The following is a 71,662-nucleotide window of genomic DNA, read 5'->3' as shown; positions in this document are numbered from 1 at the left end:
GAGCAGTCCTGCCCAAGAAACAGGTCTTCTGTGGCTGGTGTGGGCTGGGTTATTGCTGCAGCATGCTGGGGAGCACAAACCCTCATTCTGTTAAGGAGGGAGGAACACGGGAGGGTTTAGCTTTGCTGTTGCAAATCAAAAGAATGACATGGATTTGTAGCCTATCATCTTTGACAGCCTCCTTTAAACTGCTTATTTTAAAACAGGATAAACAGAGGATTAATAACCTTGCAGAAAACAGAGTCTGGTTCCTCCCAGGGCAAAGGAAACAGGGAAGCCTCTGCAGCATCTCTCCCTGGCAGCTGGGTGAGGATCTCACCCACCCCCCTGCACCCTAGAAACTGTGTTCCCAGAAGCAAGCTGTGTCCACCTCAGTCTGCAAAAGTATTCTGCAGTCTCAGGATATGCCCAATTCAGTTATAGGAATAAGGTAATACTGAAACCTGACTTTCCTCTGCACTGCTTGAATTAAGGGGGAGAAGTTTGTGTGGTAAATCTGAATATTTTCTTAATCATCAAAATAAAATAATTTCAAGGTCAAGTCATGTTTCAACACTGAGGAATAGAGTCTTTGCTCCTCCCACCCCCCATTCAAGTTGGATAGAAATGTTCATTAAGAACATACTTGCAAGTTAAAGCTGTTGAAAAATACAGTTTCCCCCACTAAACACATGTATTTACTAGGGAGTAGCTACACTGAACAGCATAGAGGCGTTATTTAATCCAAGTCCCCACGTCACTCAGTCATTTCAGGGCAGATTTTTCCATCCAGCACTGCTGGACAGCCCCAGAGCCTGCGGGGTGGAAGGGTAAGTGAGTAGGGAAGAGCAAGAAGGTCCCTTTCACACTTCTGCAAGACCTTGCTGACTTGAAAATGCCACATTTTCAGCAAAGCAGCAACACATCTAATAAATCACATCTGTACACTGCTTTATTCAAAGGCACTGACAGTTTAGGATTGACGACACCCAGGGCAGCCTAGTGTCAAGCACTCCTAATGAAAACTATCCCATTTTGCTCCAGTAGTAGCAGCTGCCAACAGACATAATCTACTGGCATATGGAGAAGGCCATGCTAATCCCTGCAAGGTCATTAACAAGAGGGTGAAAATTACATGCAAAGCACCAGCTGTGGCATTCCCTGCTCCCTCACACTTGATGTAGCAGGGGCAACAGAGGTGAAAAATGCAAGTACATCTCAGCAGGCCAAGCATTTCTATTAAGAGCACAGCTATTTTTTTCCCCTTCCCCAAACCAAGGTTCAGCACCATTGAAATTCTTCCTGTGCAGAAGAGCAGAAAGCCTTTCACAAGTGTCACCTGTTTTCACAGTCAGAAATTACTCAGGAGGAGTTCAGATTCAAGTCAGCATTGCTGCAGGACAGCTGGAGCAGACAAGCTAACAAGAAGGTCTTGGCCCACCTTATTATGTGGGCTGTGCTCTGCCACTGGCAAGAGGCAGGTAGCCACATCCAATCTTCCCTGACAGCCTGTCATCACTGGCACTATTGCCCTTTGTGGAACAGATGTGGGGCTTTCCCTCATCAGATGCAAAGAGCAGCTTTACACCCTCCCTTCTTTCCAAGCATTTTTTTCTTTAAACCACACTGACAAGCCTGAACCTTAATTTTTTTAACACCCAACCCTTATTTCCAAGGTCCCTGCTGGCCCACCCTCCTCAGATCAGGGACCTCGTCTTCTGTGTCCATGCGGCATTTTGCAATTGTATTGATGCTTGGCAGGTAATAGGTACCAAAAAAGCCACAACAGATCATTTGTGTCCTAGCTGACTGGGACGCCAGACAGACATCTGAACTCAGCTTTGCGCCGCTACTTTGGACTGGGTCTTTGCCGAGTGCATTAGCAGGTACAGACTTTCTGCTACACTGCCAGGTTCGCAGAGCGGAGAGGTCTGAATGCCCTCACAGCAGTCAGGAGCAGCACTATACAGGGCTAAGGGGAAACTAAGTCTCCGACCTATCTTCCCTCCAACCCTTAATCTGCAAATGAGGACCCTGTCCCTTCAGGCTCACCTCAGATTTATACACTTTAACATTTACATGCACATACGAGCTCTGCTTCCATAATCCCAAACTCACTCCCAAAGAGTATTCTACCCTCATATTTGCATGGGAACTCAGGATCTGGTTTTGTCTTTTCATTAAATCATGCAAACATTTTTATAATCAATAAATCAAGAAGTCTGTTAAAACCCCCCAGCAACAACTACCTAAAACAAATCTTTTTCAATTTAAATCCCAGCCTGCATAACGATCAATCCCATAAACCCCATGATTGTTAACATTACTTTGGGTAATGTTTAAAAACATTAATTTCAAAAAATGTAATAGGAAAAAAGCTCTTTAAATCGGCAAAAAGATAAATGGTCGCCAGCAGCATGACCTTTTTCCATACCACAGTGACATTGAATCATTTTAAAGTTATTTACATTTTCATTCTTCCTTGGAAAAGTGTTGACAAGGCTTTCACAGGCCATAATGGATACTCCGCAACATCTATGGAAAGTGTAACTGCATCAAGAGCCCTTCCTCAATTCCTCTTCACTGCTTCACACCAAACAGCTTTAATTAATGGAGGAGAGGCGAGTTCAGAGCAAGCCTTCTCATTAGCACGACTGGCTGATCTGTGGGAAGTGACGCAGCTCCCTAAAACACAGCTAATGCAACCTGCGGGTTTGGTTTGGGTTTGGTTTTTTTTTGACCACCAGCGTCTTTCTGCCTCAAGCATTTGTGCCTTCAACTCCACTTTTCAAAGACGAATTTGACCTCCAGGCTCATAGTTGCCATCAGGCTGCAGGTTAGTCTGTGACAGCTGAAAAATACCCAAGATAAGTCTTGGCTTTGCTCTCCCATCTGTAGCTGGAGCATCCACCCGCTGCCAGCTCACTGGTGAGAGGCAGCGTCATAGTGTACACACAACACGTGGTGCCCAACGCACATAGTGTACGTGTTACATATAATGCACTTGTGGGCCCATATGGAGCTATAGTGAAGTAGCTGATGGAGCTATCATTAGAGAATTCTTTCAAAGACACCTGCACACAAGTGTGACGGGGCACATGTAACACCCAACAGACACACGGAGTCTGGAGCAGCACATGGTAACTGTGGCTCTGCCCTAAGGAGTGCTGGTGCAGAGAGACCTGTTACTTTACAAAGCCATTCCCTGGGGTGGGTTAAGTTTGACACCTTCCCTGCCCTAACTCACAGCAGGAGCAGGGATGGCCTTAAAAAAAAAATAAAGAGGAGTCTGGTTTTCCCTTCCTCCATCCTCTGCTGAGGATTTGGGTCTTTCTGCCGAGACTAGCAGAAAGTAAAACATCTGCCATGCTGGAAGCAGGAGGTGACTCCGAAGTGACTCCTGTCCCCGCAGACGCAGCAAGCCAGGGGTGATGGGACCAGACTCAGTCCTGGCTCATGAGCCTTCAACAGACTTCATTATATTCCTGCTCCCAGGTACCACCCTAGGTACCCCAGTTCCACCCCAGGTACCCCAGTTCCACCCCAGGTACCCCAGCCCTCTCCCCCCAGCCTGTTGGGCACAGCAGGGAAAGCACAACTGTATCAAGGCTCCACGCACTGCAACTCGATCTCTGCTTGGCTTGATATAATATTAATGACAAGTAATATGTCAACCCACAGCACCACAAAAGCGATCATATCCCAGCTGTGCTACGCCTGAAGGAGAAACACAGGCTCACCTTGACTCCAGGGCCATGCTAGGGCCCAAAAACCCTGCAAACACACCTTGCACCCGCAGCCCCGGCTCTCCTGCCATCCTGCCCCTGCTTCCCTGCAGCACCATACGTGCTGGTGCTGTAAGGAGAGGCACAGACAGCTGGGGTAGCGCAGGGGGACCTCACCCAGCCACCCCCAAGCACAGAGGGGCTTCCTACCCCCAGGGCAGGCTTTGAGGCACAAGGACACATCTGACAGCCGCACACCACAGCCAGGCCTGATACCAGGCACCAGCCTGCAAAAACCTGAGCTGAGTGCTCGGTTATTTCAGTGACCAAGCTGAAAACGCAGCTCATTGTGGGGTTGCTCAGGAGCCCACTGCATCATGCCGAGTTTGGTCTGAACAGTTAACTCACACATAGGACATAACCCACTGCCCTTAATATTGAAGTGGGAGAGAAATATCCCATCTGATCAAAGCATGTCCAATTAGTGTTCTTCTAAGTTAATGAGATGCTTCAACTAACACAAGGGAATTTATTTCTGAAAATGATGATTTTCCTATTGGCAAATCTAGTGATGAAAAACTGCACAAATTTGTAATTCAATGGATCTGGGTTACAGCTATGTCTCCAGACTGACTCAGTGTGGTTCTGCTGCCCCTGTTGCTGCGGCATGGCTAATATCGGCATCCCACAATTAGCATGCAGCATATTAATCCGTGCAAATAAGTGACCCTGGTCCTCTAGTCCAGAAAAACACTTGGGGGACCAATTCTTTATTTCTGAGTGTATGATTAGTACAAATTAAAACCAGAATAAGTTTTAATTTTGCCACATCAGGCAGGTTCATCAAAACACCCTTATCCCCCAGAGCCAAGTCCCAATAAGAGCATAACAAGGGGATGTTTCAACTAGAACGATTAGGATAGTCCAGGAAAATTAATTTCAAAGTTCATGGCAGCCTCCTGTCAGAAACAGGCCACAGTGAGGAGGGTATGTTCAGAAAATGAAAATGAAAAGGCATTGCTAAGTACTGCTGGTGGCAAGGAACAGAAGCAGGACCTGGCTCTGCTCCTTCTCAATCACTCTCATAAAAGCCCCATTTAATATGAAGCCAATTCAACATGATAAACTCAACAACTGGAGCCCAGTTCCCAAACAGGGAGGTCTGCTGTCCAAATCCTCCCTCATTTAGCTAAAGGCTCCCCACGGCTCTCAATTAGGACCAGTCAGAGCCATCAGAGCAGTTGCTGTCAGAGGTGGGCCTGAGGGGCTGCGTGCTGACCAACACGAGCAGGGTGCCAAGGACCATGCTGGATATTTAACTTTCCAAAGACCACAGTTACAACAAATTTCTTTTTAACACCACTACCACCACACACCCACCACCTTCTGCCAACCTGGGTCTGCTCAGCACACACAGCCTTGCTTCACTCCATCATCCTCAGACAAGCCCGTCAGGCACCGCCTGGGCTGTGGGACCTCCATCCCACTGCACCTGAGAAAGCAATGGTTCTGGTGCAGCAATACACAGTGTTTAGCCCTTCCTTATCCAGGAGGTAATCACCATCCCTCCTCTTCTGCACCCACAGACACAGCTTGATTTATGTCCCTCTCATTTGCCAGGACCCTCCCATCCCCAGTACACAGAGACAAGGTAGCAGCAGACCCAGGGCAGGACTGCCTCCAGGAATATGCAAGCAGGAATTTCAGCATCCAGTCTCCAGAAATTTTTCTGCCTTTTGAATTATAATTCACATTTGAGGAAACAAAACAAATCCCAATAAATCCTAGTCCAACTCGCAGCATGCAGAAGGAAAAGCAGCCACAGCTCAGCATTGTGCAGCTTCACAAAAAGGCACTAGCCAACAACTCCAACCCCTCAAACCCAGGCTGTCTTAAAGTAAAGGCTTGTTGTACACCAAGCTGAGATCATCTGAGGTTTGTTTTCAGTTTTTTTAGTTGAGAAAAGAATCACCCTTTGGGAATGAACTTCCCTGGGGTTATAAGGAAACACACACTGCTTAGTCTATAGCCCACACAAATGCCAGGGCAGATGATAGGGAAACACCAAGCACCGTGTTCTGGAGATGGGACCAGCCCCACAGCCCATGAATTTGCAACACACCCCCCCGCAAACCAGCCCCACAGCCCACGCAACTGACCTTCAGCACAGAGGGGAAGCTCAATCCCAGGTCCCAAATGATCAATGCAGAGTGACCCCATGGTGCACGAGGGAGGCCAGGAATCAGCAAGGACACAGCCCTGGAAAAGGGGCAGCCAGGAGCCATTAAATAACTCCCCTCTGGCCTCACCTGCAGAGCCCAGGTGGGACTTGTTGAGGCTGATCCCTCTTTACAGGCAGGTTTGAGTAAATCAGCTGTTTCAAGTGGAAATAAACCTTCCCCCCCAAACCCTGCCCAGCGCTGTGTGAGGTGTCTGTGTGGGAGTGAACCCCTGTCTGTGCGGGGACACAGCCCTGGGGCCCCTGTTTCACTCTGCCGCTTTGCACTTATGTTAAATGCCCCCTGATTTACACCACTGTAAGAGAGGGGAGCCTGGCGTTGCACCCCCCGTGCCTGCCGTTAATAAGTATTCTGATGTGCTATTTTCATAGATTGAGAGCAACATCCTCCCTCAGAAAAACAGAAGTGATTCCTGAATTAATTTAGATTTCCCGCTGCCTTGTTAGACCAGCTGGATATGGCACGCTTCATCTTCTCTGCAAACAGTGCCGCGGTCCCTCTGGGACACTCAGCACTTTATAAACCTGTCAAGCCCTTAAAGCCGGTGACCATGAGGCTTCACAACAAAACGCGTTGAGGTTTATGGCCACACACACACCAGCCAGCCCCGGAGAGGAGAACCGGCATGGATGGTTTTGGAAGTGAGGGGATGTTGTTTTGTGCTACGGTTTCATTTAAAAGCAAGGAAAAAAAAATGCACTGCATGATTTATTTTAAAGCATCCAAGCTGCTGCAAACTGCAATGCTTTGAGATCATATGTATATACATGGGAAACAGGAGTTTGTCTCCAACATCATTTGCATTTGTCCCTTCCCTCCCTCCCTCATGCAGTGAGTGTTTTTAAAAGGACTCATCCTGGAAACGGCTGGAATACCTGCAACTTCTGCGGAAATCAGAGACTTCTGGGTGCAGAGCACCTGATCAAGCTGGTTTTCATTTACAAAACATACTGTTCTGCCAGTTCCCCCCTGCCCAGCACCTCCAACGCTGATTTATTTTCTCTACTCTTCCGACAAGCTTCAGAAGATTTTTTTTTTTTTTACACAAACAACGTTGATTCAGCATCTCTGTGACCTGCCTCAGGACGAGGGCTCCCCATGACCCTCGGCGCACAGCTCCTGGCACAGCAGCACGGGCAATGCGCGACCAACGTGCCCTCGCATCCCCTGGGCTGCTCCTTCTGTTTAGACCGATGCCCATCCCCGGAGCACAAGGCCACATGGTTTTGGGCTTGGAGCTGCAGGTTGGTCCCTGCGAGCCGCGCTCAGCTGGCCGACGCTGGCTGTCTCCCAGCTGGAGGGGGCTGCCGGCTCCTGGCCGCTCCACTTTCCTCCCACATGGCAGTTTGCTCAGCCTAACAAGCCAGCATCTGATGAAGTCTCTGCCGTTTGGGTCCCTCAGGGATTATAATATGACTGCAGCAGGTCCTAGCTATTCTCTGCAGCCCAGCATGTTGTTGCTTCATTAAACGCCAAATTGTTACATTAATTCTAACTGCCCTGTAGAGATGTAGCTGTCAGGAATGATTTACTCGCCTCCAGCTGACTCGGAGACTTTTTACAGGCTCCTGCATAGGAGCTGGAAGAGGCCAGTGCCCAGGTGGGAGCGGGACGCAGGCCGTGTGTCCAGCCAGATACTGGCAGCAAGTGGCTCTGCCCTCCCCGGAGAGACAGAGACGCTCTTCAGAACCACAGTGGAAAAATAACCGGCGAGCTAAAAAAAGGTGTGGAGTTTGTTTTTATCTGAACTGGGGGCTGCTGGCGACCACAATTGCCTGTTAAAATGCAGCATCTTTGCTGGAATATTTACTGAGTGCAAATCTCTGGGATCTCTCCTTCACCCTAGCAGGCAGCTCTGCCTCCGCTGCGGGAGGAGGGTCCGGGTCATATGTAAGTGTCAAAAAACATCTCTGGTGAGTCAGGACTGAGCCATTTGTTAGCTTTTGTCTGTGTTTTCCCTGGGTTCAGAGCAAGAATCTCAGAGCTTCACACACAGCAAATCAGTCAGGTCATCAGCTGTGTGGGAAGAAGGGACCCAGGTCCCCTCCATTCGGACCCTCCTCCCTCGGGAGCATCGCTCTTCCCAGGGCCCTGAAACAGCAGCGAGGGTGCGTTGGCCGGCGCCGGTCCCGGCAGCACCGCTGCCGGCTGCCTGGCCCCAGAGCCCCCGGGCTACAGCAGGTCTCCTTTATTCGTTTGTTAGAAATTACCCGAGTCTTCATTCAAAAGGGAAAGAAGACAAAACGTCTTGATAGCCAATATGCAGTTTCTGCTTATAAACCAGAAAAGATGATTTAAATAGCATCTTCTGTCAGGGGATCATGGTCTGTGTTTTCCGCAGGCAGTACACATACCTTCCTGACACTCCGCTCACACACACACACACATACATGTGTGTGTGCCCTGCAAGAGAAATAATGTGCAGAAACTGACTGTGTTCTAACATGGAAAAGTTCATTTAAATCCAGAAGCCTTGCATATTTGGCTAACAAATTATTTTTCATCCCCAGATTGCAAAATGCTGAGCACAAAAGCAGTGCTTTCTGCATCCTAAATCAATGTTTTCCCCAGGCTCTGTTCCTTATCCACTACACCCGTGTGCCAACAAACACGCCTGCATGTGTGGTTTAGTGCAAAATGCACTCCCACCTAGACACCTAATAAAGATGTCAGAAAGGGAAAAAAAAAAATTTAAACACCTTTGCTTTTTTTCTCGGCATATTTTTGCGAGCTTGGTTTTCTTGTCAGGTTTTAACAAAGTCATTTGCTGCTTTTAAATGTTATTTCAGTGTATAAATCACACAGGTCTCCGCTTTCCTGCCTTCTTCCCCCAGACCTTGGTGTGGGCAGGGAGAGGCAAGGCGGGATGCGCAGGGCAGCGAGCGCACCTTTGTTCAGACGCTCTGACACGTCCGGGAGAAGCCACCGGAGGGGACCCCGAGGATGACCCGGCCCCAGCCACCTTCCCTGCTCCCCGTGGGCGAGGGGTTTCACCTGGCCCATGTCCCCAAAGGGGCACTAATGTCCCCAAAAGGGCACTAAGGTCCCCAAGCCCTGTGCCCTGGGGAAGAGGGCTGTCCCCAGGCCAGCCCTAGGACCCCAGCTGGGGACAACCCCCCCTTTCGCCACCTCGTTCCCCTGGATCAGGCTGGACAAAACCCCCGTGCCCCGGCCCTGTTGGGCTCGGCTCGCACCAGCTCCTCAAGTTGTAGCTCCCATAGAAGCTGTGCGAGCGGAGCCGGGCGGATTAGCCACCCTCCCGGCACACGGCTCCCGCTGGCCTCGCTGCTCCCAGACAGGTTCAAAGGCGTTGGGTTACTGCCCGCTGCAAGCGCCGGCAGCCTCGGCCACTGCAGTAAACAGGTTCCCTTGCAGAGCTGACACCCCCGCAGAAATTGCAGAAAATATTTAACAGTAAGGTGGTGTCTATCCCTCCTAGCCTGAGGGGTTTGCTTTCTGTGGCCTCATACAGGAAATCAGAATAAGAAAAAAAATAAGTTACTTTTACTGTTTGACACAACATCTAATCATTCCCCGCATCTGTAGGGAATGCAAGTTTAGGCACAACTGCTTCTAAAAGACGAATATGCTGTTTGGAAAAAAGGATTCATACGTTAGGTTTTCCTCACTGAGAGCACAAAAAATTTCCTGCCTCCCATGTCACGCACTCACGCGAATCAGCGGAGGCTGTAAAGCTCACCTGCAAATTGAGCAATGCGAAACCCCTCTTCCTAATTCTGTTCGGGTTTTACAAGCTGTCAGTCAATTGGATAGTGTTAGTTTTATTTGCCTCTTTCAAATTGGTTTTCTTTTTAACGGGAAGAAAACATTTATATTAATGGAATCCCTGAGCCTCAGCCCTGAAAGGAGAGGCTGAAATGCAATCCCTGAATTTTATATCAGGACGTTCGGGGAGCTCTTCTGCGTGTTCAGACGAGCACAAGCGCCGGCAACTTTCAGCCCGTTCTGCCTTTCAGAGCAAAGCACAAAGGCAGAGGGGGAAATTTGCATTTCTTCCTTTCTTAAATTCAGCCATCCGCTGGGAATTCCCAGAGTGAGAGGAACAACAGCGCCCGTTATTTGCTGGGAGGGAAACGATGAAAAAAAGATCTATAAAATACGTGTTCAATTACTACAGTTCCTAGTCAGTGGTTTTATAACAGCAGCATTATCCTAAAATCAACTACATTTCTGTCTTTCTGTTCTTATTTCTTTCTTTCTTTTTTAGGAAATAAGAGTCTTTCAGAGTTGTTTTTAGTCTTTTATAGGAAAATATTATTTATGCTTGAACTGCCAAAATGTTTTGATGCAAAACACTTAGCCAGATTTGGTGAGGGTGTTTCTAGATCACAGGGCAAGAGAGCAGAAATCACAGAATTCTTGAAAACGAACTCTTGTTTTCTCTTTGGGTGAAGTTCTGTAATCTGCTTTTTTAAAATCCCACAATTTTCCAATTACTCCGTAAATTTCAGTAAGAAATGTCCTTGCGATCTACCTACGGGCTAGCAGCAACAGTTGTCTCTATCACTCGGTCCTGGAGAAGGAAGAAAAAGCAGCTGCAGACTCTTGCTGCCGAGCCCAGCCCTGGGCTCAGACTCGAGGGCTCAGACCCGAGATCTCAGACCCGAATGAGGCAAATTTCTGCCTTGGCTGCAGGAGGCACAGCTTCACCCATCTGAAAAATTCCCCAGGAGCAGAGACACGAGCAAATTTGCACATATCGCCCCCAGGTCCAAGCTGGTGTGGTGTTTTTACACCAAAAGCCCCATGGTGTCACGCAGTGGGGCTTCCCCCTTCCCTGCCGTAGCTCTTGGACCGGGTCTCCTGAAAAAAAGAGTGGGTTTCTCTGTTGAGCGAATGTTGCAGCACTAAGGCGGTGTGCACGTACCCGTTTGGCTTTGGGCAGGCTTCTGTTAGCTCACTGAGAGCAGAACCCGGACATGTTTCTTCTCCTCAGGTGCAATGCATGTGTAACAGGAGGGGGAAAAGCTGTAAAGAGGCTTACGCAGCGCTGGTGGCTAACAAGTATTTTGCAAACCTAAATGTTTCTGCAAATATTGTCAATACCTGCTCGCTTCCGGAGACGTCGGTGTCCCACCCTCGCCAAGCAAAGGCCAGAGCGGCCGGAAAGCAGGGAGCGACAGCCGTGTGTTATGGCAAGCACACGTCCCCCCGCAGCTGCGAAACAGCGAGGGCGATTATAGCAAGGGGCCGGAGACAACGACACGTCACCCTGTTCCAGCAGTGGCGGTGTGTCCTTTAGAAAAGGTAAGGATCGAAAGCCTGGACTTCCCAGGTGTCGCCGCCGCCTGACATCTGGCGAGTCCCCGGGGCAACGCGCGCCGTGCCGGGGCGCTGGCAGCCGCCCGGGGACAGCACAGCTCTTCCCGTGGGGTCCCCTGCAGAGCGCGGGACGGCGTGTGCCAGTGTCGCCCGCAGAGCCGGGTCCAGAGGCAGCCGCACCCCCGACCCCGGCGCTGCCTCCCTGCCGAAGCGTGCTGCAAATTCACACGCTCTCAAAGATGCTTGATACACTGCAGACCCCGGTACAAATATTCCCCGACTTCCCAGGGGAGTGAGAGGCTCGAAGCCCATGTGCCTGAAATAGTGTTTCCCATCTGATTCTTAAATCAGAGACTTCAGCAAAGTGCTTCACTCTGCTTTGAGGAGCGTGACCACAGACATTTGTATATGACGATACGTGTGTGCACGCGCCTCTCGGGTGTGTGTACACAAACACAGGCTGCGTATGTTTGGTCAAGCTTAATTCCTTAGAGCTTTTTTTCTTTTCTTCCTGATTTCTCTTCCGAAATATTCCAGTATCTGACTTTTAGTGTTGCATGTGCACAACTTTCTGTCCACCGACAGACAATATCAGACTCTGCTATTTTCTACCGCTTTATCAGCACAGATTTCTGCTTTACATATTTCTGCCTTTGCAATGAGTGCTGAAAAATAACCATGACCCGTCATAAATAGCTTGACTGCGATCAAAGCCTGTGCGTGCATAGAGCAGTATCGCTTGGATCTCCCGAGGATTGCCAGCCTCCAAAACTGTCATTTTTTTGTTTCAGTTTATCAAAGCATTCTTACGTCGGTGGGGTTGCTCCTGTAGCTAAAGGGAAGAGTGCATTTCAACACTTTGTTGAATCATGGCATTGAGTTTTGGGGGCTTTGCCTTTTAGTTTCAGGTATTGTATTTACCTGTATGGATGCTTTTGATGTGAATTTAGCAAAAGACTATTTAAAGTTTAGCTGACAAATTTATTTGTAATCTTGAAGTATTTGATCATCAGAGAGAAAGCGAGAATATAAATAAAAGACACTGGACATTCACATAATCTACAGTTAATTCAATAATTTTTACAGATAACAATATACATATTGTCTTGCCTTTCCTCACAATCAGCTCGCACTATATCTGCCTAAATACACAAATGCCTGAAACAGAGAAGGGTCACCAGGAAAGCGTGTGCTCGCTCCGACACGCTCCCAGCGGTGCCAGGAGAACGGCTTGAACTAAACCAGCCGAGACCTCCTGCTGAGAGACCCCCCCGAGAAGGTATTTGGCAACAAGACATCAGGGTGACGTTTGAGACACTTTGCAGTAAAACTGTTGCAAAGGAATTTGAAAGAAAAGCATAAGATTCACAACCCAGAGCCGCTAGTGTTCCTGGGTCAAGAAAGATCACCTCTTGACCTCGTGATAAAAGTGTAGTTATTTGGTAATAAATACATCTATTCACGGTTTAATGCTTATATGGAAGAATAAAACTAGCAATCTACAAATTAAAAAGATGAGAAGCGGAATTAACATATGATTTTCATTTTACAAAGGAAAAGGGTTGTTGATAAATGATTGGCATATTAAAGAGCATTTCATTTTAGAAAAGTTAATGTAAATTCAAAATAAAACAAAACATACCGCATCGGTGCGCTTTTTAAAAAATCTGCTGGAAGAACAGAGAAGTTTTCTACCATGGATTTCTGAAGTGATTCACTATTAACATTTCTCCTATAGAAATATAGACATTGCCACACCTTTTACAGTGGATGAGGACTTTATTTTCTCTTAAAAAGCTTTCGGTGTGGATGGGTGATGAAGCAAGTCCTTGCTTTGGAGAATGCACTGACAACAGAAAGCAAAATACCTTATATCAAATCTGTAAAGCACAAGTCTTGGTGTTTAGTAAAGACACAACAACCAGTTTCGTTTGGACGCTCCGTACGCTAATCACTGCGCTGCGGCTGCCTTTGCCCACCGTCCTCTGCCAACCCGCCGCTGGGTCGCCCTCCGAAACCCCGTCCGCTCTCTCCGTGTCGTCACGCTTTCCTGCCCCGCTCAGCAGTCACAGTTTGTCCCTCCTTCATTTCCAAGAGTAGATGACGTTTAACAGCACCGAGTCCTTTCCCTTCCCACTGCACGGTGGTGGACCCTGTATCAAAATTGAGCGTGGTCGACTTCATCCAGCCAAGAGGCCGGGCTGGCGGGGAAATCCGGGTATCCCCCGCTGCTGCCGGTGGAGAGGTCGGAGCTGGGTCCGTTCCCGGCCAGGACCCTCATGGACTGGGGCACCCCTTGTCCGCTTTGTCCCATGATGCCCAAGCCGTTGTCTGGGTAAACCAAGCTGGAGATTAAAGGCTGGTGGCCTGGCAGTGCTTGCAAGGAAGCCGGTGACTGGGGTATCCCGTAGGGGCTGTTGGATCGCAGGTCGTGGTACTGGTCCTGAGCTGGGATGCCGCTGTGATCCAGCGCAAAGCTCCCGTTGGTCCCAGCCTGTCTCCCCAGAGCAGGGGACGCTTCGTTGAGGTTGCTGTAAATCCCATTGGAATGGCTCATTTCAGACATAGAGGGCTCATCTGAAAGGGAAATGGACTGGTTTTACTGGGAGAGCAACGGTCACGGCTGGCAGCGGTCGCACGGGAACTCCTGCAAGCTCTGGGTATAAACAGATTAGATGGATGGGAGCTGAGCAGCCATGCACTTGACACTTGTAATTCCTTATTATTCCCGTCCTTGTTGGCTGATCTTCATAGAAGGCCATGGGATTATTATTTTTTCTAAGTACAAACATCTAAAATGTTTTGGATTCTAAAAATATGCATGAAAAGTACATAGTAAAATATAAGACTGTGATTTTAAAATAATCCTTTAAAGGGGAATGCGATTTCAATGTCTTTCCACCTTTTGTTCTGCATTTCTATTTGGCTTTGAGGTTTATCTTGAATTTTGATATCATTTTTAGGAGCTACCTGAAGACTCACGGAATGCAAGAAAAGCTCTCCATTGCTCAGAAAAAAAAAATAAATCTCAGCAGTATTTGTCTGCTCAGGAACAGGCTAATGAAATGTACCTGTACGACTTAAAAACACTTCTGAAGAATGGGCAGTATTTTTTAAGTTACCAGTAAAAATTGTTTGCATTCGTTAGGGGCTTTATGGACAGCAAGAGCTGCTCTGTTGCCTAGGATACAAACCTGTTTGTGGCATCAAGCTATCAACAATTGTTCAACATTTTTTAGTTATTATTTATAGTATATTCATATTTAATGACGCTGTGTGTACAAACAGGCTTGAAAATCAAACAGTTTTTAGGAACACAGGAGAGAAGCTGAGATGCAAAGCCCTGTGCGTATAAACATACACGCGTTATAGACATGCGTCTGTGTAAATATGTACACAGAGTTTTGCATTTCAGCTTCTCTCCTGGATTCCTAAAAACCACACACAGAGGCACATTTGGGCACTGCGGTAGCACAGACCAGGTCATGTCGGCAGAGACCATTTGGCCCTGGGGCAGCTCGGGGCTGGAGTTGGGGCCGTGCAGAATGTGCCCCCGAGCAGCGCTGCAGGCACCCACACCCCCCCCCCAACCCGGCACAGGGCCGTATCCTGCTCCTACGGCAGATGCCCTGGGTCTGGAGAGTGCGGGATGAGGCTACGCAGGACAAGAGCTAGTGTAGGCATGTCCCTGGGTTTGTCAACAGAAATCTCTGCTCCAAAAACGGGACCCCCCGGTGCGGAAACCTCCTAACAGGCAGCAGCCTCCCTTCTGCGGCACAGTGGGGAGGTAACAGCTCCCACAGAACCGGGAAGGGAGTCCTAACTAGTAACTACGCAAATAAAACCACCCCTAAATCGGATGAAAAAAAAATTCTACATACTTTTCCCCACAGAAACGTTCAGCGATTCCGGACCCTCCGGTTTCTGCGTTTCCAAGAGTCCCTTGAAAAGGCTGTATATGAGCAGCGGCTCTAACAGCCGCAGCGCCCGCCCGGGGAGCTCTCCCTGCTCTCCCTGCACCTTTTCGGACCTGACACAGCCCCCCCGGAGGAGGAGCGGAGTTTCCCCTGCAGCCACGGCTGCCCCTCGCTGCCGCGGCTCCGGCCGCCCCCCCCCGCCCCCGCAGCCCCGCCGGGACCGGGCAGCCGGGGCCGCACCGCGGTAAATCCCGCAGCTCTGCACCTCTCCCGCCTCGGGCACTTGCTTTCGCTCGTTATGTTATGGCTGAAAATTATTAACGTAGCGCCGGGGGTGGGGGGTGAAAGCAGCCTAGACACGGACAGCAGCCTTGCGGGGAGGGCACAGGCCGCACTCGGCAAAGCCCCGGCTGGGAACGGGGCTCCGGGGACCGACCTGTGAAGGAGACCTCGGCGTCGCTGTCGGGCCCCTCCTCCTGGATGCTGTCCTTGTCGGACTTGGAGGTCCCCCGGGACCGCTTCATGTTCCTGAAGTACTGACCCCACCGCTGCCTCCCCGCGTCCTTCTTCAGCCTCTTCTCCTTGGCCCTGCGGTTCTGGAACCAGACCTGCAAGCAGGGCACGCCGGGGAGCTCCCTCTCTGCGGGGCCGGCTCCTTCCTCGCCGCCTCCCGCCCCGCGGCCCGGGCAGACCCGGCGGGGGGCGAGGGCCGCCCCGTCTCACCTGCACCACCCGCATGTCCAGCCCCGTCTCCGAGGAAAGCTGCTCCCGGACGTGCCGCGCCGGTTTGGGCGAGTTGTTGTAAGCGTTTTTGAGGGTCTCCAGCTGCTTGGCCGTGATGGTGGTGCGGGGCCTCTTGGCCGTGGACTCAGCCTCTGCCGACACGGCGCGAGTTAGAGGCGAAGTTACCACGGGGTGGCCCCGGGGACGTGGGACCCCCGTCCTCCCTCCAGCCACCCCCTGACGGCAGACGCTCCCGGCACCCCTCCCGCCCGGTGCACGAGAGTGTCCCGGAGGGCAGGAAGGCCCCGGGCCGTCTCCCTCTTGCCCTCGGGGGGTGGGAGGGACGGCGCAAGGGGTACCTCTCTGCTTGGCCGTCTCGTAGTCTGCCTTGCAGACCAGCCTGCTGTCCTCCATGAGGTAGAACTCGTCGCCGGTGGCCAGCTGCCGTTTGCAGACGATGCAGGCGAAGCAGTGCAGGTGGTAAACGAAGTCCTGGGCCCGGCGCACCACCTGGGTCGGGGGGATGCCCTGCTGGCAGGCGGCACACTTCGTCCCGAAGCGCCTGAGCGGGGGGGGACAAGCGGCGGCCGCTGAGCGCGGCGGCGGCGGCGGCGGCGGCGGTGGGGAGGGGGGGAGGGGGGGGGGCCGCTGCCCGGCCCGGCGCTGTCCGCGGTGCTGAACCCCGCCCGCCGCGCCGCTGTCCGCGGTGCTGAACCCCGCCCGCCGCGCCGCTGTCCGCGGTGCTGAACCCCACGCGTGCCCGTGCCCGCCGCTGCCCGCGGCGCTGACACCCCCCCCAGGCTGTCGCCCCCACCGGCTTCCCCCCGTCCCCGGCCGCCCCCCGTCCCGTCCCCACGCACTTGAAGAAGTCCTCCTTGCAGTACACGCCGTCCCCGCGGCTGAAGCACTTCTCGGCCAGCTGCGTCTGGCAGTCGGAGCATTTCAGGCACTTGCTGTGCCAGTGCCGGTCCAGGACCTTGAGGATGAACCTGTCCACGATGTGCTGGTTGCAGCCGGCGCACAGCGGGATCTCTGCGGGGAGGCAGCCCCCGTCAACCGTCGCCCCGACGGCCCCGATGCCTCCCGCCGCCGCCCGAGACCGGCCCGGCCCGCCGCCCCCGGGGTTGCCGCCGCCCGACGGCGGACCCGGGGGTGGCCCGGGGAACGGCCCGAAAAAAAACCCGTATTCGTTCAAATTCGTTGGCGCGGCGCCGTGTGAGCGGAGCGCAGGGACCCCCCGGGCCGCGCACACCGGGGAAAGCGCCCGGGGGCGCCGGGGAAAACGAGGAGGGAAGTGATGGGAACGGAATTCACCCCCGGGCCGAGCCGCCGGCAAAGTTGCAACGCAGTTATTCCCGGCTCTTTTTCCTTTTGCTACGCTTCCAAAATTCACCTGCAAATAACGGCGGGGTAGCCCGGCCGGGGTGGGGAAGAAAACTACCAAAAATTACGAGAATTGCACTGAAAATAAAAACGCGGTAGGCTTGTCCTGTCGCCCTGCACATACCGACAGAGATGATACGGAAAGAGATGATATAAGGATACAGATATAGAGAGATATAAAAATAAACAGATACAGTAGACAGAGAACGAAAATGTACAGATATATAGACATAAATATATAGATCTCGGTATATAGGCGTAGATATAGATAGGTAGGTAAAAATGTGGATATAGAGGTAGATAAATATAGAGATATCGGTATAGATACAGACGGAGAGATATATAGAGACGGCTGTATAGATATAGATAGATGCAGACATAAGAGTATCTATATGTAACGATAACTATCTATGGATATATAGAGATGTATGGCTGTGCGTAGGGGTAGAGGTGGAGATGATATCGTTAGAGGTATCAATCGCGTCCTCAACAATTCACGCGTCCAAACAGATAAACCCAATAACGGCAGCGCTAGAGGCAGCGGCCCCGGCCCCGGGCTGCCCGGGGAGGACTGGGCTCCGGTACCGGCACCGGCACCGGCACCGGCACCGGCACCGGCACGGTAACACGGCACAGCCCCGGGCACGGTAACACGGCACAGCCCCGCGAGGTCCCGGTACAGCCCGGCACAGCCCGGCCCGCTCCCGGCCCGCGGCTCTTACGCTGCATGGCGACTCCGCGGGCCGCGGGCACTGGCGCATCTTCCGCGGGGCGCAGCCCCCGCCGCCCCCAGCCCCGCGCCCGCCGCCGCCGCCGCCGCCGCCGCCCCCCGTCCCGTCGCTGCCGAGGCCGGGCCGGGGTGCGGAACCGCCGCGCTCCCCCCCGCCGGCCCTCCCCGGCCCCCCCAAATCACGGCGGCAGTTGCCCCCCTCCCCGGCCGCTGCCACCCGCGCCGCGCCGGGGATTTAAACCGCTAAAGCGGGTTATTTTTAGACGCCGGCCCTCCCCGCCGGTGTCGGTCTGGAGCGCCGGGCAGGGCATCGCGGCGCGCTGTATTTAATCCCCCCCCCCCCCGGGGCCGGCGGCACATCCCCTCCCGCCGCCCCTTCCCAGCCGGGCACGGCGGGAGGGCGACGGCTCCGGGGCGCCCAGAAACGAAACCCGGGCGGGGCCGCCCCCCGACGGGGCCGGCGGCGGGCGGGGGGCCGGGCCGGCGGCGGGGGCCGCCGGGGGAGGCGGGGGGAGGCGGCGCCGGCCGCTGCCCCGAGCTCCCTGTGAGCCGCAAACCCCGGGATCTGCCCCCGGGATCTGCCCCCTGGCCCGGGCAAAGCACCGCGGGGGCCGACCCCGCCGGGCCCGGTCCTGCCGCCGCCCTGCCCCGGCCCTCCGCCACGGTAAGCCCCGGTGAGCCCCGCCGCTCCTTCCCGCTGCCTCCCCGGGCCCCGACGGAGCCCGGCCGGGGACCGCGGTGCCGTGAACGGGCGTCGCGTCCTGCGGGCAAACGGCGTTTTCGCGTGGTTCCTTCTACCGGGGGTTCGGTTTCGGGCGGATCGCCTCCTCCCCCCGATAGCAAAAGCATCTCCTGACTGCCGGGTCAAACGCGCAACTACCGCGGCCGCGGTGACCGCACCGCGGAGAGCCGCTGGGCAGAACCACAGAAAGACAAACCGGGCGCCAAGCGCGGGGCAGGACCGGGGGCACCAGCCCGACGGCGGCGTCTGCCCGGCCCGCGGGGTCGGTCCCGCTCCCGGTGGCGCCTCGGCCGCCGCACACCGGCGGGACCCCCGCCCCGGGTCCTCCCCGTTTTGGTTTTAAGCCCCCGTCGGCCGCGGTCGATGCTGGCGAGAACCGAGACGGCCCCGCACCGGGACGGGACCCGCTGCCCCGAACCCGGCTCTACCACCCCCGGTGAGACCCCCGGCGCCCCGGACACGCCAGGGGAGCGCGGCCCGGTTCTCCCCGCCCCGACAGCGCTCTCGCCGTTCCTTAAGCGGGAGGAAAAAACATTTAGGAGCGGAATTAACGGGAGTTTTTCCAAAGCGGGGAAAAAGCCGAGCCGGAGCCGGGCGGGGCGGCGCAGGGGGTGCCCGCCGTCGGGTGGGAACCGGCGGGCAGAAACTCCCCGTTTCGTCCCTGCCCTCGTTGCGCGGGGAGCGGCGGGGCCCCGGGACAGGAGCCGCCGCTACACGGTGCGGAGCAGAGCTCCCGCCGGGGCTGGGGCAGGGGGTGAGCCCGGGGCAGCCGCCGCGTTTCCCCCCGGAGCGGGCGGGGAGCCCCGGTCCAGACCCGACGGGACCCAAACGGGCGCCTGGAGCGGGCGCGGGGCCGGACCCGCTGGCGTGCGGGGGGCAGCGGGGTGGTCTCTGATGTCGGGGACGAGGCAGGAGAGAACGAGAGGGAGCGTGGGGCGGGCGGGATGGACCGGGAACGGACCCCCCGGTACCGTCGGGCCGCCCGCCCTCCCCTACAGCCAGCCCCGACCGCGGCCCCGACGGTGTCCGGGGGAGCGCGGAACGGGCGCAGGCGGGGGCACGGCCGGGCCGGCTCCCGAGGGCCGCCCCGCTCTCGCCGGGGCTCCCAGAGCCGCCACCGGTGCCTCCGCGGGGGGACGCGGAGGTTTGCGCGCCCCCCCCCCCCTCACCTGGGCTCCGCGGGAAGGGGCAGAGCTCGGCTGCCTTCTCCGAGCCGGCGCGGACCCGCTCCAGCAACATCGCGGCCTCCGCGGGCGCGCCGGGCGCCGTCCGAGGTGCGCGGGTGGCTGCGGAGGAGTGGCGGAGCGGCGCGGAGGGGAGCGCAGGGAGCGGCGCGGGGGCTGGCCGCCGCCCGGGGCGGAGCGGGGCCGGCGCGGGGGGGCGGGCCGGGGGCGGCACCGCGCCGTCGGGCCGGGCCGCAGCTGGGCCGCGGTTCACCGCGGGGCCCTTTAGCATCACAAAAGCGGGGGGGGGCACTGTCCCCCCACGTCCCACGCGTGGCCGGGGCCGCCGCGCCCGACGCGTGGGCTCAGGCCGCAGCCGCCGCCCTCGGGCGCAAAGCGGCCCCGGGGCCCCCGCGAAGCCCCCGACGGCGGCACCGCGCTGCGGCCGGGGGTCGAGGGAGCCGCCGTCGGGGGGAGCCTCCTCCCGGGACCGGCCGCCCCCCGCCCGCCCCCGCGCCCGGATTTCGTTTGCCCCCGTGGCGCGGGTCTCCCCCGACACCGCCCGTGGGGAGCGGGGCGGGCTCTTCCCCCTCCACTAATTAGTTAATGAGCACGGAGAGGTAACGGGTGAGGACTCGCGTCTGACCCATGGCAGAGGCTGGCGGAGGTTAATTGCACTAATTGAAGACGGGGCGGGACATGGACGTGTGTGTGTCCATGTGGGTATTTGCATGTGCACGCGGGTGCGTGTGGGTTCACATAGGGGTGCAGGGGCGTGCACGCGCGGGGCTGCGTGTGCTGGGCATGCGTGCATGGGTGTGCGCTTGTTCGTACACGGTTTGTGTGTGTGCACTTGTGCGTGCAAGGGAGGTGTGTGCCAGCCTGCGTATCCGCGTGGGTGTGCATGTAGGGGCGTGCAGGTTTCTGTGAGTGCACGCGTGCACACAGGTGTGTGAGCCTGTGTCCATACCTGTGTGCTTGTGCTCTATTCCGTGGGTGCTTGTGTGTCTGCGTGTGCAGAGGCGTTGGTGCGTGTGCAGGGGGGTGTGGGCACGTGTCTGTGTGCTTGTGTGTGTCTGCGCCAGGGTGGACAGCCCCGTGCGTGTGTGCACCGCTTGCCCCAGGCAGCCGGAGCTGATAATTGTGGTTGTTACTGTGAGCCCGTTAATCCCCCGAATCCCTTTACCTCCTGCTCGCAGGGGATTACAAATTAATAAAAGCAGCTTAGGGGCGGGAGCCTCCAAACACACATATGTTCCTGCCGGACGGCAGCATGGGGACTTTCGCCCGCCCATGGGGGCAGCCGGGGAGTGGGCCCAGCGCCGAGCCCCCGAGGGCCCCAACCTCGCGGCACCCGCATCGGCCCCGCACTGCTAGCGAGCACCCCTGGGCGCCAGGCTGCCCTCCTGCCTGCTCCAGGTCCTGCACGGTGCAGGGCTGCAGGGGCTGACGGTTGGGTCAGGACTGTCCCCTCAGATGGTTCACCCGGCCGGGGGACAGGTCCCAGCCTGGGGGACGGCTCAGACCCGTAGGGTTGGAAAATAATGCAGGGAGACATTTTGGGGACCAGAATCCGGGATTCCCCAACTAAAGTACCTAGAAGTGCCAGGCTGGAGTACAGCTGGGGTACGGGTAGAGCACTGGCGGAGCATCACTAGTACCGTGCTGGAGTAATCCTGGGTACCACGGCAAGTCCTGCTGGGTACCGCCAGCACTGGCTGCGCTGGGGCCCCTCGACCCTCCCCAGGGCCATGAACAGCTTCTGGGGGGGGGGGGGGGCAGATGATGACTCACACGGACTCTTTTAAGCTCGGTTTTATAAGTGGATTTTTAGTCTGATCCTCTAAGGAAGCAGTTTAAGAAAGTGCGTGTGTGGTGGTGGCTGTTCCCCAGCGCACGAGGCACGGGGCAGGGCCCTGGCAGCTGTGGCTGTGCAGGGCGGAGGGCAGTGGCCAATGTCCCGCTCAGGACCACCAACGGCACGTGCCACCCCTGCGCAGCCTCATGTTTTCAGCCCCACGAGTCGCTCACGCTGTGGCACCATCTCGGCAGGTTTCCGCAAAAGCCCCTTCGGATGATCTCTGCACTACGCTCGCTCTTGTGCCCTCCTGCTCGGGTTGTAGCAGGCATCAGACCCTGCCTGTAGTCTTCCTCATTGTGATTCTGTCACCATTAAACCGCCCCCCCCCCCAACCATGTCTTTATTCCTGTTTTTCTCCCTCTTCCCCGGGTTCAGAAGATCACTTAGCAGCCCCTGAGAAGTCTGGGCTTAAACATATTCCTCTCCCCATTCCCTCCTGTGGACAGACCCAAAGGCTGCACTGTCCTTCCTTTCTTCCAGGGAACTTGTGCCAGTTTGTGTACGACAGCCCTTGTCCCCCCCACCCTGACAACAGAGCATCAGATCACGCAGCGAGTTCCCAGGACAACCCTTAGCGCCTCTTTAAAACGAGGCAGCAGCCGTGTTAACTTTGGGTGGTAAGGACGGGGCGCTCCCAACCCGGCCCCAGCAGGGACAACGTCTGCGTTTGCCCTCGGGACGTTCGGTTCCCCAGGGGAACATCGCTGTTTTCCAGGCAAGGTCACAGGCCAGTAAGGAAACGCACATTTCCCTGGAGACGTGGGTTGCAGTGCCAAACTTCCAAGAACCTCATCTACAGGTTTAGAAATCTTACCGATTTCTAAAAATATCTTGGAGTACTTCTGCAGGTAGATAAATCAGTATTTTTAACGAGTCACCCACCCCACCTCCTCAGTGGCACTGCCGATGGCAGCAGAAGCTGCAGAAAGATTCAGAAGCACCCAGTGGAGGTTAGCACCATCCCGGCCGAAGAGGAGATGTTCAGGTTTAAGGGAAAGGAAGATCTGTGTGTGCGTGTGTAATGTGCAAATAATTGGTCAGAAACTGACACTTTTTCCACCACTCCTGCAAACATTCACTGATATTTTGTAAAGTTACAGGGTAACAGTGAAAGAAACGGAGTAGAAGTTTACCTGTTCCTGGTACTTTTCAAAGTGACCAATATGGTTTGAAATGGACACGTATACAAGCTATCCTTGCAATACAGTTTAGCTAAAAAGAACTTGAAAATACAAGTAAAAAGCCAAAACGCACCACTCTGCCCAAATGTTTGCAATTTATTTTAAACAAGCACATTACTTTACAATTTAGTACAAAACGGTCACTTTTCCTTCCTAGAGGTATGAGACTGAGTAAAAAACCAAACAAACCAAAACAGAATAGACTTGAAAATGCCAAGTTACTCAATTAAAATAAATAAAACATTTAAATTACTGAAATGGTACATTCACTATTTTCAACACCTCGTATGCAATGCACAGACCTAGACAATACACCCTGGACCTTTAGTTAAGATGGCAGTTCCCATCCAGTTCTGAGCAGGAACAGCAGGATGGATACACTGCCGGCAATTAAAAATTAAGAGTTCTCAGGAATAACTTCATTAGGTTTCTTCAACGCTTGCAGCTTTTCTCTCTCTCCTGGCACATTCCACAGTACTTTTATTTTCTATGCAGGTTTAATATTTCCTCGTTAAAAAGATCTGAAGAGCAAAGGCGGCTCCAGGAGTTACAGAGGGCCAAGAAATCCTTCTCGGAAATGACTGCCACCAGTCCACAAATGAAAGTGGCATTGCAGAAACTTCCATGGTACAACACGAAACACAAATAAAACCCAGGACTGAGGGGATGGTGGTTTGAGGCAATTTCTAAAAAGGAAACACTTTCTTGTAACTCACCCACCGACAATGCACCACGGCAAAGCAGCATCACACACTCCCCAGCAGACATAATATATCTTTACAGAGTACATAAAAGGACATAATTTGGCATTATAAAGACAGAAAATAAGTAAACTAAGATTTACACAACCGAATTCAAAGTCAAGAAAACTTTTCCGGGTGAGTTCACTACTAGCAATTAAAGTGAAAGCCTTAGCCAGTGAGCTGGCAACAGAGTTAGAGCACCAACGCGGATAACCAACACCCTAATTTCATGCTTTTATACTCTTAAGAAACAAAAAAACCCACCCAGTGGAAGTTTGAGTGGCGGTTCATTTTGTCATGTTTCCAGCAGGGTCACAGCGACATGGCAGCTAACGGTGTGTAGCAAAACCAAACCCAAACCTTATTCCAAACCCACATTTGCTGCTGTTTTAATGGCAAAATCATCCCTACAAACCTTCACAGCCTTTTGTTTTCATATGCAGATGAAAATAAGCAGAATGAGTCAAAGATAACAAACGCAGGTCTATATATTCGGCAGAGTTCTAAACAGCAGCAGTAATGACCCATTTTCAACTTCAAAATGTGCGACAAAACCGACGGCAGGAAATTCAATAGTCCCACAGAAACCGGTCACGTCTTTCGGATCCAGTACTCGCTATGCTGCCGTTTTGGTTTTTTGGTGTCTGGGTGGGGTTTTTTGAGAAGCTAAGTGTCCTTGCTTCGTGGCCGATACCCGCATCTCCCCAGATTAGGTCACTTAAAAGTTGCCCGATTTTCAAAACTAAATTTGGAAACCCTGGGCTTTCCTCTTAACTAACCTCCTCCTGGGACCTCTCGCTGGATTCCGGCACAAAGCAAGCGGCACCGACGAGCCAGCCTGGGCCCCCTTCCGCTGCTGGTTCACTCTCTTTCTAGTTACTTAGGAGTTGTTTTAATGTTCAAGCCCAGGTACTATAATTATAGGGACTCTTACAAGTTGCTAAAGAAAAGAGAGACCCACGATGGCTCCTTGTGCCAGCACTCCTGAACAGCGAGGGTCCTTAAAAAGCACAGACTGACTCAATGTCGCAGACTTAGCGATTAAATTAAAGAGAGAAGTTTCCACGTTAGACCACAGGCAGAAGCAGCTGTCCGCAGGTGCTCCCAGCGGCTCTCGGCTCCGGGGAGGCGGCGTGTGGCAGGAGGCAGGAGCTGGCCTCCAGCTTCACGGAGAGAGCACGGCGTCGAGTTTCTCACGTTGGAGCAAGAGCCATCGGGTGCAGACAACAAACGGTGAAGATGGCCTGAGAAAACCCCGGGTAACGCGCCTCTTCATGTGCTTCAGACTAGCAGCGCCATGTGAATGGAGATTTTTTCCTCTGACAGATGTTTACAATAGCCACAGAAGGTTTACTTTATGTGTATGTTATTTTGATAAACTTAAGGAACAAGGGACAGTAAATCTTTGAAGCTTAATTTTGTTATTCCAATTGGAAGCTGCAGAAACTCGCGTCAGAAATGTTTGATTTTGTGAACAAACAAGATTTGATTGAGGAAAAAAATACCCCTGTTGAGTGTTTGTGCTTTTAGACCATTCTTGTTGCTAGGCTTTAAACTTTTTATGCTAGGGCTTATGATGGAAATAAGAGGAGGACACACTAACAGCGTAAGTACAATGAATTGGCCAGGGACTATTCATTCCTTCTCGCGTAACAGAAGAGCTAGCGAACATTCAATTAAATTAAAAGTTGCAAATGTAGAATTGAAAGGAAAAGCCTTTTTATATAACATAATTAATCTGTAGAACTCACCGCCACAAGAAAACATTGAGGCCAAAACCTATTAGGATTAACTAAAGATTAGGTAATGGATAACTAGAACATGCTCAATTACATTGGATAGGATTATAAACTTCACTATCCAGGACGTGAATTATCCCCCACAGCTAGGATCAGCAAGGAACTCCTATTCCGAATGGTAATTTTATAACTGTTTTCATGGTTTCTTCTAATTGCTGCCAGCCAGGACCCCAGACAGACCTGCAAAGGCAACTGCCATATTCCCAATCGCTGCCACATCCCAGAAGGGAGCAGCTCTCGGACTTAACTGTTAGTTAAACCCTTGTTGACCCAAACGGAGGAGCACTCCAGCAGAAGGGCAAGGGAGATGGGCTGTTCTTTTAAGTCCTGTACAGACGACTTTACAGCTAGCAGGTGATACTCTCTGCGAGCTCAGAACTGGAAATACCAAGCAAAGTGTTTACCCCACCTTACAAGAAGAAAAATTATTATATTGCAACAGAGTTACCCAACATCGTAAGAAACTTAGTATTTCCAGGTCTGTAAATTTGTTCTGGCATGATGCAAATCCCACGGTCCTTCACTAAAAACACTGTTTCCCTTTACTGGAGTTCATCAGAATTGGCTTCCATCTGGATAAGACAGTAATTACTCAGCTACTTTTCTGTTCCATAAATGAGTGAGGCGAGTTATCTAATGCTCCATCAACACATCCAATAGAGGAGCGAGTAAAGCACCGGGTCCGAGTCTGTCCTTGCTTACATCTAAACTCCATTAAAATAGACGACAGCATTAGCAATCAGGATCAGGCTGCTTATTGAGATACAAACTGCCCCAAAACTCTCATCCTAGCAGAGACATACACATTCTTGGCTGGAACGCACGGGAGAATGGAAGACTTATTTGAACACTTAATGCTTTCTACTTCAAATATGCAATGTAAATAACATTTAAGAAAGTCACATAGGTTTAGAATCAATTTAATCAGAATAGAACTCTTGTTTCCTGAAAAAAAATCAGAATTCTTGGTTCTCCAAATGAAGCGGCCAAGGTAACAGCATAACTGTTCAGGACTCTGGTAGGTAAAATCAGCTCTGGATAAATTAAAAAAAAACTGCCTTGAAGTACACAAAACAATATCCAATTTCCTTCTAAACCCAGGCACAGTTGATTGCATAATGTAATGTTTACTCTGAAAATGAGTAAAGGATGTAGGTGGTAAGTCATGGAAAAATCTTAACTGAAAAAATGCAATGCTTACTTCAGTGGACATTTTATGATAGCACTATGTGCCTCAGTTAAAGATTAGAGTTCTTACAGCGAGCTCCGTATATTAAGCAAGAACACTTGTGAAATGACTTGGGAAGAAAGGGGTGTTAGACAAGGAATACTGTATATAAAATCCCTGATCATAAATATTAAAGCTGTATCTGGTACTGAACAGCCACATACAATGAAAACTTTGTTTCTGATTTAAACTTCTATACAGATGACCGATAATACTTCACCTTCCACCGTTTAGATCTCATTCGGAAAAAAAAGTACATTATCATTAAAAATAAGGATGAGGCGACATACAGTATGACACACAGACTCATGTCTATGTTTGAAAATCCAATCCCCAAGAAAGACACGGCCTGCTTCGTCTCTTTAAGGTTAGCTGATCCAACTGCGCTTTTACCGCTACCTTTGACAGGTCCATGATTCACTATGAGCTTATCTAATGCCTTAGATTCTGAATCTAGTATGTTTTCTTTATCCTGGCTCTTATTTTCTCTGTTTCCACTTGGTTTCTTCAGTAGGCTTTTGTCTTTCACCTCCCTTGTATCTCCCTGCTCAGTTTCACTGGAGTCAGTCTGGCTTTCAGCGTATTTATATAGAATATTTTCACTGTTATAGTGATCCTTCATGAACTGTAGAACTTGGGCTTCATTCCAGCTGTGTAATCCTTTAATTTCTTCATGACATGCAGGACAAATGTCTGGAGGTGGCCACTGAACTTTGGGAAATTTTGGATCTTCAGTCAAATCGCCTAATTGGGAGGAGAAAAAAAAATATCAGAAGTGAATGAACTAGGAAAGCTGAACCATCCGACACTTCACTGGAAACCACAGAGAGTATTTTCCACTTATGAATAGCAAGGTTGGCAAAAAAAAGCCCACAGCACAATAACGTTTGTATTAAACTGAAGACGATCATGAATAAATTTGGAAATTCCTAAGTTTCCTTATGGATGCATCAATTATGTTCCGAAGTATTGCATCTTCCTTCAAAATACAAACACTCAATCATAATTATTTTCCTTTTGTCTCGGTAAAAGCTGTAGTGTTCAAATTCTAATAGATTGAGATACTACAACTGCTATGTTTTTAGAAGGCGTGAAAACACCACCATCTGGGGCTTTCAGGGGTTAAAACTTGAATTATGGTTCAAAACAAACTGCTCTTTTGCACTCAATACTCTTTAATCCTGAAGCCTGGTTTGCAGCAAGCAGTTTCAAGGCCAAAGACTTGCAGGTATTTTCATGTTTCTATATCGTGAACCATTCCATCCCAAGCTTGCTTTTTCATAGCTTGCATTATTACTGTAGCGAACTATTTTCAGCACTTTAAAAACCATTATCATATTGAAGATGTATTTCTCAGCTTGCTTTTTAGCATTTAAACATATAACGCTGTCTTGAACTAGATCCAATTTTAACATTTCAGTTGCTCATAGCTCTGGCCACCTTTCTGCCTTGATGGCAAAGAGCTGAACGCTGTAGTTAGTGTTACACTTTGCTCTAAAAAAAATAACATTTTAAAATGTGGATGGAGATCATTTTTAGAACAAAAATCTCTACCTGGTAAAAAAGGTAATTTATTTATCTGATTGTTATTAGTACACTAATGCTTAAAATATTTCAGAAATAAATAGATTCTTATTTTGTTATTATTTTAATCCTTTTTAAAGGCAGGAAACTTCCCCATGATTTTGAGCAAAATCTTGTTTAGGGATTCAAAGAATGCTTAAAAATATTTGTCTCCTTGATATTTAGAAGTAAGAGAGCAAGTTTGCATTTCAGGTATCTTTAAATAAAGATCACTCAGTAATCAATTTGTTTCAGTAGCGAAAGTAGAAACAAAACATCTTATGGTAAGATTACAAACAGAAAACCTGCCGTACTTCATGTTTTCCTGCCAAAAAGAAGAACGCTATAAATTCTGTACATTCTAAAGCAACAGGAAAGAATTAAATAGGGCAAAGCCATATACAACGATCTCATGACCACACTTGAAGGCTGCGCCAAGGTGTTTTCATTGACCAGTCAAACATTATTTCTCACTGAAAGCTATATATATTACCAGAAATACAGATGCAGCTTTTAGGAATTAAAATAAGTCACTGTCCCAAAGAGAAATTTTAGTAAACTTAAAAAGCATAATTTAATATTATTATTTATTCCAGTATGTTTATACTTCTTACTCAAAGGGTATTTTAGCCGGCTGTTGCATCATCTAAATCAATATCCATGCGAGTTTTTCCAATAACTTAATGTTCTAAATAAGTATATTGCTCCACTACTTAGCAACTTCAAGTTAACAAGACGACTTTTTTTCCTGTGTGCAACCTGGCAACAGTAACAAACACTAGGGGATGTTTTTATTTAATAACTCATCATTTACTTTTTTCTCCTTGGAGAAAGGAGACAAACTGTTTATGCTCACAACAGTATTTAATACTTCATAAATCTTGGGAATTCAGAATAACCATAACATAAACACAGTATAGCATATTTAAATTGTAACTAATGCTACATTACACAGATCTGTAACAGCAGACAGGGATTAAGTGGAAAGAGAAACCAATTTTCTTTAGTGCTTTAGTTACTTGATATCCCCATAACAGAACGGATTAAATACAACCAGTATTTTAACGGTACTTTTAGTCTAACTGAAAACAGCAATCTAGCGGGGGAACAGATTTTCTTCATACAGTAATTTTATTTTATTCAGTTGCTGATCTGCTAATAGTTTAGGCTCTTTTATCCTGAGAAAGTCTCCCATTCAATTATCATCATTTTCTATACAGCATCTCTCCAGAACAAAATGAAGACAGGTTTTAACATCTATTTAAACTGTTACAGAAAGAAATTTAATTATTTTTTATCCACTGATAAGTAGCTGAACTGTATTGCTCCTTTTTGAAAAGGCTTTGATTTGTGCTGCAGAAAGATCCTCTCATCCAGCAACAGGTGAAATCTCAGAACAAACGGTATCTTTGAAAATGATGATGTGTTTTCACTATATATCATAACAGATAACTATGGTCCTGGAGGACAGTGTATCTCGAGTGTGCATTTCTCACTCATGCAAAGGTTAGTGTGTTGGGTCTTTAGAGTTACAGTTGATTGGGATGCTCTAGGTTTTGCTCTATACACAAGTACCCCTTGTACACCAACATAAATGTGGAGTTTGCCTTTTGAAGTCAGTATTTAATAAAGGAACGTCAAGCTGGAACAACCATTACTGTTGCTTCTAAATTCGTTACAGAGCCTAATTTGCATATCTCTCTGTTCAAATACAAACCACATCATTGTATAAAATGCCACAGCCTTGTCTTTCAGACACAGCTACCTTTGGTGGGTTTTCCTAAGCAAGGTCTTCCGTACCTGCGAGCCTGTTATTCACTATGTTGTGTTTCTCCCAGAGCCAGAGAACAGCCTCGTCTAAGGTTTTAACGGAATCCATGGACTCTTTAGCCATTTCTTCAAAATGCTGAGCACAAGCCCTGCATCCAAAAAAGTGGTGAAGGTATCTCCGCATGATCTGAAGTACTGTTTGGGGATTGTCTTCAAGACCTAGGAAGACAGATGATAGATGTATTTAGCACCATCTGGACAAACATAGCTCCAACATAGGCACTTTAATGTACATAAAAGCGAACCGTGAGAAAAGGAAAGGAAATGCTGCTGCCTTCTTGTTCCATGCAAATTTACACCTCCACTTTAGAGATAAGAAACTAGCCACTTTTATAATTTAAAGATATCCATAGCGCATGTGCCATCGTACAGAACCTATACCTCAGTAAGTCACAAAGATACTAGAGGGATTAAAAGCTTCACACAGTTTTTAGAAGAAATATCCTCCCCAACAAAATACATATATAATATTGTCACTAAGTAGTTGAGGTGAGACATTTAGAAACCAAATTATTTGGCAATAAATAACGAAGAGTTTCAAGTGATCTCAAACAGTATGTTTCAAAACATGCTGTTTTGAAAGGTTGTCTTGGATATCAGACACAAGTACAAGGGAATTATTTCAAACACACTAAGGTTCAAAAAATGCTAGGTGACTGATAGTGTTATTAAAAATGCAAAGTAGCTATTTATACCAATACATACTAACACATTTAGTCTATACAACTGTGTTCAAAGTTACCCTGAACAACACATTAAAATAAGAGTTAAAGGTCAAGTGTTCTTCACAGTGAAATTTCTCCTTTCAAAGAATATCTTGCAATTTGAGGGGGGAACTGAATGAAAATCAGACATTAATTTTTTTTTTCAGCAGCCCATTATCAGGATAAATTTTGAAATTGTTAAAACATGCGAAGTCCACGCTGTCTAGACTTCACATAATTCTTCTAGAAGTAGAGACTTTCTCCTATATCTTGCCCAATCACTAAATGAATATTTATGTTATGCATTCACCATTACATTTATGCTCAGGCACTAAAGTTATGGTGACCTTGCTACTGAAAAACCAAGAGTCAAAAACCCTCTGATTAAGTATTTCACAAGGTGCCTGTGATACCTGTTTGTTACTCCATAACTCTGAGGTATTACAGAATACCAGAATCTCGCTACAGTTATTAATTCCACAGCTTTTTTGGCAGGCACTGAATGCATACACGTAATAGCTACTTAGCCACATTTGAACTTTCAAAAGTAACCCAGGAATTCCTCCTAGAATAAATACAAACACATTATTCTTTCTGTAACATTTACACTTTTACACTAAAGATAATGCAAAAGAATCATTATTTTATTCAGAAGTAAACTAAGGTCTTTACAGATTGAGAACTTTGTCCTAGGCCTTTATTGTGACAGCAGGTAGTCCCTACATCTATAAGTGGCTTGAAAACCTGACATAATTCGTTGAAATCCTAATGGTTTCATCTCTGTCTCACAGATCTTCTGATTCATGCTTAATTGACCTAGTAAATTATGCCAGAATGTATTTACAAATGTACTATACGTTACCACGAGCATACACTTGTCAAACAAAACACATTTTATGATGCAGATTGATCAAATTACCGACTCCCGCAGTTGAACACCTCTACCACGAGTAATTTACAATGCAGGTTTTGTAGGTTCTGTAGAAAGGGTTACGGTGCTTTGCTCACTGTCCTATTCTGGTAGTGAATAACAAACAGTTTGGTAGCACATATGCCCTCCCTACATGCATTGGTTTTGGGAAAAAAAAAATCCTCAACAAAACCTATTCAAAACTATGAGTTAGTGTCAAACCTGTTATGTGTATAAGAAATGCATGAAGACTGTCACAAACACCTTTATTTAGAACAACAACATTATATTCTTAAACGTGGCAGCAAAAAAAAAGTCTTTAAAGCCAAAAAGAAATCATAAAAAGCAAACAATCTCTACTCAGACATTCAATATCTGTGATTGAATAGGCATGTATAAATAAAAGCTATGAGATTAAAGCAGATTAAATTACAGTATTAAAAGAAAGGCTGAAAAATCATTCTGGAAAGTTGAAACGAATTTCAGGCAAAACAGTTTTATCATGTATACTAAAATATATATTTAGAAAAAAACAACAACAAACACAACAAAAGTAACTACTAGCAAATAACCTCTTTATGGAGGAACAGAGATTCATACACAAATTCAATTATATCTGTTCTCCTGCGTAAAGTTACGCTCTTGAAAATTCATTTTGTGGGGAGGTCTTTCAAATTCAGCAACAGATTAAAAAGAATCCAGATAATTTTTTTTTATAAAATCCACAAGCCTGTCTTATTCACACCAATAGTTCCTATTACCTAAAACCACATTTCATATAATTAAGCGTGCCCAGGACTAGATTTCTACAATAATTTTATACATCCTCGGATGTGAGCAGTTCTGTTCAGAGTTCCTTTGGATTCCCTTAGGCTGATCCCACCGCAGGTTCAAATTACACTGTTCAACATTAAAAGGTGTCAAATATAAACCAATAAAAACATTGTATCAAGAAAGCCACAGCAAGTCCACACTGACTGCCAGACTCTGCAAGTAGAGGAAACTATCAAGAAAAACACAGCTGCTGTAAAAAGAAAACAAACAATTGCAAAATGGCTCATTTTGTTTGTTTTTCTTTTATCAGCCCAGAGATGAATCTTCTGTTAACATCTGCCATGTATCATCGTGTAATCCTCCTTTTCTCTTTCCTCCCAAACTACTGCAATTCAGGGTAACCCTAATCTTTAAAGTGGACAAGAACCATAAAACCCTACCTGTGGTGGGAAGGATTAGGGAGTACATCATGCTTTTTAGTAGATGGGATTTAAACAAGCAATAAGGAGAGGAAAACCTCCCAAGACATAATCCGACAGTCTCAGACTGACCCAATTCTTTCACCATAAGAAGTGATCATCACATATCTGTCCCGATTTAAATTGATGGTTAAGTGTGCCAAAGAGTTTTCAGGTTCTACAACGTATTTTTAACTTCAGACTGACTACAGCTCATGCTTGAAACATGAGAGCAATTTAAGATGCCATTTTGTACAGTTAAATATTAAGAACATTTTTACTTTTAATGAGAACACTTTTGGCAATTGGGACAAAAAAGGAAATTTAACTTATGCATGATCCTGTTGAAGAGCTCATCCAGTACAAAAAACCCCAAACTCACCAGGCAGAGCACAGTACTAAATTAAAGGGATTCGACCCTACTGTCCCGTGAGTAACAAACAAAAGACAAAACAAAACAAAGAGAGAAACAGAAATCAACAACAGGATGATCAGCTACCCAAAAAAATCCCTATTCTGCAGGAGATTCAATATTAAGAATTGAGAGATTTTCACTGCGATTGCAAGTAATGCTGGACAAATGTATGTATCCATAATTAGAAATAATAAAATAATTTTTTTTTAAACATATAATCAGCAACTGACAAATTGCAAATTTCTGAGTTTTGCGATCTAACATTCCATCTAGCATTCTTATATTCCTTGGAAAAGACATTAAAAAGGTTTAAATGAAAACTAAATGGAACTATAACCAAACAAAGCACTGTCCTGGCAAGAATAAAAACATACAAAGGCCAGTATTTTAGCATTAGTAATTCTATTTCCATTCTGTGAGGAAAATAGATTATGTCTCCAGCACATTTCTTAAATAGGAATCATCACCAGAATATTAACACTCTGCTTCACAAGATGCTGCAAGTCTAAAAATAAGCAATTTTACAGAGTGCTTGCAAAGCAGTACATCACTGCACAGATTAATGGACACTAGGTACATTCAGCTGAAAAAAAACCCCAAACAGTCATAACATTCAGTATTTAAGAAATAACATTACAGAAGGATTGGCTAATGGTTGTACCTCTTTTATAGCTACTAAACTGTATGGTTAAATCTCATTCTTCTCAAATTAAATTAGCAGTGCAACCTCAGGTAACCTGAACAATCTTCATCCCTTTTCAGGTAGTCAAAAATTTCTTTGTTTGAAATTCTCTCCTTTTTCTGCTTTATTGCTCACGTACTTCATTTACCACATTTCTAAGCAAGGACAAATCGACAGGCTTGCTTTCAAAGCCTTCCCGCTGCAGTAAAGCTATGCTCTGACCCCTGCTGGTACAAACCTGAAAGCTAAGCCTTGAAAGCCACCGTCCTCCACCAATTAGTTGAGTATTTACACACAAAAAAATTTGCTCTAATCTGTTACTTTTTCCATTGCATAGCAGAACTGCTGCAGATATTTGTCTCGTCCTTTAAGTGTCTCACATAACTGCTGCTTACCTGTACTTATCAAAGCTTTTGGTCGCAGCGCAGCTTGAACAGTTAGGATATGAAACAGCTTCCAAAGGGAACAGGTGTAACCTCTCAGCTCTGGTCTGCTGCCCTGACATCCAACCCACTGAACTTTCTTAGTGAGAAATATCCCAGAAATCTGGGAGGGGGGAAAAAAAAAAAAAAAAAAAATAGTATTTAAGATACACACAGCTCTGGGACCTAAATTCACTACTGAACGTAACAGCAGCCACAGTTGATCCTACTTTGAAATTGAGGTGATCCAAGGACAACAAATAGTAAATGACCCTCTCTGCACTTGTTGCCAATGAATTCATGCTTAAGGCAAACAAATTTTAAACATAGAACAATCCTTAAGTTGGAGATACTCTGATGCACCATTATAAAACTCATCCCTCTTGCAGACATATTACATGACACACAATGTACAGTTACTGATGTCAAACCTACTAAAATGCACATCACAAATGTCTAATCAGTCTGACAGAATACATTAAGTAGCTTAACTTGTAAAGTTTTTTTTAAGCACAGTACAAACACAACACACACAAATACTACTGTAAACTAAGAGCTACAGTTTCCCCGGGCATGTTAAAAATTCCGTATTACTCAGCAAGATCTACATGACTTACAGTGGTAAAGTCTTAACAGGCTAAGATGTAGAATTCAGTATTATTTCTTCTTAAAACAAAACCACTACTTATTCATTATACCTAAAATCCAGTGCAAGATTTTAGTTTCTGAGACTTCTCTCTCTGCTTCCTAAAACACACAGGAGGTTTCCAAATTCCAGATAGCAATCCCATTTCATGGGAAGAAAGACTCACATTAACTTCTGTACAAAGATGACCCTATCACAGGGCTTTGCATTACCAAAGTGAGATGGGATTCCCAGCAAGGCCTTTACTGTGCCAGGAAATTAAAGAGTATTTGGGGAAACTCTTCAGGAATAATGCCCATTTCAGTGGGTAAATTTCCCATCACTTAAACTCTGACCTTCAAGAGAGTCCTGCTGATAGCAGGCATAGCAAGCAAAGGCAACTCAAAAATATCCGCTGGGAATCTTGCATCATTTGAAGCTGACATTAGGGAATATGTATATGTTAGCGACTGCCTGCTCATTATAAAACTGAGACAGGATTGTGTATTTCAATTCTCTCATTTCAATTCCTTCATGTGGATTTTTTTTCTGGTAATGATTTCACTTTATTTTCATTTTAACCTTCTTATAACTCCATTATGACCGAGGGACTATCAGTAAGCGATGTCTTAGATTTATACAGAATCTTATCCTTTACTAATGCTGTATTTTATGCTGGATACTAGTAACAGCTTACCCGCATTTTGTTGTTGACCAGATCTAGGATAGCATCATAAGGGATTTTGTCTAATGGAAGGCTCACCAGCCACTCTTGCAAGGTCTCTAACAACTTTACCACAGGCTGACGGCCAGGAAAAAGCTGAGGAAAAAAAAAAGAAGAAAATACCCATATTTTAAAGCACAAATCTCATTAGTAGCAAGACACTTTCATCTTTATCTAAACGCGTTGTTCCTGCCTTTAAAATGCTTCAGATTTTCTTTTGTTATGAGCAAATTAATTACTTGCTCTGCTTTCAATAAAAAGCCATCTCACACTAACTTTTGCTTACAAAATTTAACCGGTTGCATGCACAAAACGTTAACCAGTAAAATGAAGCTACTCAACAGCAGGCAGAAATGCTACAGAACAACTTTTGACAGATTACGCGGAATTTCGCATTAAGGTAATTCAGCTCAGTGTATAGCTCAGAAAGGAGCATAAGACCTAAGTGAATCAGAGAGGCTGAAATCCCTTCTCACTCTTAGAAGATTAATCACAAAAATTAGTTCTTATAAAATATTTGTTCAGACTTCTGTAAATGTAGATGACGATGGTTATCTAGAAGAGCATTTTCCTTTTCATATGTGTCATAGTGATTTCCAAAGTGATTTGGAAATAGTGACTTCCTTAACTTGCAACTTAAAGAAGTCAGAGTCTGGCAGATGAGTGTGAGGAACTGTAAATCAGAGGTAATGCCATTATTTTACACTAGAAATGGTAGTTTACTTTAGTGATAGTTGTAATTACTATAGAATTAAGTAGAGTATGCATACCATTCTCTAAGTACCCTTCCGGAGGGAGCAGAATTTCAACGGATGGGGAAGTAAAGTCCCTGTATCTGCTACATTAAATACATAAAGCAATTTATGACAGGGCATGCTATACATATGCTAGTCATTCTGCAGCTGTTATCCAACTATCAAGAATATCTCTAATGCATAGACCGCTTACTTGATACCACGCAAATCTAATGGGCAGGAACTCCCTTTTGCTGTCTGTATTGTATCTAACACAAGGGACCCTGTGCATTGTTTGGGTTCAAAGACAACTCTTAAATAGTCTGTAAAAAACCAGCACACCTCTGAACTACTGGTGGCATACTATAGTTACATTTATTCCTGTAGGAGCCCCAGAATATCACGCATTACTATCTAAAAGACAATAGTTGCACAGTATCTCAGGTAGGTATCAGTCTTATTGAGGATTCAAAAAACAATGGACTTCTGCACTGATTGCAAAAAAACCCTAATTCTACAACAACAAAAATTCCCCAAGCAGGGAACCAGAGACCTCTGTGACTTAGGATTTATCATCACTATAAATGCTGTTACACAGGAGGATAGTATAAAAAGTTTCCTAACGGAAACACCTGAGAATCATGAATGAGAACTACGAGGAAAGTGTTACACAACAAGAGAATGCAAATAAAGGACAGCACTCCCCGCTTGTACAACGGCAGTCTGGAGATGAGCATGCAACTAAGAGAGAGCATTCCCCATTTATGCACTAATAGCCAGGGAAGCAAATGACATCGGCTGGCCAGGAGCCATCAGGAAGAACAGAGGATGCTTTAGGGATAATATGATGGAAAGATTACCACTACACTTTCTTAAAGAAATGAGGCCAGCTAGAGATTTCTGACCTCTGATGGCCGCGGGGGGGCAGGAAACTGTCTGTCTGATTTTCAGATAAATACAGATATTTGGAAATGGTTCATATAGACCTTATTATTCCCTTAAACAGATACTGATTCACTTTCTTTAAAATAAAACAAAGTGTTAGCTGCTCAGTAAGTAAATATAAAGAGACATTGGTCATTTCAGTAGGCTGACATTATAAAGTTAAATTATTTCAATTTTTTTTCAAGTCATATCACATTATATTACATATACTGTCCCTTCACTCAAACGTAATATGTAAGCATCTATTTTTGAAATACTCAATTACATTCAATACCTCAATTATTTTGAAATACTCAATTAAATTCAATACCTCAATTATATTCAAAATTTAGACAGAAGTTACTAATATCTCTAAATAGAACACCATTTGTCAAGTATGCACCAACGAAATCCAATAGTCAAGAATGAAAAACAAAGGTGTTTTTAGTCCCACTCAGTTACAATAGCTACTTATCCTGAAAATCTGATAAATGGACTATATTTAGTGTGTTTGTTCAATATGCTGCAGACTACTTACGCTTTATTTAATTTCGAGCCCTCCAAGATTAAATTAAAATGCACTTCAACCCTATAAGTATGTCAGAACAGCATACAATAACTCAAAAATAACATTTAAAGAAACCCACAAAACTATTTTTTAAGCTAGTGAGGAAGCATATATTTAAACATTCTGAAAGACATTTTGAGAGACTTATGTCACATAATAAATTTTATGTTAGAGTCACTTTATTCTTACAAATAATCAAAGACTAGAAGCGTATACCTTGGCAGAGACGGTAACAAAATCCTTGAAAGTCTTTAGCTCAGCTCCCTCAAGTGTCTTGTGCGTAGCAAGCTCTACCCTGAGCAGGTAATGCAATCCCGATTCAAGGTCAGCCATGTACAGCTTAGATCTGAAACACACATATATAATGTTATAAAGTGGCAGGTTTCTTTCGCTCATTTTCTCACCAGTCATGAAGGTAAAATTGATATATAGTAGGTGTCATTAAAACCTCAACATTTGCCACTCCGTAGTGATTGCAGTATATCCTACACCAGTATGGGAAGACACAGCAGTTACTTCAGGTGCTCGATACGGTGAATGTCAAGTTCAATGAGTTTCACTGTACTCTCTTAAAAGAGTAATTTTATGTCATTTTGTTCAGAGTTTAGACAAATGAAGCATAACTGCACACAAGAATTTCTTTTACATTTGACTAAACTTTTTGCCTCCCAGCCAGCTTTACCTTGCAGTGAAATTATAACCCTGACGTTGTCAGCAAGGAAATAGCTAGTGTAAAGAAATTACAGCTTCTCTTCAGGCTTGACCACAAATAGAAAAATGACATGCTATGAAAAAAGGGAGACTTTTCTTGAACAAAACTAGATTATACACAGAGCAGGAGTGCAAACAAGACTGAAAAAGGTCTATGTTGGAAAGGACTGAATCTAGAAATCCTCTCCCAAATGCAGCAGTTTTACTGTAGGTTCTTTGCATACAAGTTTAACAGTCAATTTTAATCACACCAGCTCTTAAGACAGAATTAGGTACCTTATGACAGGTACAAGTAAAACACGTAAAGCAAATCAAAGATTTTAAGAGTTCCTTCTCACAACCAAATATTTTCATAACAAAAACACTTTACAAAGTACAAATACATCAAGTAAAACACCCTATCTTTCCATGCCTTCAGAGTACAAACTCCAGACAGCATGATACAGAGCAATGTAAGCAAACAAACAGAAGCTCACACAGTTAGAGTTAAACACTTCTTGTAAGAGTTCAACAGCACTATTACTCCTAAAACCAAATAGAATTAAAAGAACAATCATTCAAGAAACTGGCTGGCCCAGCCTCTTAAATAACATGCAGGAAATAACATATTAAAATATAGAATAATCTATATTCCTAACAACTCAAACTACAGACTTACTCTGAATTTGTCTCCTTAATTAATAACGTACTCACTTAAATTTAAAAGAACAGCAAAATTCTGCTTCAAGTTTCTTAAATAAAGAGGCATCCATGGGAATGCATGAGGTTCCCCAAAGAATCCTATTTAGAAGAGACTTGGACTTGAGATTCACATCAACAAGATTTTGTCTTGCTGGAAAGTAGCTCAATTCAACTAAGTTGTTTTGATAACAGAATGTTTCATATAAAATATTTTATAATAGTCATTGAAAGAAGATGACACTAATAGTGCCCACGAAAGGAAAATAAGTACAAAATGAAAGCATTCAGTCCTACATCTTTTCCATCTAAAGATGCTGAGGGATTATCCCTCTGCAAAGCCTTTGCATCCTTCTCTCAAACAGACAAAGAGGGAAAGAGGGTGAAGAAACTTTACCGGATTTTGTATGATAAACATCTTCTACAGTGACTTTAGTATTTTCTATTATACTTGCATTTGACAAGCACTTTTTAGTGGGTACTGCTTCACTATTATACACACAGAGAATTCTTGTTTTCTACAGAAATGTTACAGCTTGTTATTTTACTATTTATTTTTTCAGGGACACAGATTACTTGCTGAAGTTTTCCAACAATTCAAATCAGTGATCTATATACTTAAGGTAATGGGCAATGAGTCCTTGGTATTTTTAAGTCAATTAAGTATTTAGCGATACTTTTGGAGAAAAACATTCCCTCCACAGCAGTGCAGATGCTTGCTGCTAAAAACCAAATACCGGCAGCCCTCAATAATTTCACCTCTGAATTGTTTGAAACACTGCTCACAATCGAAAAGACGTTGTAACCTTGATGCTGGAATTGAACTAATTCACAAGTGTTACCTGGATGTACTGAGAAATGGATGAAGTTGAAGCAACTGCTGAAAGCATTGCTTTCAGCTTCGATGCCATAATTTCTCCAGTATTAACACGAACGCCTTTAATTTTACTCGGCAGAAGAATGCAGATTGTCCAGTAGTGACCAACCTATTCAACTCAAGGTGCATCGCCTGGGATGGAATGAAGTAAAATTTTGAACGGCACTAGGATTTTATAATAAATTACAGCACAGCTTCCCACATGGCAAGAGAAGACTGCAAGCAAATTTTTATAACCAAGCATTGATCTGAAAATCAAGGGTATCACTTACTTATCGAACTCTTTCCACACCTTGATTTCTGTACTCTCCTCTCTGTTTTCTTGAACAGGTAGCTGAAGTGGCAAAAGAAGTTTTTTTCTTACACCTGGCAGTGACTTTAAATATGAAGAAAAGAAAGACCGTAGAGGCTTCAAACTGCATATAAATGGACAAAGTAAAGATTACTTTTACTCTCAGACTAAGTGAATATCCAAAGCAAATTAGCATATTTCTAAAATAAGATACTCACTTTGTTTTACGTTTTACAGTCGTAGTGCAACATGTTATGTTTTGATACAAAGTCAAATGAAATAACGTTCAATTTAGGAATAGCAATAACAATCATTTGGATTAGTGGTTTGAAATTCCATTCAAAATAAGGACGTATCATGTTCCTCAAAATGTCAGTTCGCCTTACACAGGCAACATTCACATGGAACATATTGTGACTTAGAAGCAAGTTTTTTTAAGAACTGTGATGCTTCATTAATTTTTTTTCCACTTTTATTCCAAAGTGTTTTCCTTTCAGAAGTATCACAGTAATAAGTTAAAGCTATAAATAGGCAAGTGGTAAGCAAAAGTAATATTAGGTCTCTTATTAAAAAAATAGAGGTAACAATATTAAATGGTTCGTTAAGAACAACCAGCTCATTGCTCTCAGCATATCAAACTCCATATAACAAACACTGGCTTAGAGCTTTTATTTCCAGTTAGAAACACTACTTCAAATCATCTACTTAACAAGTGAGTTTTGTCAGCAGTATGAGCTTGGTATTGTACTCAAACACCACAAGGGTTATAATTAGCCACCACACCATTTTGGTTAATCTTCCCTACTATATGATGAAATCTAACTTCCACCGGCATAACCCATGCCTGTTTATTAGCACTCACAAAGAGTAAACAAGACCACTACATGATTTAATAATTGCTAGAGAGTGTTTAAGACAGGCAATTTTCAAACACAAAGAAATGGAACACACAACTTCAGTTAGTACAATGTACTGATTACACGCCAGGACACAATGTCATTATACGTATATGCAAAAGAAGGTTATAGAATAACTTACTTTGTATGAAAGGAAGCTATGGAAACTGTTTTTATAGCTTAAGTGAACCTCCCCATGTTCCTCAGACAGATAACTACTTACATGTTAATTAATCCATGGGACCCATTTGGATGCATCAGATAGCATGAAGGGACCGAGGTAATACCAAGTTTCTCAAGAAAAGGCTTATCAAAATTCAACGCTCTCTTTACAACGATGTTTTCATACTGGATCAAGTCTAAGATAACCTGGATAATGAAAAGATGACATGAATTATACATTGTTCAAGGACTATCCAATCATGCAGGACAAGACACATAAATAGGTGAAGTGCATCATCCTTTAAGGGTATCATTAAGCTGTTCACCAAGGAAGTAGATCTACGAGTATTCTGTGGACACTGACAATTTCAGTTAAAGAAGATTTACTCTTCTCTGGAAATTATTTACTCCCATCTTCCATTTTTTTTCTTGGTCTATCCTGACCTTTTCTCTTTGAAGTCTAACATCTGAAGAAAACGTGAGAGTGAATGATAAAATGTCCTCATAAACCTCAAAAAAAGCCCAGAGGATAGTCCACAGGCACCAACAGGTTTATGTTTCATGTTATATATGTAAGAGTCTAAAGGCAAATTTTCAGGTAGGAATAGGCGCCTATACCTCAACAGTTCCAGTTCACAGTCCAGCATCTTAGCTCAAACCAATCTTCATCAGCTGTTTAAACCTGATGCTGGGCTTTTGCACTAGAGCAGCTGGGAGTGGGCACAAAATTCTTTGCAAGGTGTAAAATTCAGCGAAGGGTGGAGGAGGCAGAAGAGGGTGGTAACATCAGGACACCTCAAAGATTTGCCAGGACTCAACTATCAAAATTCTTTGCCAACTACAGCCAAAGCTGCACCTACAAATATGATGACTCAATTGTAAGTAATGAAAATTTGCCCTTTAAAAAAAAGCTTAAATACTTATTTCTTCCCTTCTTAAATTCTTCAAGATCCCACTGCTAAAGGCATCCTCTTTTGCCACTCTAATGACCACACTCCTCACATCCTTCTGTTAGCCTATGCTCCTATACTACCATTTCAAATGTTCCATTCTTACCTGCAAAACCACCCATGCTTCCAACTCTTCTTACATTTCTACTTGTCATTCTTTTACTTTTACCCCTCTCTGCCTCTTCTGTATCTTCTTCCTATTAGTTTCACAGCTTCCACTATACTTTTCCCTTTCAGGTGAATATTATCTTTGCTACATTTCCCCTCCCTTTCAAACTTGTAATTTAAGAGACCCTTCCTTTCATCAGTGATAAACACATGGCCTTCCTTTCTTCAGCTGTTGTGACTTCTATTAGGTTTGTCCATATTGTCTTATACTGTAAACTTGAAAACAGCGTTATTTTCTATTTCACTAAACTATTCTATAAAGCTAAAATACTACGTAACATCAGCAAATATTTTTTCTAATAAAATTAAAGCGAGTGTGATAAAAAGCTGAAGACCTTTATAATCATCACATTTCTTCTCTTCAGTAATGCCCACTTGTATTAACACAGCAGCTTCCAAAAAACAAATGTCTGGAAGCAGCCTGCTTCTCAAAGTGATTCTCGCTTTTGGCAGCACACTCTCCTCCACTTATGCAACTGAGCCATCTCAGCATCAAATCTAATTAGAAACATTTCACAGACATTGGATGTTTCTACACAGATTATGCCTAGATAATTATGCAATTTATTTTCTTTACTTATCCTAGATCTTGGCAGGAAGAGAAAAGTAACAGTTGTCTAAGCTAACAGCAGGCTCATTAGGTGGTGAAATGATGCCAAATCAAATATTTTATTGGGGGGGTGGGGGAAGCAAAAAACCAAGGACTTCCACTTCCTCAGTGCCTCAGAGCTGTGAAAACAGTTTTATGCTATCATCTTAATTTAGAATGCAATTTCCTAAAACCTATACTTGAACAAAGAGAACCAGAGAATTTAGATTATTATAAACAGTTGAAATCACAAAAGCTGCCCAGAAGAACAAATATTATGAACAGTTCTCTAGCAGTAACAAAACAATAACACAATCTGACAGTATTTTTGCTGTATCTTCCAAATCTTGAAAGAAAAAAGAATTGTGCTAACAATGAAATTGATAAATTAATCTTCCACTAAAACATGAATGGGAGAAGTTAACACAACATTACGTTCATTTGTAAGCAAGTTTCTCTGTGTGACTAAATACAACTGCCCTATATAATCCCTTGACTTTGTGATATCTCAAATATGCATGACCTGCCCTTTATGACCCTTTAATTCAGTCCTATAATCAGAAAATTTTGTTGCTTGGCTAAATAACATAAAATTCAGCTGTGTTATTGTAACATTCATTCATATTCATTATGTCATTCATAAGTCATACATTACCTCTCGTCCAACATAGGAGTTGTTACTTTCAAACACAATGGCAGTATAATGATGGCTGTTCTTGTTGAAGAGAGAAGTAATATCACTGGACCTTTTAAGAAAAGAAAAGCTATTTAGCACAGGTAGAATGCAATACACCCACTGTTACTGACGGAATTTCCTTTCACAATCTCGTAGCAGAACTGATAACAAGAAAAAAACCTTCATCTTTAATAGGACCTTCTACATTTTATTTAATTAACACAGTAAGCATACACCAGCTGTATTTTAAACAAGGAACTTACGAAACTGGATCCAGTGGTGGGCAAGCAGGTGGTCTCAGCTCTTGGGAATGGTTCTGTAAGAAGTCAATCATCATCTGACGAACTGTTTGCAGCTCTCGATCTGCTCCTGCTGAGTACAGGTTACAAAAAAAACCCCCAACACTTCAGAAAACTGGGAAAAAAAAATGACTCGCATGCAGGCTTTCATACGTTCCCATGCTTTTCTGTGTCAGGTTTTTGTTTTAAATTTGGAGTTAAAAAACAGAATACTATTTGGCTGAAGAACAGGGACAAAGGATTTAGTTGTAGGATTTCATTTTAATGTGGAGATGAGATCGCATGTAAAAGCTGTCATCCCACCCCAAAATTAATAAAACCTCAAGACTTTTCCAAATCTAACCATCTGCCTGCCTTGCTGACTTTCTCTTCAAACAATGCTTCATTCTAAATCTGTGCTCATTTTCACAATACTTGGCGTGGGCAACTTCAGTAGCCTTTCTGCAACAAGGATATTCATCATGCATTAAAAACTGCAGAGGTGTACCATTCTTACCAAATGGGCCAGGTGAGGTTACAAAGCCATGTAACAATATGAGGAAATAACTGAAGCGTGAGAATATTTTATTTGCTTTAAAAGATATAAATTAAAAAGCAGAAACTCTCACAAATGCCAAAAAGTAACAGGTACAACTATGGTCTACTTCTGCATGAAGGGTTAATAGTGCAGGTGGTCTCCCTTCTGACCTCTGGCCTTTCAAATGTTAATCCATTGAAAAAGACAACATTACTTTTGTCCCCAGACAAACCACCTCAAGCGGTGATCCTGTCAAGACACAGGATAAGCCTGTTTTCAGTTAGTCACATGTGAATAGGGCGTTCTCCCAGTGAGATTCAGGATGCCGGGAAAGTGGCCAACAGATCAAAAAGCACCAGTCAGGACTGAGCAAGCTGGATCTCATGCTGATGAGGTGTGTGGTGGAAAAAAGGAATTTTAAAAAATTATCTAGCCCTTCGTGAAAATTAAGAACTACATTTCAAAAAAAATGAGGAATGTGAGCCCTGAGTTCTTGAACAAATGTTTTGCCTGTCTAAAATTCTGCCTGACATTCCATTTTCATACAGTACTTGTAATATCATATCTTAAAGAGCTATTTAGTGTCCATCACATCTCTAGCTGTCTAAACTAATTGACAGGCAAAGGGATTTTGCTTACTATGTGACACATTCCTGGCCGATAGGATAACTGCTTCGGGGATTTCTTACAGTAGGATGTTCTTACCTTTGTAATTTTCTCCAGTAGTAAACTGCTTTGTAAATGCTTTGAAGTACTATGTGGGAGAAAAAAAAGTATTATTGCTTTGAAAATAACTCACTGTATCAGACGAAAGCTCAGTTTAGAAACAAAAATGGCTTTCAAGAGTTTTTACTTTTTACAGCTCTAATTACAAAACATTTTTATCTATCTGTTCAGAAGACAGTTTTCCCTCTTAGCCTATGAGTTCCAAAGACCTGCTTCTCAACTATACGAGGGTAGCTCATAGGTACCAGTCGAAACTCTGATATACAATAAAGCCAACCTTTAGAGGAAAAATACCACAATGCATAATTCAATACTGTATATCGATCCATCACTGCAAACAGTAACCCAAACACGAATTAACTGATTGCTAAATCAGTACTACCAACTGTGTGTATACTTAGAACACTATTCACATTTTCTCAACTCCCTCCAGTGGTTAAACAGGATATATAATGGAGCTTGACTGCCTTCTGTTATAAAAAATAAAATAGAAAAGATTCAGTGTCTAATAAAGAGTGCATTCCAATTTACACCCAAAACTTTAAAGATTAAAAAAAAAATATTGTTCTTTCTATCAGGGTAGAACATCACAAATTCTACAGTGAAACAACTCCTGTTCCCTCTCCTGTCATAACAAACACAGTTTATTCAATCGTCTCCTTCCATCACATTCTGCTCATACCTACGGTTAATAATGTGATTATACAGATTGACAAAGACAGAGAAGTTAAAAATTGCACTTACACCTAAAAATGAACAATGGTAGACACTTTTGGCAAACACAAGATCCCTTTTAAAAGCCAGTTTAAGCAAATTACAAAATTAATTAGAAAAACAGTGAAGGATCAATCAAGGGTAAAATTTTGATTGGTCAGGAAATCAGCTGATTTCATGACACAATTTCAATGTATTACCTTTACTTTCACATACCAAAACTAAAACCACTATTAATAGTCATGAACATTTGAATTTGAAAAATATTTATACAAATTTTTATTACCTAACAAATATATTAAAACTAGGCGTTACATAAATGTAACAACATAGTACTTTCTAGAATGGTATCTTCTTTCAATAAGAATTTTTCAGATTCAGAACTGAGGACTGAATTACTGCTATAAATAACTGCATCAGCTAATGCATTCAGCAAGACGACCTCAAATTAATCTTTTTTCAACACTGCAGTTTTCTCAGCAAAAGCAAAGTAAAAGTCCAGCTGAAGAACAACTAGTTGCATGTAACACTCTGCGCAAGCATGTCTGTTACGGTTTCAGTTACTATAAAGCATGCATTATTCCGCTAAGGCAATATATTATGCCACTTACCCTAAAAGTTGGGTAATAGTGAATACCATATTCTTTGCATGTCTCATAGTTCTCCTCTTCCCCGCAATCCAGCACACCAACTCTAATTGCAGATTCCCAGTCTGAAAACAAAGAAACCTTTCAATTTTCAGCAGAAGTGATCATGGATCCCAGCTGATGGATTACCCTGCTTCCCATGGAAATCAACAACAGAACTCCGATAGATTCCAATGACATAAAAATCAAGCCCTCGGTTGATTCTCATTTGCTATTCATTTCTATCATCAAGCGTAACACAATCTACTGATTTTTAAAATAACTAAAAGCTCCCTGTTTTTCTTAGCTGCATCAGTATTTTCAATACAACTAAATAAAAGGAATCCCAACACACAACGTAGCAGTTCCCGGGCCAAAGATATTTTATTGAATCCAGGAAGATGAAATAGGGGCCAGCCCAACACTTGCAAGATACCGGATTGTATTCCCTAGCTTTTCCCATTAGCTAAGCTCATAAAATAAAGCAGGCATTATATATATATATATATATATATATATATATATATATATATATATATATATATATATAGCTGAATCAAATGAATCCAACAGTTACTCATCCACATGGCTGTCAATTATAAAACCATCTTGTATTATAGCTGTTTTAACAAGGACTCACTGTTTACTGCACTTCCAATTTTCTCAGAGGCCTCCAGAATTGCACACAACCCAAGGCTCACATATTGTCTACTGAAAGCCGTCTTTATCTTTTAGTACTGTTCAGGAATACATTAGATATACCTCAAAAAATATCTGAGTTTTAACCAGAGTGCTAAATAGTTGAGTTTGAACATCACTGTAAGTTTCCTTTATAAATGTTTCATAGCAATAACCATAAGAGTTCAAGTATTTCTATAAATATGCTTATATAACTTCAATAAAAGCTTTCAACTCATTTATAGCTTTTTCCTTCTCATTTTGCTAGGAACTTATCTTTTTGAGCCATGCTCCAACTGCAGCTATCACTTTAAGGAAGAACTGCTCCAAGAGACTCCTTAGCCAGTTACTTTTTAAAGCTAAGCTAAATCAAAACAGCTGTGGGCAGAATTTGAAGGTACACCACAATTCCCAAGTATCGATAAAATTTAAAAAGCACTAAAATTAAACTTGGTTTTATAGCAAAGAGCATGAAAGCTTCATCAAGTTCAAGATCTGATTGACAGTTGTATGCCTAGCTGCTGTTGAAATTTAGCTTGACCTTTATTTGTCTTTGGAGGAGGATGGGGCAGCTGATGGAGAATTTCAGTTGTGCTGAACATGCCAACAGCTGAACAGACACCAGGAGTAACTACAAGCATGCTAGAGCAGATGGGCATGTATTCACAGGAGCACAAAAGATACAACAGTCTATTTCATCAAATAAAATGCAAAATAACAAAAAAAAGTTTGGCTTCTGGGTATCTATCTCATTCAACTTTCCCCGCTCCTCCTCCTTTTTCCACCTGTCTTGATCCTCCTCCATACAATGAATAGAAGCACTATGAGCCTAATGCAAATAGCCTACTCACAACAATGCAAGCCCATCTCTAGCTAAAACACTTGGGTTAAAGAGCACCAGCTGGGACGTGTGCTGCTTAGCATTTGCTTCTGCTTAAAAAGGAGCTTTTCCTTTCTAAAGGATGCAAAAGTTGCTGAGTGCACAGCCTAGACTGTGTACGCTTACAGTGGCACTGTAGCCTGGATTGTTTTTTTAAAATGCTGATGAATTTTAAATTAGCATTAGTATTTTTGAAATACTAACTCACAAACTACATGAAAGGGGTAGATGAGTGATATCCTATCAACCAACACTATTTCTGTTTGTGCTAAACAAGTTCCAGTGAATGACATGAATGTATTGGACAAACTGGAAATCCAGCAGGTTGGTCAAACCTCCCACTTAAGAAATGCCACAGAATACCAACACACCAGTCATAGCGTAGTACGAGGAAGATACTTTCTTTGCATAAACCTTGTGTATTCCCTCCAGCAGGTCGATGCAATGCCGTGTGTTATTTTCCATTATGAAGTTTCAGTCAGGGAGATAAGAGATGCATCGCAAGGGAACTCTCCCTGCATGCTACTTGACAGTTACAAATTTTAACACATAGGCTGCTTCCTGAATAATGACAAGGTTTCTGCAGTTCCCCACCAAATGCGTTTGAAGAACAATTTCTAGAAGGAAATCATTATTGCTAGATTTGGAACAACAATTGCTAGATTGGAACAGTTGTTCCAAATCCAGAGGAGTAGGCTGCTTCTGCATATAATTCAAGGGTTGTCGTATATGGGATTTCCAAGCATTTGTTACTTCTACACAGAAAATTACTACACATAATTCCAGCCCGCAGGCATTTTGTTGGATAGATTCAATCATCTTTTAAGACAGAAAAAGTATAATTAACTATAACGGCCACTTTGGACACTACTGTAATAAAACTAAATACGTGATTAGGAATGCAGCAGCAATGACCCTAAGCTTAAAGCCTGTTCTGAGTGGAGAGGGACTATCAAACTCAAAATGTACATTACATGAAAACAAGCACTGCTCCAATCTTTCAGAGGATTATGTGCTGCTATGAAGTTTGCAATGATAGTATTGCCAGATTTAACAAACGAGAAATGAAATAAAAATTAAGTGTATTAGCACAGGCCTTTTATGGACAAAGTAGTTGCACCAATTTAACTGGACTATACCAAATTAGCAAATACAACCACAGTGATCTAGGAGTTCTCTAATGTAGGTAAGTCTGCATCCTCGAAGATCGCTGTAATAGCCTAGCAGATGAGTAAATACTTTTGAAAAATAAATGTTGAGACAGCCTAAGTGGGCAAAATGTTTTTAGGGTTTTTTTTTCGACGAAGCTACCAACAAAAAGCGTGATTGTTCTCAATCTCCTACTAAAATCTATTCATTCCAACTTTAAAATGGAAACATTTTGCTGACAAACAACACCAGAAGCCATTTGCATTTGCTGGTAGTGCCAATGTCCACAAACATAAAAATCCACTTTTTAAATGAAAATCTTCATAAAAACTCAATGGATTAAAAAGTAGATGGGCCTTTAACTGGTTATAGTAATACAAGTGCGTAACATCATCTGCAGTTATCATGACTGCAGATGAGAAAGAAAATACATATTTGAAGAAGTCATTACAAGTTACAAAAAATATTGCTTACAAAGGTATCATGCTGCTGTAGTAATAAACATGTCCCTGTCTTATTTTGACAAAAGTTCTGGCCAGTTCAGGCTTTTCATGATCTTCACTGCAGTGTTCAAACACCCCCTTGTTCTTACTTTTCTTCAAAAAAGAAGAAAATCTAATACTATTTTGGCCACAAGCAAATCAAATCAGAAGGTGAAAACGTTACACAAACTTATGCAAAGGAAAGAGAAAAAGCTACTGCTTTTATAAACAAAAAACCCATGCAAGTAAGGAGCACTTCAAATGCTCTGAAACCATTACTGCTCTGTGCTTCTCCATGTGTGAGTTTCTGCTCATCAGTCAGCAATCCTCAGTGTGTGATGAGTTTATCAGAACCTATTTTTGCATAGGCCTCCATTTCCATGTATCTAAAACCACGTATACCTAATACTGCACCTACATTTCATGTTAATCAACACTTTTCACATACAAGGCTGAAAGAAAAGCCAGAGCTCTTCACTCCCTCTCAAACTGAAACCATATGAATGCATCAGAACTGCTGTCTCCATCCTGGAAACGTCTCTCGGGTCAAATGCTAAATTAAGAGTAGTTTAAAAGCCTTTAACACCACTATATTAAACATAACATTTCCTACAAATTTGATCCCAGGTCTTCTCCCCACCAGAGGTACTGAATTTAACCGATACCTGAGGGGCCCGTTTGTTTCCTTACCTCAGATCTACAAATACAGTAAAACACACTTCAGCACCTGCCAAAAAAATTGAGCAGCCTAAGACACAGCGAGGCAGGTCTCCCTCGCTATAAACCATGGAGGCCACCATTTCTTTTTAAGTCACTATTTGATAAATCTGAAAATCTGACTCTCACTTAGCTTGACTTTTGTATTATTTCCTGGTGGTCCTTTTCCCCCTTCTAGTCCATTCACGCTATATTGACTTTGCAAGATATAAATCAAACACATGCATGGCCTCTCCAGTACCACAATATTTATTTTTTATTTAGCCCCTGAAACAGGCGAGTCTCTTTACAAAACATTCAGAAGATAAAGATCTTGCCTCCAAGAGTTTACTCTAAACACACCTCCTGTGCCTCAGCACATCCACTTGCACACTGCAACGCACACAGAGACGCTTGCGCGTAAATCCACAGCTGAACCGCTGTGTGTGTGTGAGAGGTGGTGACGTTTTATCCCTGGATTCCTATGAAACCTTTAATTTGGAGACTTGCTACTGTCATCCACGCCTCGTTTTGTCCCGTGTGCCGTTCTGGCAGCACGGCAAGGGCCATGCCCGCCACCAGAGAAGCGAGAAGAGGGACGACGCTCACGCGCCAAGGCACGGCGGCTCACGCAAAGCACGGCCACGCGTGGCAAGGCACCACTGAAGCCCACGGGTGACACAGTGAGCCGAGGCCCCGCTGCCACACACGCGTCCCAAGGCCCCGCTGCAGCCGAACGCTCCACGGGTGACCACGTGCGACGAGGCACGACGAGGCACCGCTGCGGCCCACACGGGTGCCCCGGTCCCAGCACCGACACCGGGGACTGACGGCTGCGGCCCGGCGACCCGAGGGAGGCCGCGGAGGCGGAGGGCTGCGGGCCAGCGGGTCAGGCCCGCGGCAGCCTGGCCTCAGGCCGGGCGGAGCTGCGGAGAGCCGGGCGGCGGTGGGGACCGCTCTCCCGGGTGCGGGGACCCGGTCAGAGCCCGCCGCGGAGGGGGCGGCGGCGGCGCCTCACCTTTGACGTCCCCCGCCAGGGCCCGCCAGGTGGGGGCGAAGGCGATGCAGTGGCCGCAGGACGAGCTGTAGAACTGCACCACCCAGGCGGCAGAGGAGTTGAGCAGCGCCCGCCGCACCGAGCCGGCCGCCAGCACGGTCAGCGGGTCCTCCCCGGCCCGGTACAGCCGCGCCGCCGCCGCCGCCGCCACCAGCAGCAAGACCAGCAGCGCCAGCGGCCCGCCGCCGCCCGCCGCCGCCATGTTGGGACGCCAGCGGCGCGCGGCGAGGGGCGGGGCGGGGCGGGGCCGCGCCATAGCAACGCGCCGGCCCTGGCGACGCGGCCTAGTGCCCGGGGTCGGGTCGGCGCCGTGACTCCGTCCCCCCGCGGTTCCTTCACGCCTCGGCGTCCCGGAGCTTTGGCGGCCTGAGGTGGAGGCCTGGCCCCTGTTTCCTTCTGAGGGAAGCGAGGGTCCCCCCTCCAAAGAGAGCGAGGCGGCGCCGCCCGCTGCCCCCCACGCCACACCGGCCATAGACGGCGACAGGGCCTTTCCCCAAGTGGGGACGCACCTGTTGGCAGCCGCCCCCCGCGAACCGCCAGCCGCCGTGTCCTTACCCGCTAGCCCGGGAGGTGCAGGGCGAGGGAGGTGGTAGGGTCGGTCCCCCCCTCTTGGTGCCCAAGTGCGTTACCAAACCCTGGTGACAGGGACATGCCACAAATAAACCCTTTGCCGCTGTGTTTAGAGCCGCGTTTCCCTCAGGGGGACTGTCTAAGGAAAAAAGTAAAACTAATGAGGTTAAAACAATAGAGAGAGCTCGGTGGCCGATTTGATGGGGCAATCTGCTACGGAAACAGAAGTTTCAACTTCACAAAGCTGCTCACGGAGAAGCGATTGAAATAGCACGGCCTTTGGGTCGGGAGCTGTTTCATCCCACAGTACATCACTCGGCAGGAAAGAGCTGTCTCTCCTCAAAACTGGAGATGCAGTGAAAGGCTGTACATAGGACGCTGTGAGCTCTGAAGAGAACGTTAGAAACTCTGTCCTTTTAGTACATTCAGACTGGTTTTGCGCTAGTAATGGATTTTAGCACCTTTTATAGCTGTAGCCACAGCATGAGTCTCCTTTCATTTGTAAATACAGGCTCAACAATTTTCATTACATTAACAGAGGCAGAAAACCAACAGAGAAAACGTCCCCAGACGATGACTTCAGAAGAGTTTAAAACTCAGATAATGAAAGACTGAGGTCCTCAAAAAGATAATTCTTGCATGCTGTTACTCACAAATGCTTCTTTCACTCCTTCAAGAACAAGTAGGAAACAAATGGATCCAAATTCTTACCTCGGGCCCACCAGTGTAAATTCAGAGGTTAGAATCTAGTTTATCATTGTTTCTGGCCAGTAATCCACAGACAGTACAAGGGTGGGAATCTTATATGCAGTAAAAATCCTCTCCTCTGAGAACTGAGTAACAGATTGAGCCACCCTTGCCTATTCTTTCCCTGATCTTCTTTTCTTGACCATTAATATCTGAAGTGGTTCAGTCACATATCTTTTGGATCCATATCCACAGCCGTAAGTTACGTGGTTGCTCGTATCATGTCCCAGCTGAGGGGTTTTCTGTCTCTATTTTTCCTGGGAACTGTAAGCAACAAAACTAGATGGTTACAATAGCAGAGTCCAACTGCTTCGATGAATTGAAAAATCTTGTGGCAGCTGCTAATTAGGATTTTAAAAGTCTGCATTGCCTAAGACATTTTAGAGTGCATTTTATTTGGAGGAATTGTTAAAGGTATGAAGAGGAAAGAGATAGATTACAGGAAAATTAAATGTAGGGTTTAACTGAGAAATAATCATTTTCTATGAAAGATAATGACTCCTCTTGAGGCTAGTATCAAGATTTATTGACCCAGGAGGTTAATATTGATCAAAACCAAGGCAAACAAAATATTAGACCTTGAAGGAGAGTAATCTTGATATTGAAGTCTTGCCACTGATTGAACAGGTCGATATATCTGGGTGCCAGAATCTAAGGTTTTGAACACAGAATGGTGGGGGATATTAAATATGTCTGACACATTCTATGTATATGCTTTTTATTCCCATCAGCAGTAGTTACTTTATAGCCATGTCCTTCTGTATATAGCATCTTGCGAGGGTTCAGGCTTCACTCACAAACCTAATTGCAAATATAATGGTTATCTTCAAGTGCAACATATAGCGTAACGTAAGGCACCAGTCTGAAATAAAACGAGTCCTTCATCTATTCACCCACATACATAAGTGATATTTTAATAGCTTTCATTCCAAACACAACAGGGATCCTGCTGCTGCTCCTGCAAAACCATAGTGACAATAAACTGAAAAAGTGTAGTGCTTCAAGATTTGTGCTACAGATTTGTCATTGTATCCAACAATTTGTCTATAAGTCCAGGAGAAAAGAAAATTGAGTTAAATTCTACTATAAACTGACAGCAAGAAAACATTAATCTTAAAACAAATAACTTATCTGGATTAATTAATCGATGAGGATAAAAGTCAGATTTAAGAAAATGTACCACTAGGGACATGAAAACAGTTTACAGGGTAAGCTCAACAGTTAATGTACTTGGGGCAGAAGTTGCCTTTTTATTTCTGTTCGTATGACAACTAGCAGGACAGGGCTTTTTAACGTTCCCAGAAGCTGTCTGCAAAACTACTCCCTATTCGTAGTATATACCATATAATCTGAAAACAATTAGAATTGCAGTAAAAATAAATAAAAATGAGATACATAGGGTTTATTTTGTTTATTCAGAAAACAAACAATTCAGTATGAAAACAGTTAAGCCATCAGTATTTAAAAATAGAAATATAAAATGTATTTCTATTCTTCCCACCAAAACCAGACTGTAAATATTGTGATTTTAAATATAAGTTTACATATAGTTTATATTTAATTGTCCTGCTTTTCATTTTATTTGAGACACCCTGAATGAATGGGATTTGAATAAATCAGATCTACTTAGATTCAATCATTCAATAACGAACAGTTTCTGAATTCCAGTAAGAAATATTTGCATAGTATTTATTAAAAAAACACACAAATAAAAAATTATCATTGGTCTTCTCGTAATGCAAAATAGGTGGGACCACAGCAGTATACATAGTGAACAATTAGTATGCTGAGGGAACGTTTATATTTCCTTGCTAAAATCTTGATTTTTCCAATTTTGCCAATACAAAATAATAGGATTATTGATTTCCTCTGTTTTGCCAATTAAAGTACATCCTCAGCACCCTATGTTTAGATGATGTAAGACTTCAAAGGGCTCATGTGAATTGCATGATAACCTAATCACATGCACATATTTAATTTTCAGAAATTGGAGTCACTGATAGAAAAGTATCCCATTTAAAGTGCATTACATCTCATTTACGTAAAGTTGTAGACATTAAAACTGAATGTCTGGCTCTAGATCTTGCCAGGGCAAGATCACTCCATATGCCACATCTCTGAAGCCATCTCCAGGCTACTTTTAACCTGTTCCACAGTGTATAAAAAATGGTGCACAGTCACCTTTAGTGCTGCTGTACCCATCAGGAAGTGTTTTAGACTTGTTCCAATTAGAGGAGTTTATTCCAGACTACAGAGGTCCACAGCAATTCGGTTTCTGGGAGATTTAATTCCATCTGCACATTTACGTTCCTAAGACAGTCACCTACGATTTTCCAAACATTATTTTCAAAATACGATTCACTATCATTCACAACCTGAACATCATAACAAAGAATAAGATAATTTACACATAAATTAGTTTTGAACCCTGTTTGTATATAATTTTAAAACATGTTGTGCTCTTAAAATGCATAAGCAAATAAAGTGCTATCCTGACCAAAAAAACAACAGAGAAGAATAAATTTCCACCCTTTAGATTCTGTGTGCCATCAGTCTAAGAAAACCATTGATCTTTATGAGCATTCCCAAAGCACAAAACACAAGAAGAATATTTTGTGTAATACTCTTCTATCTGCTTAAGTCTCTGCTTGCATCCTTTCATTGTAAACATGAACATATAAATTAGGCCAAGGCCACGCTGGTATTGGGTACAAGTTCAGAATTAAAATTCTTAAATCATGCATTTCCTGCCTTAAAAAAAAAAATCAGAGATTAAAATTCCTCCATAAGGGCCTTTTAGGGAAAACTTCTAATCACAGGCTTTTCTCAGATAAATCTTATTAAGGACTCTGATTGTATCAAGGATCAAGCTATCAAATATGTCTTCAGTCATTCTCATCTTCACAGTTAATTCATCATCATCATAGCAAGTCCACTGAGATTCTTCGTTGCGGAGCTCCTGAATCTAAAAGATAACACGGATATGAATGTTTACTTCAAGAATAAGAGCATAGTCAGTTCTGAAAGGTACTAAGACACTGTACCCAATCCAATAACTTTATACATGCCTTGTAAGTTTAATTTATTTAATTTAAACCACTCACAAGAACTGGAAATTCTGGATTATTATTGCAAGTGTACTGAAAAGGAAGGCAATAACTTGAAGCTCTGAAGTTATTTTAAGTAAACATGATTCTCACAAAAGCATGAGAATTTCTAGGTTAAGCCTAGAGAAAGTAAACAAATCCCCATTTGGAAGTCTGCTTACCAGAATAAGGTCCACTCTGTCTCTCTTACAGTTTCCATACTTGGTCATATTAAGGAATTTTCTTTTCATTTCTAAGTCATTCTTTTCCAGGTTCATTATTTTAATAGTTTCACCCTGAACAAACGTCTACAAAACAAAAAAGGCTGAAAAGAATTCTTCTCGTAGGAATTCTGTCACTGTGAGGGTTGCAGATGAGTGACAAGTGCCAGTGTGAAGGTCCAGCTTTAAATCTAGAAACATCCCGAAGTTTAGGGAACTGATCTAGAAGTAGCTGATCAATACTGGCCAACCAACACATTTTAAACATAAGATTACTTTAGAGGTTACACCCAAGATAGTAATGACCGAGGAGATTTAGAAGCCCAATTCCCATTCCTCTACAGAACTCCATACACTTGGAATATTTAAACTAATTAGCTCAGTCTATATCTTTTCAAGCATTTCAGAGCAATGCTGTTTTCTTCTCTAATCAGCTCAGTTACACTGACATAATCCTCCCCAATTTCACATTTTTTGTCTTTTTGCCACTACCATATCTGGTCTCTTCACTGACTCTTGTTATTATACACTTTGCATTTCCAGAATGTACCTTGACCTCATTGACATCTGTTCTTCTGCAAAGATGCCTGGAACAGTGAGATCCCAAGGTTTTTTTCATCCATGGAAGCGTATCTGGATTTGCAGTTACTTGATATTCTGCACATAGCAACTCATGGGTCAAATCAAATATAACCTGTAACAACAAAAACACGGTACCAACATAAACTGAATCTCTCACTGTTGCCCTTTCAAAAGTTTTCTTAGCGCTTCTGAAGGATGTTAGGCTGGTGACAGTGAAGGTTTGCAGCTCAGTGCAAAATTTCCTAACGTCATCTGCATCACTGATGTTCCTATAGCTGATGTCATGACGACCATTATGTAAAGAGCATGTAAACCTGTACAGCAGAAGATTGGACAGTAATGTGTGAACACTCACTAAGTATGGCTGGCTTATCCAAGAGGCTCTGACGGGACTCTTTATAATCTCCTTGTGTAGACAGAGGTCCACAAAACTCAATAGTTTCAGGGTGCTGAGGAACATGAAGATCTGTCCAACCTCAGCAGGACATCCAAGGCAGCAGACTTGGACTCTAGACTGCAGCTTTCCAAGAAGCTTGGCTTTTTCTGAACAGACCCACACCAGACACTGGCCTAGGCGTCCAGGGTCTTACAGTCGAAGAGCTCTAGCAAAAGGCTTGTATCACAGCAAGGACATCTATTCTAGTAGAATTATTTTGCAGTAGATTACCGGAAGCAGTATTTTGCAATACGTCTTTCAGTGTTCCTCTAGATATATTTAGTGTTAGTAGCTAGAATAGTATTAAGTACTAGCTAATATGAGTCAGCCTACAGAACACCAGAAAAGTTTAATAACAGTGCTTTACAAATACCTGATTATACATCCTCTTGCTTTCTGTTTCCAAATTGTCCCCTGGGAGATCACTACATTCAAAGTGCTTTGGCACACCGATTCTCCTGAAATGTGAATATATGTTTTCTGGGGTCCATAATTCTTCTACAGCACATGCAGACAATTTCTTAACATATGAACTGTGATGTGGTACCACAAGAGGAACTTCCACAGTTTTCTTCCAAGGAGCTGAGTGCCACTGATCTAATTTGTACAAGTATTGCTTTTGTGTTTGTCTCACCAGCGTATGTTGGTCAAAATTAGGCTGATCAAAGTCTTCAGAGCTTCCAAAAACACCAGCATCAAGGATTTTTATAAGGAACTTCAGTAGAGAGAAAAAGAAAAGCCAGGTGACATACTCCATATTTTTCCACAATTTTTAGAGGTATTGAGATTATTAGCAACTGATTAAGGTTACACTTAAATCCACCTTCTTACTCATGGGCTAAAAGAAAGGCTTACTGATGTGTCATAAAAAACCCAGCCTACTTTAACTGTATTTGGCAGAATTCAGAATTAGAAAGAATTCCAAATATGGAGTTCTATGAAAATTTTTGACATTTTGAAACATTTTTGTTCTGAATTGGGACTACTTTCCCCACTCCCCTAAAGCAAGTTTTTGGGGGGTTTTGGGTTTGTTGGGTGGTTCGTTTTTTGTTTGTTTTTGTTTTTTTTTTTTTTTTTTTTAAACTTTCTGCGGTAGTACTTCCTGATGGACTATTTAAGAAGTAAAAATTAGACACCGTGGGATTGGAAGCAGCAGGCATCAAAAGCTTCCATTTCATTTGGGGTTCCAGTCTCCCAGGGGGCTGAACTGAGTGTCTTGACTTTGCTAGAAGCTGCCTGCAGAGCTAATGCAGAATTTGAAAGCTGAAGGTCTCACAGCCAGGAGCTGCAAAGGAGTCAGGTAGATGAGCTGACAGGTGTCCAGGTTTGCTCCGAAATTAATCAAAATTGAAGTTTGTGCTGATTTATCAGTTTTGACTAACTGACAAATTCCAACAAAAGAGTTCCACTTGCTTTGTTTGGACTAGCTGTAGCCATTATCCCCATGCTCAGCTCATCCTTGTCCCCCCATACACATGCTATCCACTGGCTGCAGGATAATTCCTTAAATGAGGAATGGGTCAGACTGAGTTCCAAATGTTGATATGATGTAGTTTTTATGGATGATAAAAACAACCGGGCAACACACATGCTTGTCCGTGTAGACCTAATATAAGGTCCAACACTTAAGTAGACAAAAACTTTCTGACTGTACTTACTGACAAAGTGGTTGGAGAAGTCTCTGAAGATGAATGAAATATCTTGTCTGCTTTTGATCCGTCTTTTCTTTTAATCTTCTTATATTCTTTAACTGCATCATCTACAAATTTAGTTACAATTCTTTCTGCTACTGTGTGACAACCATGAATGCTAAGCATATTGAAATCACACAGTAAAACATCAGAAACCTTTGCTAATTGTTCAGATAAGATAGCAACTGGATTTTCTTTGAGGAGAAACAGTTTCTGATTGTCTTGTCTTAGGCCTTTGCCATAATTCATCACGTCTTTTTCAAAGGCACTTTTATATTTGCACTGAGCTGTTTCAGAAAATGCAATTAAAGTGTCAAACAGAAGTTTTTTACCAAGTTCACTTGCAATATCATCAGCGAGTTTATTTCTTTTCTGATCCTCTACCAAGCAACAAATAGTTTTGCTTGTGTTTACCTCATCTGTGTTACCAGTCTTACTTTTCATTGGAAGCACATCTGCAAGCATCCTTGGGTTTTTTTGTGTCAATTCTGTTTTTCCTTTGTCTGATCCCAAGCACGTTAAGTTATTTTGACAGAGGAATTCATTACACTTACACCGGTCAGAATGTGGAAACTTTTGCCCTTTTCCAGACAGCAAGGCATTGCGTAACTTAGACTGGTTTTCTTTCACTTCTGATCCTCCTGCACTGTTTGTGTCTTCTGCTTTCTGCTCTGTAAGTCCTCCTCCCTGCTCATCATCTTCAGAGTGTTCGCGGTCTCTTTTGAAGGATTCATCATCATCATTGGAGTCAGAGTCTTCATCCCCAGTGTAATTGGAACCAGTTTTGTTAGCCCCCAACAGGTGTGAAATCTCATCAGGTCTGACAAAGATACCACAGTGCTGAGCACACTCAAAGTACTTCACCCCTTTGTAAGTTCCAGCATTGTCACCTTCAGCTTTATCAAGCGCAACACCAGCCCAATGGCCACTATCAAAACAAGTCCGTCCTTTGAACATTAGGGTTCCAGGTTGGGTCTGCTTTACTAACACTCTGTCCCCAATTTCAAATGATAGTAACGGGTCATCACTGTCCTCCTCAGTTTTGGGCAGTGTTAAGTATGTTTTGCATTGTTTCATCATGAAGTCAGGACTTTTACTGGCCTGACTAGAAGAAACAGAATTTGATGCAGGCAGAAACTCCAAATGCTGAAAAGGTGTCTCATGTTCTCCTTGTTGGTATTCTAATAAGCCCTCCTTTACACTGGAAATATCTTTAACTAAAGATTGTTCAGAGAGACTACCATCCTGAATTGAAAAAGCATCAGTTGTCTCTTGATTGAGCAGGGGAAATTCTTCACGCACAATGTTATCAGGTAATGGGGGTAATGCATCCATTTTCAGTGATATATCTTCATCCATACACTGTCTAGTCTCTGAGACTGTCATTTGTTCTGGTGGAGATAGAAAATCATCCATACTGAAGCTAGGATCATCATTTTTCATTGCATCTGCACCTAAAGGGGGAGGAGGAAGATCTTCACTTGGAAATGACAAATCCTTTTTATTAGAGGATGGCAAGTCAGCACTTCCATAGGACAATACTTCATCAACAGGAGACAGTATTTCTGACAAGGTATCCTCATCAGTTGGAGGGAGACCCTCATCGCTAATAAAAATTGTTTCATTTTCACCTTTGGAAGTGCAGTTCTCAGCTTGAAACAATTGCTTTTTTGAGGAGACAGAAGAAAACAGTCCCGCCCTCACTTCCTTTACGGCTTGCCTTTCAGTTGTTGAATTATTTTGATTTCCTGTGGCCACCCTTTGCAAAGGCTCAAATGAAGTGGTTTCTGTATGGACTTCCTCAGAAATTCCTGGCATGGACGTGGACAGAGATACAATCTTACTGAGTTTGCTGGATGTCAGTGTCTCATTCAAAAGCTGTGCATGATTATTTTCACCTCCTGAAACTGATAAGTTCCTTGAAGATAGACATGCTAATAATTTGTTATTTGTAATATCTTTGTCAGGTGGAAAAGAGACAGCGTTCCTAAGTTGGTCAGCAACCAAATCTAGATGTTTCAAAGAACCTGTCAGCGGAAACCCCATTAGGTCTCTATTTTGATCCACAAATAAACTGTTAATTCCACCATCCTTTTCCACGCTGCTAGTTGGAGATCTAGGTTTCTGTTGTTCATAGATCTTAGGTGGGTAAATATCATCACTGCACAAAGAGCTGGCAACTGCATTTTTACCCTGTTTTGTGATCTCCTGAGAACAGGTTTTGTTTCTACTGTAGTTTTCTGAGGCATCCAGATGTGGCTCATCCATTCCCTTAGCAGGGTTATCAGATTGGGAGGAACATGCTGACTTTGTTTTGGAGGCATTTGCTTTGTTCGATGGAATGGAAGAAAGCAAGTGATCAGTGTGGCCATTATCGAAAACATCTCCAAGGTATTTCTGGGAGCGTGATGAAATCTCAGTGCTATCATCTTTGGGCACTTCACGTTCATCGTGTTTGTCACTAGGTAACGTTTCCTTTCCATTACTTATTGCTATTAGCGTCTCTTTTGAAACATTAGGAAACGCATCACCGTTGTCATAGACAAACTCTTCTGGGTCACTGACATCTGTCCCCTCTCCATTTTTCACCTCTAATTCAGAGTCTGAAATGGAGCTTTCCAAGATGTCAATCCAAACTGCAGACACTTTCTGAAATCCTGGGAGTGAAGAGTCTGATTTGGCACTTTCACATCTCAGAGAGAGGTTGTTTGACTTGGACAATGACTCAGTGGAAGCTAATCCTTCAGAAAATGCTTTTAAATTTAGTTCTTCATCAGAAGCTTCATGAGAAATATGGTCCAAATGCTTCAAGCACTGACTACCATCCACCTGATGGATCTCATAAGGGACAGGCACTTCCAATTCTTTAACTGGAACATTAAAAACACTTTTAAGAAATCAGCATTTCAGAAAAATCTTTTCATTTTATAGAAGAGGTTGCTGACAGGTAACTTAGGATTCAAATCCAGTAATCCTCAGCTGTAAATTGCATTCAAAAGACAATAGCATTAAATACACAGTCAACATTAGGACTATTTCTAATATCATTATAAAAAAAATAAATCAGACTTATCAAATAAAGATGAGGAACTCGATAGTGTAGCAAACAAGCAAATACAACAGTGTCCAATGTAGTTGGATCAGAAGAGTTTGAATACAGGTTTTTTATTAAGATCTCTATTGTTTTAGCCCAACAAGTAGCTTCACTACCTAGTACAAGAAGTAGGCTATTATCCTCTACAGATAAACTCCAGGAAGAGCTATTACTCAGACTGTACGTTAAATAACTACAGAAACCCTATTGGGAAAAGGGTATTTCTTACCTTCTGACAAAGGGATTTCAGAAGGTACTTTTTCATCTGTATGTGTGATTTCCAATTTTCTCTCACAGGCTGTGCTAAATCTGAAAATACAACATTATAGTTGGATTAAACTGAAATTATGAAGTGTATGGTACGCACTGTCATTCAAGCATGTTGAGTAGAACATTAAATTTCTTTGGGTGTATTAGCTACCTACGGACAGCATATGCAAAGTGTTTTAACTGTTACTTCAGATGCTTTCTGTCTAGCCCAAAGCCTTCTGAAGACAGTTTTCCCCCCCAACGCTGATTTCAGCACACCTTCAATTGACTCCAAAGAATTCTATCACCTACAAAAAATTGGCAGACAATGTTTGATGAATGTAACAAGTCAAACTCTTATGAAACAAGTTGTGGTTGTTTAAGGTTTTTTTTTTTTGGGGGGAAGGGGGTGTTGGGGGGGATGGTGGTGGTTTTTTTTTTCTTGTATAGCTTAAAAAAAACCCAACCAAACAAGACAAAAAAAATCCCAGGCTAACGTCATTCAGGTCTGCCTCCTCTTTCCATGACAGGACCACAACCATGGGCATAAAACAAGCAAAGCAGGGTTTGACATGCTAGTAAGAGAATCGGAAGGTAGGACTGAAGGTTTTGGCCTTGACAGGTACAGTACCTCTGTTCGTCTGACGACCTTTCTTTTCTTAACTGGGTTTTCACTAATGTAGCTTCACTTGAAGTCAACGTTGATCTTCTTTCCCCATCTTCATCATCAGAAGAAAGATCCTTCTTCCTTTCCCCAGCCTGCAGAGAGTGTGATCAAGAACCACTGAATATACAGGAAAACTAAAGAATACCAGTGAATTGCTACTGGACTTCCCCCAGACTTAAGGGCAATATTTTAACATGATACAACAAAACCTCAATACAACTTCAGCTTCCCTGCCTGCAAGCTGAGTTCCAAGCACAGTATCTCCACGATGGCAAATACTGAGGATTTCTTCTGTTGAAAATTTACGTGAGAAGATCCCAGTTAAGATAAATTATAAGCTTGCCACATACCTGAAATGGACTGCAGGGGTCCTGCTCTTCTCTTAGTGTTTTATGACTTCTCTGCTCCATGCGTGCTTTCTCCACTATCAAAGACTCTTTCTCTAGATCTTCTAAGGATGATGTAGCATCACCTGAAATACACAGATTATTCAGCACAGAAAGCAAATACAAGGTTGTTCTTTATCTCAGCCACACAAAGTAGCCATGACTACAAGGATCTAAGGCTTGCTACTGAAGTTTACGGCAGTGCCTATGCACTGACGCTCTAGGTTATGAAACAGCACAAGACTCCTTGCCAAATATAAAAAAAGAAGTCAAAACACTAATGGTGAAATTGTGGTCCGCTGAAATCCATGGAAAAGTTTCTCTTTGCCTGAGGGACAAGATTTATTTCAGACAAATTTGATGTCCACATGCTCAAAGCTAGGCCTGAGAATCTAGTTAAGGTGCAGCCTATGCCAAACTTTTATCAAAGACCGCTGTTACCAAGTCTTAATTACACAGATCTATAGTCTCCCTCATGATGGTATCTAGGAGTAAATGCAGAAAGATAATTCATTAGAAAAATAACACAAATATGAAATATAGGCACAATATATAAGTATTTATAATACAGAGATTATGCATACCCAAAGCTATATAAGTGATGTAACTGGCTCATATATAAACAGTCAGTTTTATTTTTTTATGTGTCCTGGTTTCAGCTCAGATAGAGTTAATTTTCTTCCTAGTAGCTGGTACAGTGCTGTGTTTTGGATTTAGTATAAGAATAATGTTGATAACACACCGATGTTTTAGTTGTTGCTGAGCAGTGCTTACACTAGGCAAGGACTTTTCAGCTTCCCATGCCCTGCCAGGTGCACAAGAAGCTGGGAGGGGGCACAACCTGGACAGCTGACCCAAGCTGGCCAAAGGGGTATTCCATACCATATGATGTCATGCTCAGTGTATATAAAACTGGGGGAGGAGTTGGCCAGGGGGCAGCAATCACTGCTCAGGGACAGGCTGGGCATGGGTTGGCCGGTGGTGAGCAATCGCATTGTGCATCACTTGTTTTGTATGTTCTTTTATCATTATTATTGTCTTTTCCTTTGCTGTCCTATTAAACTGTCTTTATCTCAACCCACAGGTTTTACTCTCCCCCCCCACCCCCCCGACTCTCTCCCCCATCCTACTGCGGGGAGAGGGTGAGCAAGCGGCTGTGTGGTGCTTAGTTGCCAGCTGGGGTTAAACCACAACAATATGTCCTACTGAGAGCAAGAAATATGAACTGAGGAGAAAACCTGGAAACAAAAATAACTCCAGCATGTCCTGTTGAAGTCTATCTTCAACTGATCTATGTTCTTTTAAAAAGAACACCCTTAAATTATTTTTAAAATGCCTCAGAAGAGAGTAAATTGTTAATGACACAATCAGAGTAAGTTATGATTTTGTTCTGAGGAAGCAGTATAATCATATCTCATAATAAACCTTTGAGAGATCTCCACCATCTTGCCTAGCAGTGATTTATATATTGGTGTAGTGAGCAAGACACTTAGGTAATAAATGAGAAGATTGTCTCTCTTTCTGTCTGAAATAAAGTTTGATTGAAGTGGTTGAAACAGATTGGACATAATAGCATTAAATATGATTTACCAGTTCCTTGAAGAGTATTTTCTGCCTGAACCAGGCATAAGTTACACAAAGTAGAAAGCATCCCCAAGCCTTTCACTGTGAACTTGCTGTCACATGGATTAATATCTTCATTGTCTTTAGGATCCATCTTTGGGTTTGAAAGAAATGCCTTTTCTTCCAGCACAGATTCCTAGAATGTAAATATTTAAGAGACAGAGTTAACGTCTTAAGAGAAAAGGACTTTGCTGGTGGCAGACCAGCACAAAGAATAGTTAAGAGATCAGAGATTAAATCTACATGTTCACACTAAGATATATAAGTACATATGGACTCCTGTGCGTATATATCCATGTTGAGGCTGTGTCACTGGTGTAAAAAATAGGAAAGAGACTAGTCTCTGCAGCTGCTATGGGCAAATAATAGCTTACTGCTCCAGGGACAGGTTTAGTTTCTCCTGGAGCAGCACAGCATTTACCCATGGAGATGTCTTAAACACATTCTCACTAGTTCACAACATAGAGAAAATAGAAGGGGCGGGAAAGTTGTGGTAAACCAGCCCATGTCAAAATTTAGTCTTTAGCTGAGAACACCAACATACAAGACTGATTGCTACTTGATGTTCATAACTGCCAGAAGAGCCTTGTGCTGGTCCTGTCTTAAGGCAAATATAACGTGGGGCACCATTTCTTTAGGCCGAAATGGAATTCCAGAGGCGATCCTTACCGGAAATGCACACTTTCTGCCTTCTCTTGTAATGGGTGTGGATATAGGTTCATCCATTCTAGCTGAATTTGCATGTTCCAGAGGTAATAAAACATGATCCTGAGCATTAAGCTCTGAAAGGTACAACATTAAGTTACAACATTTCCAATGCTGCATTTTTTCCCCATGAGTAACTTGACTATAGCTCAAAAAGGCTTATTTAAAAATATTTATAGTTTGAGTAACTTAAGTTTTGCCCTACACATTCCTTGTCACACCAACAGAAGCTGAAAGGACCGATGACCTTGTTTATCCAATCATCACCTTACGTATCATCCAGTTACACGGTAGCAACTGTAAAGCACACTTTCAGAAGTTTCTACACTTTTTCTTCATCTATGCATAGCTGCTACCTCAACAAAACAACCTACACCTTTGTTACACCTTCTTCTTGCTAATCCTGAACAGATCCTGGTACCAAAACCCATGCTAGAGGTAACCAAGGAACAGATCAACATCACAAGTTCTCTCTCATGGGCTAATTAGCTTGACAGTCCTCTTCTGAAAGATCATTTGAACTGCTCCAAAGAACAGCTGAGACTTCAACTTTTGCTCTAAGTCATTCAGTTCGACTAAGTGGTCACAAACATGGTTTGCTACAGAAGTCTTCTTTAGTGGGTACCTGTGTTTATGCAATCTTTAATCATAAAGACAGAGCCTGTGGTTTGGCTGGTAGCACTACACACTTTCTTGGCCGCAGTTCCAGATGCATCAGGACCTTGCACACCAAGGGACTGCTCCAAACCTGGGGACTCCTCTGCCTGTTTCTGGTATTGTACCAGGGTTTCCTTGTTCTCAATAGAAAAGCTGTAAACAGTTAGACAAGGAATTAATGACTGGGAGTCGTTTTCATGTTCCTAAGTTAATCATGACAAATCTATATGAAGTCAATAAAGGTATGAATTAAATGCTTCTGGTGGTGCTTGATAGTACCTGTAGAGTGCTCACATGCACATATGTTTATAAACTGGCAAATTAGTAAAGCCAGGAGCACTCTGAATAATGTATTTGTTTCTCCATTCCCCTCCCTCTCACTTGACACTGTATTTTATATAGTCAGGTTTATAATCTTCATAGACAAGAATAGGAGGAGACTGAAGAAGTCATCAGCACTGAAAAGGCAAAACCAGGGTCAAACTCTGAACCTGTATGCCTCCTCCATCTCCAATCAGTGGTACTGTATCAGATTCCAACAGATCTCATTAAATTTTCCACTTTAAATATAGCATCGCAACTTTATGGACATTTGGGACATCAGATACTGATTGTCATGGTGACTTTGAACTTTCTAAACAGTCTCCTTACTGCAAAAGCACAAGGCAACACAATTCATACTCAGACTTTTCCATTAGTGGTACAAGTTCTAGAATATACAGTTGAGTAAGTTACTCTGTTCAGAAGAAACAGTGAGCTACATGTGGGTTTTTTTGTTTTGTTGGTTTGGTTTTTTACTACAATAACAGTTTAAAAAGTTAAATATATTCTTGAATAGATTAAAATTAACAATATGACAGTGTCTAGAAGCTAAATCCCTATTCAATTTTTTTTTTAATGTGAAAAAAAGGAGGCCTATAGAGTATTCAACACAGCTAATGTTTAAGGACTTCAAAATAAGTATCCCAATTCAGAAGATACATTCCCAATTCTCAGCTAAAAGCTTGTCCATTTATAACAATTACAAGTTTCTGTATTCCTTGTTTCTAATATTTAATATCTATTAATAAAACCCCAAACCAGCAGCTTTTTCTGCATGTTGGTAATCTATTTATTATTTGTTTGCTTTCATTTTTAAAAGTATTTCCCAATCCTTTCCATCCCCTTACAGCCCTGCTTATTAACTATCTTCCTGATCAGGATAAAATATGAACATACCTTGCACTGGTGGATAGATAGCATAATTACCACTCTGCACTCTTACACAGGGAAGAGATCTATACACAATCACCCCGCAGCCAGAGTTTGGGTGCATTGTGGGTTCCACCAGGCCCTGTCTGCTCTAGACTGACACTAATATTCACTGTTCTCCTATGAGCAGGCTTGTCAGTAATGAGAAGTGAAAGCACAGCCAAGAAACCTTTTAAAGATTTCTGTGACTTGTAATCAATAACGCCATGAATTATAGATCAGTTCCATGCAGGGATTTATTTGAAAGCCTTTCCCTGTGGGGACTTAAGTAAATGCACAAGCCTGACTCACCAGTCTGCCAAAGGTCTGGCTAACACTGAATGAAAGGGTGGTTGTTTTTTTTTTTTTAATTCATATAGATATATATTTGTCTTTAACTGCATTTGTTTTTTTCTGAAGCAAATTAGATTTTTTGTTGATCTGAACCTGCTTTGGAAGACTGCTGTTCTGAGCAGCGTGGATACTGCTGGGCCCTCGTCTGCGCTGCTCAGCTCCGCCGGCTCAGCAGGAAGCAAATGGGGACACTGGGGATGCAGTGCCTGGGGAACAGGAGGCCAGTGCTTTCTCAGAACAGTCTGAACTCCTGAATTACCTCTGGCTGTGGGCATTTTACATGACACCTCTACGCTTCAGTTTAAGCATAAAATTAAGGCCCATGTCGTACAAAAGCCTTCTGTGGCTAAATCCTACGTGAAAGACAAACCTGCTCTGAGGGGTTAAGTGATACACAGGCTTAGAGCCAGAGGATGACAAAGGAGTGAATTTCACCAATTAAATCAATACATTTCTACTCATTCCATATGGGTATTTTGAAGTTTAATTAATATATAGTTGCAAAGTGTTTTGAGTTTGTAGTTAAAAGCCATCATGAAAATGTGAATTATCATTAGCAGTTGTGTGGCATCATTTAAAAATATCCTGGTTATTAATACTCTGTAAATCAACTTGCCTAGACCTGATGTCAAAGCTACATTTGTTCATAACCTTGCAATAACAGGCCACAGTCCCACAGACTTAGATAACACTGCTTAACATTTTATAGTGCAGATAGTCATAGTGAAATATGTTTACTTGCTTGCACAAAAATGCAGAGTTTAGAATTAATATAGAAAGCCTGCAAGGATTGGCTTTCTTAAAGCACAGAGGATTGTGACACTTAATGCAAGAGCACAGAGCCATTCTAATGAAAGCACAACTGCCTTAGGAACAAATATTACTCCACCTTTTGCACACAGGATTAAGTTATTACCCAGTGCAGCCTCTTCCATGTGCAATAAGCTCATGATGGCAGACCAACATGGCTTTTTTCAGCATGAAACAGACTTGTCCAACTTCTAATGATAAATCCAAATCACAGTACCACATGATTACATATACAAGTATATAGACACAGACAGATATATATATACACAGACTCTCTAAATTTCAGGATTAAGGCTCAGATTTAGCTTGTTCTATTGAAGGAGTTATTATTCATGACATACAGAAGTACTGAGATCATAATGTAACTCCCTGTAACCACCAGGAGTATTTTTATTTATCTTTTTTTAACATCAGAAGCAGTCCCTGATAAACAGTACAGGTGGTGTAAATACCAACTCAAACAACTTTCTGGTAAAATTCAAGATTTCACTTAAAACACTTTCCCTCTGCACAGAAGGGTACTTCTTTTTAAAGAATGGAAAAATCGGAAATAAATACACTGTTTCTTATTGAGATATTGAAGTGATGAATGTATTCTACCCGAAGAATTTAGTAAGTAGTATGGAAAGGATCTCCAGCTATGGATCCAGACACCTTAATTTACTTGGTGCTATTCACATACCTTGCAATAAGCTGGTCCCTGCCCCGAGGAACTTACCGTTTTGGACATGAGGTGGTAGGTTGGACATATGGAGGACACACAAATACAACAGCAAGGCAATATTGGTCAGAATGACAAGCAGCGATCTTGATGCATCAACTGCTTTAACTCAGAGGTTTTTGAAACTTATCATTATAAATCTCCCTCTTGGGAGCATTTAAAGCTCACACAATTATCTAGGACATAACTGCTTCCATCTTCTCCACTAGATTGGTTCTTCAGCTACCACTGTGGAAAGGGTTTTTACTTACCCCTCATATTTCTTGCTTTGTTTAGTCTTTAGCTGGACATAACTCTCTCTATTCCCTGACACATCAGGCCTTTCTGGGTGGTCTGCAGACTTTGCTGAGGAGGAGTATAACTTCGGGTTAGAAGTAAGTCTCATTGTCTTCAGCTTTATTGCTTTTTCAGTTGCTGGGCTCCTTGTAAGCTAAAAGGAAATGGTAACACATAAGGTTTCACCTGGGTTCCTTAGCTGTAGCACGAGCTGACTTCAATTATTATCCCCTCAAAAAACCCACCGAGACATCTAGTGACTGTGACTTAATAACCTCTTGCTTCCCAGCCAAATTATGCAGCTTTTCCTGAAGTTGTGATGTTGAATACCGCATCCTTAAGATTTCTCTTTGCTGCTTTAATAAAAGCTTTCTTTCTTGATGGGCTGCCCTGTAGATGTTTTGCAGGTGCTGGATTTCTGCCTACACAAAGCAGAAAAGGAAAGGAGCGTAAGAGCTAAGATAAAAGATAAAAGAGAAAAGAGACCTACTTAAAAATGTGTATAGTATTTCTTAACATAAGGCACTACTACTCACAAAACATCCTGAAAATTCAATATGCAGGTTTTGTTCTTTTTTTGTAAAAAAATTTTTTGTAGTTTTATTTTTCACTAATGCTGACTGGGGTTTACCTGTGAAAACTAATGACAGGTTAGGGGATATTTCACTGCCTGGGAAATAGGGTGTCTCAGAGGTGAGACCTTTGGAAATGAATTATCTTCAGGTCATTCAAAACTACAGGATGCTTGTGGTTTGCACAGGAATTCCTTGAAGTAAAGGAGAGGCTTGTACTACATAGCGAGTAGGACAGAAATTTTCTGATTACCAAGTGTAATTATGAGCCCAGCACTCCTCTCAGTAGCAGGAGAATTGAGACTATAAATTAGCTGTCAGATTAATTTAATATATTTCAACATCAGAAGCATAAATCTGCATAAATCAGTGGAAACCTACATTATATGACCTGTTTGTTGTGGCACAAATAGAAAAATCCACCATAACAGTGGATTAGCACAAAAAAAAAAAAAAAAGTGTTTTCTTTTCTCCAAGATTTACAGACTGCTGACTTTGGCACAAAAAAATACCTCGCTGAATGTAGGAAGCAAAACAGAATAATGCACGTAAATGACATCAGTGGCTTTTTTTAAAAGCAAACCCCACTTGCTTCAGCAGCTCCAGGCACCTCCCTGTGTTGCACCCTCCCACTGTTTATAAGATGAAATCCAGCTCCTCTTGCTGCAGCATTACCTGCTCCTGTTTCAGCTCCATTAGGATTTTCCGCTGCTTTGCAGCCATGGCAGAGGCTCCCTTACTATCTTGCAGGTTTTCCAGACAGCTGGAGACCAGAGAAGGATGGGGATCATTATCAGATAATTAAGTGTCATGAATTTAATGCTCTTCAGACAATAACGCCAGGGATAGGATCAAAGCTCCTCTCAAAGCAGCTGTAAAAGCAGCAGTAGCTACGGAAGGCTCTGCAGAAAGTTCTGCTAGACTCAGAGGACATCTCATGCCTGGGCCTCTCCCAAGGCAGCCAGACTTCCCTGAGCACTCAGTACACAGCACCAAGTGGTGAGGGATGCCATGCACCGGGCGGGAGGGCTCAAACTGTACCTCACGGTGCCTCAGCCCAGTCAGCGCTGAGGGACGCCTCACACAAGGGGGCTCACACCATCCCCAATGGCACCTCAGCCCAGTCAGCGCT

The 71,662-nt window shown here is 43.8% G+C and overlaps 3 protein-coding genes across 3 annotated transcripts; all 3 read right to left on the bottom strand.

Annotated features, from left to right (window-relative positions):
• Positions 1-13,385: 13,385 nt before the first annotated feature.
• On the bottom strand, positions 13,386-19,961 carry LHX3 (LIM homeobox 3). Its single transcript, XM_076355420.1, has 6 exons — positions 19,892-19,961; positions 16,728-16,899; positions 16,227-16,429; positions 15,868-16,019; positions 15,581-15,752; positions 13,386-13,804 (listed from the first exon to the last, which is right to left on the bottom strand). The coding sequence occupies exons 1-6, from the start codon at positions 19,959-19,961 to the stop codon at positions 13,386-13,388; spliced, it is 1,188 nt and encodes a 395-aa protein (XP_076211535.1).
• Positions 19,962-23,003: 3,042 nt separating this feature from the next.
• On the bottom strand, positions 23,004-52,070 carry QSOX2 (quiescin sulfhydryl oxidase 2). The gene is made up of 12 exons (XM_076355341.1): positions 51,815-52,070; positions 46,897-46,997; positions 45,551-45,599; positions 44,293-44,401; positions 44,009-44,099; positions 41,708-41,853; positions 40,569-40,712; positions 38,247-38,376; positions 35,778-35,900; positions 34,429-34,579; positions 30,061-30,249; positions 23,004-27,441 (listed from the first exon to the last, which is right to left on the bottom strand). Exons 1-12 carry the CDS (start codon positions 52,053-52,055, stop codon positions 26,891-26,893), a joined length of 2,025 nt encoding a protein of 674 aa, XP_076211456.1. The 5' UTR covers positions 52,056-52,070; the 3' UTR covers positions 23,004-26,890.
• A 3,649-nt stretch (positions 52,071-55,719) lies between these two features.
• Positions 55,720-69,986, bottom strand: LOC143168847 (uncharacterized). The gene is made up of 11 exons (XM_076355780.1): positions 69,934-69,986; positions 65,875-65,987; positions 65,173-65,341; positions 63,547-63,668; positions 63,161-63,288; positions 62,510-62,589; positions 59,154-59,254; positions 57,869-58,210; positions 57,028-57,171; positions 56,439-56,564; positions 55,720-56,135 (listed from the first exon to the last, which is right to left on the bottom strand). The coding sequence occupies exons 1-11, from the start codon at positions 69,938-69,940 to the stop codon at positions 55,980-55,982; spliced, it is 1,488 nt and encodes a 495-aa protein (XP_076211895.1). The 5' UTR covers positions 69,941-69,986; the 3' UTR covers positions 55,720-55,979.
• Positions 69,987-71,662: the final 1,676 nt, after the last annotated feature.

Source organism: Aptenodytes patagonicus, chromosome 18 (assembly GCF_965638725.1).
Source record: "Aptenodytes patagonicus chromosome 18, bAptPat1.pri.cur, whole genome shotgun sequence".
NCBI lineage: Eukaryota > Metazoa > Chordata > Aves > Sphenisciformes > Spheniscidae > Aptenodytes > Aptenodytes patagonicus.
The sequence above is the reverse complement of the archived record's forward strand: the minus strand, read 5'-3'. Positions and strand labels throughout refer to the sequence as shown.

Excerpts from the sequence above, each read along its gene's own strand:
- LHX3 (XM_076355420.1), bottom strand. The coding sequence starts at position 19,961 with ATGTTGCTGGAGCGGGTCCGCGCCGGCTCGGAGAAGGCAGCCGAGCTC. Across the intron at positions 16,900-19,891 it reads CCCCTTCCCGCGGAGCCCAG|AGATCCCGCTGTGCGCCGGC; the intron begins GTGAGGGGGGGG and ends GCCTCCCCGCAG. Across the intron at positions 13,805-15,580 it reads CGCCGAGGTCTCCTTCACAG|ATGAGCCCTCTATGTCTGAA; the intron begins GTCGGTCCCCGG and ends TTTCCCTTTCAG.
- LOC143168847 (XM_076355780.1), bottom strand. Across the intron at positions 59,255-62,509 it reads TGAAATCCCTTTGTCAGAAG|ATGATGCAGTTAAAGAATAT; the intron begins GTAAGAAATACC and ends CTAAATTTGTAG. Across the intron at positions 56,565-57,027 it reads CAGATGTCAATGAGGTCAAG|ACGTTTGTTCAGGGTGAAAC; the intron begins GTACATTCTGGA and ends TTTGTTTTGTAG.
- QSOX2 (XM_076355341.1), bottom strand. The coding sequence starts at position 52,055 with ATGGCGGCGGCGGGCGGCGGCGGGCCGCTGGCGCTGCTGGTCTTGCTG. Across the intron at positions 45,600-46,896 it reads ACTATTACCCAACTTTTAGG|TACTTCAAAGCATTTACAAA; the intron begins GTAAGTGGCATA and ends TCTCCCACATAG. Across the intron at positions 38,377-40,568 it reads GTGTGGAAAGAGTTCGATAA|ATCTAAGCTGTACATGGCTG; the intron begins GTAAGTGATACC and ends TGTGTGTTTCAG.